General features: G+C 43.1%; 6 protein-coding genes across 9 annotated transcripts in view; 4 read left to right on the top strand and 2 right to left on the bottom strand.

Moving 5' to 3' along the window:
* LOC133891988 (glucan endo-1,3-beta-glucosidase 4-like) overlaps nt 1–8327 on the top strand; it is a 9910-nt gene extending 1583 nt beyond the window's left edge. Inside the window, exons 3-10 of one of the 4 annotated variants that reach the window (XM_062332724.1) lie at nt 143–1399; nt 2406–2433; nt 2515–2561; nt 2746–2785; nt 5194–5516; nt 5732–5805; nt 7819–7966; nt 8101–8327. In XM_062332724.1, coding sequence (XP_062188708.1) covers nt 143–1399; nt 2406–2433; nt 2515–2561; nt 2746–2785; nt 5194–5516; nt 5732–5805; nt 7819–7966; nt 8101–8198 — 2015 coding nt within the window. In that variant the 3' untranslated portion in view covers nt 8199–8327. Of the gene's footprint in view, nt 1–142; nt 1400–2336; nt 2434–2514; nt 2810–5193; nt 5517–5731; nt 5806–7818; nt 7967–8100 lie in introns of those variants that run through there. The other 3 variants (XM_062332721.1, XM_062332722.1, XM_062332723.1) reach the window with 3 other exon arrangements.
* Nucleotides 8328–20797: 12470 nt separating this feature from the next.
* On the top strand, nt 20798–22308 carry LOC133892906 (photosystem I chlorophyll a/b-binding protein 2, chloroplastic-like). The gene is made up of 5 exons (XM_062333896.1): nt 20798–21084; nt 21193–21230; nt 21324–21627; nt 21757–21967; nt 22084–22308. Exons 1-5 carry the CDS (start codon nt 20876–20878, stop codon nt 22099–22101), a joined length of 780 nt encoding a protein of 259 aa, XP_062189880.1. The 5' UTR covers nt 20798–20875; the 3' UTR covers nt 22102–22308.
* A 5003-nt stretch (nt 22309–27311) lies between these two features.
* LOC133893278 (succinate--CoA ligase [ADP-forming] subunit alpha, mitochondrial-like) lies at nt 27312–32252 on the top strand. The gene is made up of 7 exons (XM_062334267.1): nt 27312–27584; nt 28676–28885; nt 29295–29465; nt 29550–29673; nt 29926–29987; nt 31128–31209; nt 31839–32252. Exons 1-7 carry the CDS (start codon nt 27390–27392, stop codon nt 31976–31978), a joined length of 984 nt encoding a protein of 327 aa, XP_062190251.1. The 5' UTR covers nt 27312–27389; the 3' UTR covers nt 31979–32252.
* Nucleotides 32253–33693: 1441 nt separating this feature from the next.
* Nucleotides 33694–36054, bottom strand: LOC133893378 (subtilisin-like protease SBT1.8). The gene has a single exon (XM_062334384.1). It carries the CDS (start codon nt 36040–36042, stop codon nt 33694–33696), a length of 2349 nt encoding a protein of 782 aa, XP_062190368.1. The 5' UTR covers nt 36043–36054.
* Nucleotides 36055–38158: 2104 nt separating this feature from the next.
* On the bottom strand, nt 38159–41166 carry LOC133893530 (bet1-like protein At4g14600). The gene is made up of 4 exons (XM_062334566.1): nt 40884–41166; nt 40659–40764; nt 39089–39145; nt 38159–38592 (listed from the first exon to the last, which is right to left on the bottom strand). The coding sequence occupies exons 1-4, from the start codon at nt 40922–40924 to the stop codon at nt 38431–38433; spliced, it is 366 nt and encodes a 121-aa protein (XP_062190550.1). The 5' UTR covers nt 40925–41166; the 3' UTR covers nt 38159–38430.
* A 15306-nt stretch (nt 41167–56472) lies between these two features.
* LOC133892813 (uncharacterized) lies at nt 56473–62817 on the top strand. Its single transcript, XM_062333766.1, has 13 exons — nt 56473–56736; nt 57752–57954; nt 58528–58597; nt 58770–58966; nt 59055–59130; nt 59221–59295; nt 59379–59458; nt 59541–59667; nt 60333–60392; nt 60891–60941; nt 61021–61179; nt 62007–62139; nt 62252–62817. The coding sequence occupies exons 2-13, from the start codon at nt 57785–57787 to the stop codon at nt 62419–62421; spliced, it is 1368 nt and encodes a 455-aa protein (XP_062189750.1). The 5' UTR covers nt 56473–56736; nt 57752–57784; the 3' UTR covers nt 62422–62817.
* The last annotated feature ends 7803 nt before the right edge of the window (nt 62818–70620 follow it).

The following is a 70620-nucleotide window of genomic DNA, read 5'->3' as shown; positions in this document are numbered from 1 at the left end:
ATACCTCATTCTGATTTCCCAGTTTGGCGAAACCGGTTTAATTAGGACACTTAAAATTGCTATTTTGAACTGAAAAAAATCTGTTCGAAGTATGTATAACCCTTACGTTTTACATAACAATTATCATTGCAATCTATTGCAGGAGCATTTGTCGGTGTCAATATTGGGACTGACATGTCGAACCTACCATCAGCAACAGATATAGTGTCTATCCTTAAAGCAAAGAAGATTCAGCATGTTCGCCTGCTTGACTCAGACCATCAGATGTTGACTGCCCTTGCAAATACTGGAATAGAAGTGATGATTGGGGTTCCAAATGATCAGCTACTTCGTGTGGGGCAATCTCCTTCTACAGCTGCTGATTGGATTAACAAGAATGTTGCTGCTTACATTCCGGCGACTAACATCACATATATTGCAGTTGGTAATGAGGTTCTTACTACTATTCCAAATGCAGCCCTTGTTCTCGTACCCGCATTGCAATTCCTCCAGTCTGCACTGTTGGCTGCAAACCTCAATACTGAGGTGAAAATTTCAAGTCCTCATTCTATGGATATGATCTCGAAGGCGTTTCCTCCCTCAACTGCCACTTTCAATTCAACTTGGAGCTCAATAATGTTTCAGTATCTTCAATTTCTGAAGAATGCAGGATCTTCCTTCATGCTGAATGCCCAACCATATTATGGCTATGTCAAAGGGCAAGGCGTCTTCCCCTTAGAGTATGCATTGTTCCGCTCACTCAGTCCCAATAGTCAAATTGCAGATCCCAATACCAATCTGTTCTATACCAATATGTTTGATGCAATGATTGATGCTACTTACAACTCAATTCAAGCAATGAATTTCTCGGGGATTCCTGTTTTGGTCACAGCTTCTGGCTGGCCATGGCTTGGTGGGCCAAATGAGAAGGCTGCTAATGTTGATAATGCTTTGGCCTATAATACAAACCTCATACGTCATGTACTGAATAATTCCGGTACACCCAGCCTACCAAATAACCAGTCGAGCACCTACATCTTTGAGTTGTTCAATGAGGATCTTCGGGCAGGGCCTGTATCAGAGAAAAATTGGGGGATTATGTTTCCCAATGCAACCACTGTGTACTCTTTGTCATTTGAGGACGTGACCACAACTATTCCGGAATCACCAGCTTTGCGTGGGATGTTTTGTGTGGCAAATTCAAGTGCACCCCATAGTGCACTTAAGCATAGTTTGGATTGGGCATGTGGCCCTGGCTCTGCAAACTGCAGTGCAATTCAGCCTGGGCAACCATGCTATGAATCAGATGACATTGTAGCTGTTGCTTCTTACGCTTTCAACGATTATTACCATAGAGCACAAGCTAGTGGTGGTACATGCAACTTTAATGGCACTGCAATGATAACATCCACTGATCCAAGTAAGCTGTATTTTTCTCTTCTACAGTTAGTAGGACATAGTAGAATTTTTGCACATCATTAATTACTTAATATGGGTTCTGGTAATTCCTTTTGTTGTCAAAGAAGTTATAATTACCCTTGGCATCAGCACTTAAGTGACATTTCAGAAGGCCAAATTTAGTACTGGCATGCTTCAAGGCAATTGCTGTGCATGTTTTAACCTAACCATTAGTTGCCATGACTGCTTTGATCTATGTTTTTGGTTGCACAAAAGCCCTATTGTACTTCTGTTCTATTATCTATAAGCGAGAGTGCTACACTCGTAGCTAAGAAGCATGCAGTCTGTTGCTGAACTGTTGTCTCGTTTCCCCTGCAATGACAGTCCTAACGATGTACCCTACCCTGCAAAGCCAGCCCTAGGTGTGCAAACTCAGGAACATGTAAATAATCTGGCAAACATTTTACTTTAGACGTGTTAAACATATGCACACACATGCTCTCACATGTTAGAAATTAGAATCCACATGATTTCTGAGGAGGCTTGCGGCTAGGGGTTATGTACAGCTATAATAGGTTGAACTGAAAGTATCAAGTAACTGTTTGAAGGATTGATTTGCCTGTTCCTCCTTCCTCGTTATTTTGCTTGCCTAATCTTCTTCATACAACTCGGAGACTATTTGACATGCCATCACTGGACATCTTAGAGATGCAAATGCAAGTAGAGTAGAACTCTGATTTATGTGTCCCGTTGGGCCAAGATAAATGATATGGAGGGATGCAGGAGTTGGTCAAACTAGGATCATTGCTCAAACTGTTGCATCTGATCATATAATTCATAAATCATTCTACAAGATAAACAATCTATGGACACAACAACTCTGATCAGCATTTTGCAGTTACTTGCATTTTCTAGTTTAAAAAAGTCACATATTTTTTTAATTTAAGTTTATTTTCAAGAGATCAGGGTATTTAGTACTATGCCAGATCCTGCCTAATCTGAATTCCCCGCTGAATTAATACTTGCAGGCCATGGTTCATGCATTTTTGCTGGAAGGTAAGTCCACTCTACCTTTGTGCTAATGGTTCTAACTTTTTTGTGTTCAATTCTGACAATGTGGTTTGCTTATATTTGCAGCACCGGTTCCAATAGCAGCCGTGGTGGTGCAGCTTCCGGTCCTGTAAGCCCGGACGGTTTTGCTACAAAATCGCAATCTTGCTGGTTGACTCACCTAATTGCCGCATTGCTGCCCATTCTGGTCCTGTAAAACATTGTAATCATGTCGCATTTTTTTGAGATAACAGGAATCATGTCGCATTTTGGATGAGATGCCCGGCATTTATTGTGGATCTTGTCATTACATACTAGGGACTAGCGAGCCATATTTGTTTTACTGTATTCAGGTAGAATGTCATGCAATCTCTCAAAATTTGATGCTCTAGGAATGAGCATTGCGTCAAATCATCAATTTTGAATGTCGACAGTTTGTGCAAAAGTATTTCTCTGAAATGTTGGAAGCTCCAAATGATGTTCAGTGGTGAACTGTTGATTGAGATTTTCACGCTTACTAAATTTCAGGGGACATTGATCAGTTCCTAAAATTTAGGAGCGGCGATTAGGCGATGGCGGTTGCACGCTCGCGCCATGGCCGACGAAGTTTAGGGTTCGAGGAGGGATTATTCGGGTCACTGGTGTGTTTTCTAGGCTTAGAGGGATATCAGATAAAGCAGGCTGACTTGGTGGAGTAGATGGGTGTGGAGTGAAGTGGTAGGGGGATGGCCAATGGGTCATACCAGGGCAGAGAGGCAAGGATGTTAGGTTAGCATGGTAACAGAAGTGTTGTTAGATACAGGCGAGCGACACAGGGAGAGTTGAATGTTAGAGTCCGAGATTTACCGTTAGATTTGAATCCATGGTAGAGGTCGATTGAAAAAAATTTAAAAAGCAGACAAGCATCCACTTTATTATTTTTTTCCTTTTAGGAACTCACAGCCAGGCCAAAAATGGATCTGCTGGTTTACGCTCAAGAAAAAAAAAATCGACCTGTTGTAGGCTACTAACGTATCCATCTGGCCCATGCCAACCCAGCTTGGCCTATTAATTACCCTAATGGGCCTCCTAAAAAATATTATTTTAATGGCCCTGCCAAAATGGGCCTCTCTAAAAAATTACCATAATGGGCCTCCCTAAAAACAAAGAAAAAGTCTATTTCGCCTCCTTAACTCTTGTCTGAGTTCGATTTTCCTCCTTTAACCGCAAAATCAGATATTGTTGCTCTCTCAACAATCTAAACCGGATTTTTGTCCTCCCCGCATGGTTTTGGTCCTGATTTTATCCTACATGGCTCACTATGTGGTAGTAGGCCTCATATGTGGTTCCACCTGAGAGGCAGCTTTCGTTCTACTTGGTGCGGACGTGGATCGGTTTTTGGTGACATGGCAATACCAAAACAAAAATATCATAAAATCAATCATTGAAAATATCCGGACCCACACATCATTCTCTATCCCTTTCTTCTTCCTCCCGCTTCCCCCTCTCATCTTCTTTTTTTTCTTCTCTCGGTGCCTACTCACCCGCCATGGCTCATAGAGGAGCGCCACCCCTACGGCCGGCCCCGCCTATAGGTTGTTCCAGCCACATCACAGCCGCCCTCCACCCTCACTCGCTTTTCCCCACCACTCCTCCTCTTCCCTATCGGCTCAGCACGGCCGCACTACGCCTTCCCTCCTTGGCACCGATGACTTTGTCAAGCTGTCATCCCTTCCATGGTGACCTTCCTCGCCCAAACATCCCCCTCTCTATCTCCCTCGTTGGAGGGTCATTAGCTCCATGCGTTTCTTTTCCACTCGTCCTCTTCTTCCTCCCTGTCGGGCTTCGCTCCCTATCTTTACCAATCCGCCTCCCTGGCGAACTACGGTGGGATGCCTCGCACTGGGAGCATCTACGACACATGTTAGGCATTCTCTTTGCTTCAATTTCAACCGACATCGACTACCCAAAGCCAGCACCAAGTGTCCCTCTCCTCCACCGCCATTGCTCTTTGATGCTCCCGATGCTAGTGTTGATGACGCGCCTGATTGAGTGTTGCTTGCCACGTCGCCAGCCCCACTCGTGCCAAGACCGAGACCAACGCCAACCATTCCTCAGTCCTCATGCGATCCTACAGCCGCCTTCGCTTTCTCAGCAACCGCTTCCTGTCGTGCACCCATCCCCAAGCTGAGCCCCTTGTTTTCATCTCCTATGTCATGGGCCATCGCGTCATGGGCTAGGATGTAAAGCGTACAGCGTGGCTGCACATGTGCAGCCTCAATGGTGGCGTGACGGCCGTCACAAGCACATGGTCATGGTGTCTAGGTTGCAGCTAGAGCCGTGCCACAGGGCAGGCGGAGACCTCCTCCTGCTGCGGCGAGGCGATGAGGCATCGAGGCGGCGGCCAATGAGGAAGCTCATCGTGGCACTGCTCCGATTGAGAGGCGATGAACTAGATCTTGATCGTTGGGGTGTATGAAGACAGATTGGATCTTGATCATGTGGGTATCCATGATGGATTGGAAGCAGAGGGAGAAAAAAAGAAAGGACATGTCAATATATACAAAACTACCCCATATGTTATCTTAGATTTGAGACCCACTACCAGATGTAAGTCACATAGAACAAAATCGTCATCAAAATTACATAGGGAGAATAAACAACCGGTTTGGATAGTTGAGAGAGTAATAATATCTAGTTTTACAATTGAGGAGCGAAATCGGACTATGACAATAGTTAAAAGAGTCAAAATATTTTTTTCCTTAAAAATTACCATAATGGGCCTACCAAAATGGCTTTAAAGCCCCAACAGGACGGCGAGCCGGCCCACACACGATCCTCCGTCGCCATCGCGGCCATGTCCTCCTCCTCCTTCCCCACCTCCCGCTTCCCCTTCGCCGGCGGCGGCGCCGGGGCACCCGGCGGCGGAGGAGGAGGAGGTGGAAGCGGGAGCAGCGTGCGTCCGTGGGGGTCGAGCGGCGGGACGTCGGTGTCGTCGTCGGGGAAGCGGATACAAAAGGAGCTGCTGGACCTCAACGCCTCCGACTGCTCCGCCGGGCCCAAGGGCGACAACCTCTACCACTGGCTCTCCACCATCATCGGGCCGCAAGGTACGAGCTCGCTTCTCTCCACTTGATCCTCGCCTGTAGCCGATTCGTTCGAGACAGCTGAAGGCTCGTGAAGTTTTACTGGGCTGTATTTAAATTTTACTTGCTCAAGTTGCTGGTGTTATTTCTAGAGTAGATGCAGAACGTGGGGGGTGTAGGATGAGATAGGCTCAGCATAAGCACCTGCAGGTTGAGTTGACGCAGAATTTGTTTTGTAGGATCGCCGTATGAAGGAGGGATATTTTTCCTTGATATCGTCTTTCCGCCTGATTATCCGTTCAAACCTCCCAAGGTAAGAATTCACATTTCGTGCTAGCATGTGCTTCTGTGTGACGTTGGTCTGTTGAATTGTGCTAGGCGATCGTTCTTATTACGGAAAAAAAATTATGTGTCCTGCAAACTTAAGCTCCAACTTGACATTTCCTTTCTTCTTGTTACGTGTATCTTGTACCTAATGCCGTTATTCCTGGTTCTTGTACTCTTTTTGAATGGAAAAGTTATAAGGAATGAATGTCACACTCAGTTTTGGTGACTGCCAAGTGCTTATGTACAAACTATTCAAAGTTTCAAACAGCAAATCAAGTGGGAGGTCAAATAGGTTAGGGGGTTGTTGGGATAGGTGTCAAATATGTGTACAAGAGTCGGTTACATATAGACTTGAGTTTGAATTGGGTGGATAGGGATAGAGCTGTAGTCGGACTCCTATTTCTGGACCTATAAATATTTGGCAGCACCGTGTAACCGCAACAACAACAACAGATGAATACGGGGAGGAGCGTCTATAGTCATGCCCCGAGGATATAGGTAAGATGGTCGAACCTCGTTAAAAAACACCGTGTCTTGGTGTGTTGATCTTGCGTTTGGCTTCTCGATCTTAGCGATGCTTCCTCATAAACCCTAACAGGGGTAATAGTGTTCTAGTTCTAATTCTGATTGTTTTGCTCTTGGATCCAAAATTGCTCATCATGATCATTCTTCCTAGGCAACTGAATGAAAACCATGCAAACAGACTATTATGAAACTGATGTACTTTAGTATGCTTTATTAAATGCAGAGGGACAGTTGTCCTCAAAGTCTCATATCTCAAAATTTTCAATAATCGGCTATCATAATATAGTAAGTTTTGTGAAAATGATAATTTACCAAGATTAAAAATTGGCATAGAGAGGGAAAAGCACATTCAGCTGTCTGTCAAGAATGAAGATTCATCTAGAACTGCCACACGCCCGTACCTCAACAGACAATATTGGCAGGGAGGCCTGTGTCTGATGGCAAGGAGTGGAACTACTGAGAAAAGGATTAGGGAAAGGATTATGTTAAAAGCTAGTTTTCTTTGCTGCTAAATAAAGTTAGTTTTTCCTTCTAAAGTGGTGTTTGTACGTTTAAGTGTGAAAATGTGATGTTTTATGTCTTCTCAATACGATCTTGATAATGTATGAAGAAAAATTGTTTGAAGTTTCTGGTTTACTATTATTATTATTTTAAAAAAGCAGAGCTGCTAAGATATTGCTTCTATTCTGGCATGCTTAAATTAATACTTTGCTGAGAATGAGATATTCTAAAAAATATATATATATATTCAGGGGAAGCCTTACCACTATAAGATGTACTTTGAGATCACCTATATCATGCGGTGACATATTGTTTATCTTGGCTTAGAATATTAGAGAGTCTGCTAAGTGAGCGAAGCGTTCCAATTGCAGAGTCCACTTACTCGTGTTATTAAATATTGATTCATCACTATCGAGCTGCTAGTCATAGCCTAACACCACCAACATCTATTTCCTGTTATTACTTTTTGAGTTTTGACAGGTGATGCTTTGATGGTTGCTTGAGATATGAGGAACAGAAACAGCCAACCTCCATTTTAGATTTCATAACTAGAACAATGCCAATGCTGCTTTCACCTACCATACAGACCTTCAGTGGCACATTTTTACCATGACCAGATAATGGAACTATTCATACAGCAAATGCAGGCCCCTGCAACAATCATACTAAAGCTATTAATGTGATGTTCCAAATAATATGGTAGTATTAACATTTTCTTTGAATGTTTGTGTTCTCAAAATATTTTTTCAATGTTCTGTAAAGAGATTATCTGACTTCTACTACGTACGACATAAGGCTGTGATGTTACAAGCAATGTTAATCATGACTTGATATTTCATATGTTAATATTTCAAAGTATTCTCAAATTATTTTACTCTTCTGGTCAATTGTAATAAATTTTGAGTACATTTGGTTTGGATTGGACAATTTAGTTTCATATCTTTAATTTTGTGCCATTCTGGTATTCTCCTAGGTAACTTTCAAAACAAGGATTTACCACTGCAATGTTGACTCCACTGGTAAAGTGCATTTGGACATTCTGAGCGATGGCTGGAGTCCAGCTTTCACTATTTCAAAGGTGTTACTAGCCATCAAAGACATCATCAGCAATCCAGATCCATGTATGTTCTGATTATTCTCGTAATACCTTCTGTAAACAATCATGGGTTTTGGTGCAAATTAAGTCTACTGTCCACACAGTTTCTACTTCGCTTCAACCCTCGAAGGCCTTACATTATGATCTTTGTCTGTGCAGACACCCCGCTTGTAATGAGCATTTCACATCAGTATCTGACTGATAGAACGAAACACGATGAAATAGCAGCTGAGTGGACAATGAGGTTTGCAAAATAGGCAACTGTATCTGTAGCTAAGCAAGATAACCTTGTAAAATAATAATCTTTTATGTGACTTGTGATGTAGAATGTTGGCGAAGGACCAATGCTATATTTAATCTGAGTTGTGACATAAAGTTGTACTTTATGCCTGAGAGTTATTTTGATGCTATTTTTAGGTGCAGAATTGCCTTTTTCGATTTTGCACTTCTGCCAAAGTTGCCCAAGTAATTCTTCAGAACCTGCTCTCCGGATTTATTATTTTCTCAAAATGCTTCTTCTTCAAACTGGCATCCGCTCCTAGTTGCGGGTGGCAATTTCATTTATTAAAGGAAAAACCTTAATTATTAAAAGGAAAAACCTTAAGTTACTTGGAAACGTTCAGTGCATAGGTGTTAAGGACTCGTTGCAGCTACGCTATAGCGGTGTGGTGGAAAATCCATTGTCACCGACGCCACAGCTTCAGCGAGTATGGCATCCGCTGTATCGTCGGCGAGGAAAGGGCGAAAGGCTTTAGAGTATAGAATAGATAGACACTGCCTACGCCACACCCGTATAGATGATTACATCATCTGTTTTTTTTAAGAAAACAATTACAGATCGCAATACGAAAGTATAGGAGACATAATATTACTGTAAGAGATTACTGAGTGTTGCATATCGCAATACGGAATGATATAGTATTGTTGTAAGAGATTACTGAGTGTCGTTTTATTTTGGTTTTGTTGGTGAAAGGTAGCTAAGTGGTAGCTTGTAAGAGAGTTTTTAATTTGTATAATAAATTCTCCTACTTTACGCTACAAAACTGATAAATTGGTTCAATCGAAGCAAAGATAAAAAAATCTAAGGATATTGTTTACATTAGGAACCATAATTAAGACACGGTCCTTTTTAGTGATCAGAAATCATGGAGTCAATATTGAGTGTGGTTGAAAATTAATGTGATTGAGAAAAATTATCAAGGAGGATCCGTTAATTCTTGAAACCAAGGTAATAGTCTTTATAATATGCTAATTGTTGAAGGTTAGACACATAAGTCTACATGAGTTAAATGACTTAAACTATGATTAGTATAAAGCCTAAGGGTTTAAACTTAAAACTTCAACGGAATGGTGGCTCACAATTTTAAAAAAAATCGAGGATACCTTTTGTTAAATGGCCTTTTTTTTTTTTTTCTGTTTTTCATCTTTTTTTTTTCTTCTAGGCCCATCCAACTTGGGCCGAAGCCCACACTAGGGTTAGGGTGACATGTAAGAGCGAGAGAGACAAAGATAGAGAGGGGGGGGGGGGAGGAGGCGACGCTACTGTGGGCCCTCTCACCGGTGTGTGCATGCAGCCGAAGTCGCATGCGACACCGTCGAGGGGATCCACGGTGGTGCTTTTGCGGCGGCGCACGCGTGGCAAAAGGAAAACCCGACGACACGCACGGGAAGGAACACGATAGATCGACCTGCACTAGGAGTTGTTGCAGCGTGTGGCGGTGGTTTCGCACCGCGTGAAGGGGAGGAGGCAGTGTACCAGCTGCCTACCGGTTGTGGCTAGCGAGGAAGGAGGCCATAGCTTCGCCTTGGGGTGGCAGTGCTCTCGGATCGTGCCCGGATGCTGCTAGATCCGGTCGAGAGCGCAGTCCCCATGAGGCTAGCTCTCGGACAGGAAGTGGTACCCTAGTTGTTGGTGTCTCCAGAGGCCTCCGTGAGGCGCATGCCGAGGAAGGAGGCGGCGACACGACTTCCTTGGCGGCTATTCGGAGCTGCGACCCCACCTTTCGATGGTGGGGTTGCCAGATCTTGGTCGTGCACGCCGATGGCACCGTCCCGGGGCTCCCCTAGTCAATTCGATGGCCGGGGTCAAGGAAGCGCGCGGCTAGCCGCACATGGCAAATCCTGGCCGACCTATGTAGGTCTGTCGTTTGGGCCGGGGGGGGGGGGCTCGTCTCGACAAACTGAGCTTGGAACTCCTAAGCGGCGGCCTACGAGGGTGGCTCCTCCGAGTGGCGTGGGCGGGCTCCTCCAAGCGGTGCCGATGAGTCCAGGGTGAGGTCAACGACGGCGGCCTCGGCCTTGTGTTTGGGTTGTTTTGTTATTGTTTGGGTTGATTTGTTATTGTGTTCGAGTAGTGTATGAATGAGATGAGTCGATTTGTGACAAAAATGCAAACATAGACAACATACTCTACCATATTTACCGAAATATACAACATGTCACCGTATTTACAAATTTAGCATCCATATTCGACACCTCATTTACCTAAAATGGTGAACAATGCCATATTCGACACCTGAGATGTGGGCACCATTTTAGGCACCTAAGGTGCCAAATATCAACTACTACCGCGTCCATTTCTCGCTACAAGAGTATGAAAGAGAGGAGAAGGAAGACAATTCAAGAGGTAGACCACAACATCCACTGGGAGATGTACTCGCTGCTGTTGTTCTGTTCATGTACTCACACCTATTATGTGCTTGTCGTAATCTTGAACTTTTCTGTAACTGCAACACAACAATAGTAAGCATAGTTTCAGACATTTCAGTACTAATGGTACCCCTTAAATCTAGGACTCTGATATTTGGAACAGCTTCAAATTATAGTCACAACAAACTTCGAATTACTTCGAGTAACAAATAAGGTTAAATTGCACTTAGAAGTAGCAAACCAACTGTATTGGCAATGCAGTTTATTGTCACACTGAAATACGAAAATACAAAATGAGTACAAATTTAAGAAAGCTAAAGCCACTTAGTTGAGTAAAATGCAGAATGAGCAATCACATGTTCTGCAACAACTAGTTCTACAAAGAAGTAACTCTAATCACAATTGTAAATGTCACCCAATCAGGTTAAACCCAAATCAAAGAGCAGTAAAAATTACAGCAGCTGTAATAATTATTCTGTAGAATCATGGAGGAATTAGTCATTGATTTGTGTCATAGTTTCATGTACCAACAAGGTATCGCAGCTGAGCTGTAAAGGAAGACGCCCTTGTCTTTCTAGTATTTCTTTCTTTATGTGAGGAATATCATATCCATTGCCGCCTCCAATTTTCATAACTCCTTCATACATCCATGAAGTATCAAGAAAATTCAATTTGACTTACACCGAATAATCTCGAAAAGCCTGATCCATACATCAATGGAGTATCAAGATGTCTGTTCATTTTCATGGATAACATACCTATTTCATTTACATGCAAATATTTGGACCTATAATTCTCCGATTTAGTATTTGACCAGTCACTTGACCATGTATGTTATGATCTCTGATCACCATATTAACATAAATTTAAGAGAAATATAATAACCCATGTATGCTATGATCTCTGACATACAAATCTAAGGTGTTATGTGTGGCTTCATAAGAAATTGTGCTGCCATGGAGAATTTAAGATGGGTTTTTCAACTGTTGTACTTCCTAGCTGACTGCTTGGAGTCTTGGACAGTGCTCTCCTTTTACAGGGCAGATGGTCAATCAGAAAGGCATAAGTTTAAGTCCATTCCCATTCCATTTAGATAGGTATAAATTTAAGGCTAAAAGGACAAACATATAAAAGCAATATCAACATAAACATAAAGCAAAGGAGAAAAATCGGTGGTAAAAGAAGTCGAACATTACCTTATCAACAGCAGTTACAAGTTAGCTATTGTTTTTGTTGTTGTTTTGTACTTGATTGACTGAATGGAATTAAAGAACCCTAGATCCAAGATGTTAAAATCAGGTGAATTTGCAGGTTGACATATGAGTTAAATGTCAAACCCATCTTGCTTGGCAATATCACAAAATAGTTTATCATTAGGCGCAATATGAGGCCAGGCATTGTCTTGCTGTATGTATATGGGCTTATTGACATCTTCTTGTGGCCATTTAGCACAAATAATTTGCAAGACTTTTTCAATCAGAAAAGTTCGAATGACCTCCTTTGTAATTGACTCAATGGGCTTCATTTCTATTGTCTCTGCAGGCCGGCTAGCACTCGATCGCTTAGCTGGTTCGTATGTCATGAATGGGAAGCAGCCAATTTTTCCATCAAAGGTGCAATTGCCATTAGAATCAAATCTTGGTTGAGCAAGAGCAGCCAGAAGCATGATTTTAGGAATTTAGTTCTTGTTTTTGCATGTCCGTGTGGCTCATCTTCAAATTGAACAGTATAATATCTCTTTATCTTCCGTGTGATGTTGAACCATTTCTCATCGATGAAAACAAAATCAAACAGTCCTTTAAACATTGGATCATTAGGTATGCTCATTGGGTCAAGCATAGATAGACACCACTTCAGACGATCCTTTTTGTTCTTATCTGTCAAGTACGACTTTATGCTATTTGAGACACGCTTTATGATACATGCCCGTTTCATTGATTGCAACTTGCTTTTACTGACATGTAAGTGGGTGGACAAGTCATCTAGTGTTGTATGGCTTGACAAAGGAAGACCACGAAGCATGGAAACATCCACTTCTAACTTCTTGTGGCCGCACTTGGACTTTCCACTAGAAACATCAACCGAAATACCTTGATCCAGATGACTTTTACCTTGTTTCCAAATATGTTGTACTGTTCGAATGGGTACTGAGAATGCTATAGAAACTTTCCTTGTCTCATGGCCCTTCAAGTTACCATTGTTGGCTCTTGCTAGCAAAGCTTCAAATATCGCTCTTCATTTATCATTAGACACTTCATTCCTATGTGCATTCTCTTGAGCATCTAGAGCATTTTCATTAGCAACTGGAACCCCAAAACCATGATCCAAACCTGTATAGCAAAAATACATGGCTTATGAAGTTTAGGAAAAAGCAATCACATCGATTTGTGAATCAACTCCATAGTGCATAAGTGGTCAGGAAGATATGAGCAGTCAAATCACAACCATGGAAGACTGTGCTTGAATAGCCAAAGCATATGCATTTGAACTCCATAAGGAGTATATTACATTTATAGAAACAAATGATCTTGTGATCCAGCAAATAAACCAGAATAGATTTTAACCAAATGTATTCAGCGGTAAATCTAGTGCCGAAACAACTAGAACAGACAGGCACAAACAATATTAACAACCTTGCTATGTATTTTTGCTATAGCATGGCTGCAATGACATGAATTTTTTGCTATGTATAGTCAAATTTAGCATTTTCATTAGCATCTAGATTATTTCAATGTGAGCGCTTATATGTGACAAATGATTGACATGCTTAGAACTTTGTGATCGAGAGAGTTTACCTGTCATCAACTCTTCTATTGGTTCCACATTCAAATCAATATCACCAATTGCTCTTCGACCTCTAGAACTTGGTGGCACATTCAAATCAATATCTCCTAGCACTCTTCGAGCTCCACAAATTGTATTATCAAGAACTGCATATTAGTTTAAAAGCAATACTTATCACATAATCAATCAACCTGAGAGTATAAAGGTACAACCTGCAAACTTGACAAGTCAAATCTTACTTTGACCAAGATCATGAAAGGTCACTGTTCTTGCCACCACAGGAGACCTCACCACTAGAGATAGATGCATCCTCGGTGACAGCAACATCCTGCTCAGTGGGGATCCAAAATTTGGTATGTTCGCACAAGGGGACTTCCTTTTCGCTGCCAGGGGTTTTAACACATTTGCACCTGAGGACTTCCGTTTCAGCAATGATGATTTCATCACAAACAAACTAGTTGAAGCTGTAGGATCTCTTGGTTCCATCTGCATACTCCTCTGCCCTCCTGGTTCTTGAACATCCAGCCCTCCTTATGCAGTCTCAGATTGTGGGGTTGCCATGAATAAATTCCTCTGCTTGCTGCTACATAGGGAAAAACATGAATAATTAAATCAATGTGGAGTACAACTCATTCAAATTTCAGAAATCAAATTTCTGGACACTAATGTTTTTAGAAATCAGTGATGTGCACCCTAGAAGTTTGGTTCACTTGTCACAGATGCAAGTATTGCGTTGATTTTCTTTGCTGTTGGTTAAATAGTCCAAATCTGCTTACATACACAGCAAACTGCTTTTGTTATTTTCTTGAACTAGAGTTGCTCTTATTATGATTGACACTATTTTCTTATTTAGGGAAGTGCAATTTTAGGGAACAGACTTTTCAATTTTAGGGGACAAACTTTGCAATTTCAGAAATCAAATTTCATATTCCTAAGACGCTAAGATGCTAGGGACAAAGTCATACTACTCAGCTCCTAAGACGCTGGGGGCAAGCTCATACTTTAGAGGATAGACTTTTCAACTCATTCAATTTCAAAAATCAAATTTTCCAATGCCCTTTGGACATTTTCATTGTCAGTACTTCATGTCACCAAATTTCATTCAATTTTAGAAATCAATTTTTCCAATGCCCTTTGGACATTTTCTGAAATCAAATTTGGATACTGCCCTGCAGGAGCATCAATTGAACTATGACATGAAAATGTTTTGCTACATTAATTGTTCTTATGTCTATAGGGGAGTTCAAAATCTGAAATCAACTACTCATCCAAAGTATTATATCCAATGTGAGTACTTCATGTAACCAAGTGACACATCCAAATATCACCCATTTGGCAAGAAAGAATCACACCTTGACTCATTCACAAATGCCTGCAATGCTAATATCAAATTGACCCAGTCATCAAGAATTTTATACTCTTTACATGCAATTCATCGAACACCCTACGTGTAGAAATGTAGTGTTGTACCTGCAAAAATTGATGAGCCCTCCTTCGCTGATGCCAGCGCGAGACGTGATTGCCGGGGAAGCCGCTCCACCGATGGTCTGGCGAGGGAAGGTGTAGACGCGTGCGACGATCCGGTGGCGTTGCTTGGCGACGAACAGCTACACCGAGATTCCACGAACTCGCACAGGAGGGAGGCGTCACGTCACTGGCACGATGATGTGCTACGGGAGGGAGGCGTCACGCCGTCGGCGCCGTAGGATGGTGATGTTAGCAAGATGGCGTAGCGTGCGGTGCGCGACTGTGCGTGGATGGAACCGGCGCGTGGCGCGCCCCGCGCGGCGGTGGTGGATGGAGGCTGTGGCGGCACGCAGAGGAGCATGATGGGGAGGAGCAACGACTGGGTGATGAACGAGGGAAAAATGGTAAATTCACCGTTACCTTAATTTTTCCAAACCGGTCGGAAACGACAAGTATAAAAAATTGGAGGGAGTATATACTAGTGGCATGTGTATTCTCAATTCTCGAGCCTCCACCACCTCACCCTAGCCCTAGCCCAAGCCGCCTCCATCGTTGTCGCCGCTAGGACGGTCACCCTCGATCGGGCCCCACCTGGGCCGCCACCGCCTGGACCTCCCCCTTCCAGATCTCGTCCCCTCCGTCAAGATAGACACTGTCTCCCGTCCAGTTCTCCTCCATCTCATCGTTGCCTGTCTGCCCCTGTTGCTGATCTGGCCGGTCGCCCGTCACCTCCGTTGTCTGCCCTACTACTCTGCACATCACCTCTGCTCGGTTCATTTGCCATGATTGCTAAATACTAGCATTAGCACAATAGCTATACTGCTATAACACTACTGCTGAAGCACTAGTACTCCTATGTGCTGTACTACTGCAGAATACTAGCACTAGCATAGTGACTATAGCAGCCAGTTAGCAAGCACAGTAGGCCAATAGCAAAAAAAAAAAACCTCGATATAGGGAAAGCAACCCATAACATTAGTTTTAAAGATTGGAAAAAGTCACCAAAGACCGGCTACCTAGAGGCATATCTGAAAACGACTTTACGATCATTGAGGATTACACTGAAAGTGACACACAATGAGGTGCCTTTAGGTTCGAGCCCTAGTTAGTAGGGTCATAACTAGGTGATTTACCACCGTACTATTAGCACGTTTGCATAGGCCAGTAGCAAGCACAATAGCTAATTTGATTTTCTAAAATTCTAGACTACCACTTTTGAGCTATATTTATATTATCATTGGCTAATATAGTTTCCTAGTATCCTATACTATGATATGTGTATTCGTCACGTCGATGTGTGTATGACATCGTCACACCACACGTCATAAACGTTGTAAAGATGTAAAGGTAGTGGGTCGTCACACCTCGCCACATCGCCGTAACAACCATGTTCAGTGACCATAGACGTTAACCCTGCAATGGTGCATATGATCGATTAATTTTCTCTAGTCAAAGTATGTAAAAACATGTAACTCAAATCTTTCACTTGAAACCAAATCTTGCTGGTTATCATTCTTGGGTTGTTGCTGGGCATAGCTTCAGTTACACAGGTATTTTTCCTTGCTTCCGGAACTTTGTCCCTAGTTCTTAGGCATTCTTTGGACAGAATATTGTCATATTGCCATCCAGCAAAGCATGATCGTGCTGTCGTGAAAGCTGGTTGCAGAAAAAAGATACCAGATGTTTATGGCAGAATAATGGTCACTTGCCTACTGCTGCTAACTTGAATCTCACTTCACGTAGGGATGAAAAGCTACTGGGACAGGTACTGATCTTACAAATGACCAAACCGGACTTCACCTCTGAAATGGACGCTTCACCAGTTCACTGATTCTCTGTACGGACTGCTCAATTAATCACATCAGGACGACCTATAACTCCTCCATACCAAAGAAGACGACGGAAGCAACTTGTATGACCACTACTCTTTCTGGTGATCTTTCTCCTCAGAGCACAGACAATGGCCACTGAGTTAGATGTGAGCAAATCTCGCCGCTTCGACATTGCCATGTCGAGGCGAACGCGACGATCGACAAGCCTCGTGGCCTGTTTTCAAGATCAGTACGTGCCGCCCCTGGCACAACATCGGTACCGAGATGCCAAGCCGAAGACATTTCTTCAGTGTCAAGATGCAGAGCTACAGGCACTCCAGCAATGTGATGATGCAGAGCAGCAGACACCATGTCTAGATGATGATGGGGAGATGAAGATTCCAGAGGCACCACTGCAATATGAAGATGACGAGCAAAAACCGCTGAAACAATATCAAGATGGGCAGGAGAAGAAACAACAGCAATATTTAGATGAAGAGCAGAAGAAACAAGAGCAGTATCAAGATGAAGAGGAGGAGAAACCAGAGCAGCCTCTGGATGAAGAGAAGACACTGCAGCAATACCAATATGAGGATGAGAAGACATCAAAATGCCAAGATGAAGAGCTGACAACACCAAAGCAACATCAAGATGATGGTGAGGAGAAGACGCGAGTGCAGTACCAAGATGAGGAGCAGAAGGCGCTTCAACAATGCCAAGAGGCGGATGAGCCAGCATCAGAGCAGTACGAGGACGAAGAAGAACAGAAGGCACAGCAGGAATGCCACAACACGGAGCAGAAGACGCAGGAGCGATGCCAAGTTGTGAAGAACCTAGCCACACCACCGTCTGTTGTCGATGGCGTGGCCCGGTTCTCCCTTCAGGAGCTGATACAGGAGAAGCAGCGTACCATCGGAGAAGCAAAACCTATCAACAAGTTGGGAGGCCACTGGGAGAACGTCTTTGCTGATCATAAGGTTTCAGGATCAGGAGGAGGAGCAACAGGAGGCACGCCGCTGGCCATGGTGATAAAGCGACCTGAGGGAGGGAAGAAGTCGATGGGGATGATACGCCGGTGCGTGAAGGCCTTGAACCAGATGATCAAGGCCAAGCATGGCTCCAAGAAGAACACACCTTTCTAAGAGAGTGTTAACTATATGAGTACGTTTGGTCAGAGTTTCTTACTAGACTGCACATCTCAGGATAATGCACATTTGCGGAAATTAGAGTTTTGGGCATGATGCAAGATGTGCAAAATCTGCCAAGAAACTCCATAGTAAGGCTGGCCATTTACGGTCAGGTTTACTGTCTACCTACAGCAATAATCTGTGAAGTTCAGTAGAAGATCAACATGCTATGTCGAGTTGTATTTACTCGGTGATGTTCTATGCTAGTATTTGCTCCATGATGTACCGGATGAAACGTCAAAAAGTCAAGATCAGGCTTCACATGTGTTCTTGACTTCCTTTGTAAAGTTTCTTATAGAAGCATGAATGGAAAATTGTTCGGTTCTACCGACGCTTTCTCCCAGGTCAGCAATGGATTTCGGACAGGCTCCCATTCTTTCATTCTTTTTGAGTCACGTCTCATTTCAATTTGGTGTTTGATAAATGTTGAGAGTACGAGTTAGTGAAAAAGAAGAGGCGAAAGAGTAATAGAGAATGTACACATGGTACGTCATCGCACGTCTATTTTCCTTTTATGATCTCTTTTAATTTACATAATTTGAACGCCTGTATTGTTGAGGTTCGGACTGGAAGAACCTGTTTATGCAAGTCTCTCTGGAGGCAACATTTGAAGTGAAGTTTGCAATCGTTTTGTTCTTTCCAGTACTACGTTGCCCGATCTGTTGATGTATTTCAGTCACTGCCCTAGCCCGTAACCATCCTCCTGCTTCTATTCCTATCCAACAATATAATATATGTATTCCTCACACGGCACCCTCAAATCCTAACCATGTCGGCCACCTCTAACCAGATATTAAAATTTTGCTGAAATTTCAATAAAATTTCATGAATTTAGAGAATTTTGAATGAAAACAAAGTATCTGATTTTGCAATTTTATTTCACTGACATGTGAGACCCACCAAGCATAGACTGAAAAATGACCAAAATTTTGACAAAATTTCACAAATTTCATCTTTTTGCCAATAAAAAAATGTAAAACAGAATTAAAACCCCTGCCCCCTAACCCCCTCCCCCTCCCCCTCCCAGATCACTATCTTGAGCTGCACCTTGTGCCCCTACCACCCACTATAATTGGGAAGAAAATTCTGTGAGGCCGGGTCTTTCACGTAGACCCCATCCGCGCGGCGACACGTGCCCGCCCGCACGCAGGCCCGCACGCCCGTGCGCCGTGCGATCGAGCGTGCACGGCGCGGATGGAGGTCTCACCGAGGTCCTTCCCACGCGGATCTCACAGAAGTTTCTTCCCTATAATTGCTAATAGTGCCCAAAACCCTCCACCACGTGTCATTGTCGTTGTCGTTATCGTTGTTAGGAATAATGAATGGCGTTCGGAACCAGGGCGAATCTAGACCCAAACGACAGTTATGCACCACTTCCCTCATACATCTAACAACATATACAATTTCAAAATAACAACATGCCTCCGAGTAGTTATTTTGAACGAAAGGGGACGCACACATGGTAAATATGATGTGCAACCCCGTGCATAACTTAGCTTTGCCCCTATTCAAAACACGAATGAATAAACGAACGTTCAGTAAAAAAAAATGCTGATTTTTCATCAACTGAAATTGCACAAACAATTTTAGATTCTTTCACCGATACATAGCAGTACTTCATTGTTCTTCTTTTACCCACGAAAAATATGCTCCAGCTCCAGAAACTTGTAGAGTTAGAACTCTATCAAAAAGACCCGAAAATAGAAAACATTAGTGAATGTTTCTTGGAGATCTTTTGTTACTAAGTCACGCATGTTTTTCGTGGAGGAATTCGTAAAGCTGAAGCTGACGAGTCATCTTTTCTATTTTTAGACCAAAAATAAAAACTTAAACTACTTTATTTTATTCTATAATTTTAAAATCTGACATGGAGCTTGCCAAACAGGTCCTAAACACGGGTCGTCCTTATCCCCTGCTACAGTAGCCGCATGCGTATCCTTAGGCGATTCGGGATCCTGGCGTCGATCTCGCCGAACTCTGCCCCTGGCTGCCTCTCCGGCGTCGATGGTGCTGGGGTTTCGGCGGATTGACAACGGCCACAGCTGGGTTAGTTTATAGCTAGTTTAGGTGTAGATATGGGTTTATGTGTCTCTGTTTCCTTCGGACGATGAGGTCGCCAGAGGTCACCTATCTCCTTTGGCCTTTTCTGACGATTTCGCCATCAACGATATGTCTTGTGGTCAGTCTCGACGGAATTCTCTCCGGTAAGGATATGGAGTCTGTCTGTCTCCGTTTGTTTGCGGTTGGGTTAGGGACCTTCGGCTGCCCCGTTGCTAGATTTTTTGTTTGGGTTGCCGCCGGCGAGCCGATAGTTGTGAATGCTTTGCTAGGCCATCTCTTCTGCTATGGTGATGGCGCCAGTCTTTCGTCGTCCTCTATCATCGCCGGCGTGCGGGTCGTTGATGTTCTTTCAGTGAATTATATACGTCTTGGTTGTCTGAGGCATTGGCTGATGCGACATCTTTCAAGGTTTGGAGCCCCTCGTCGACTTTGATAGGTGGAGATTGCTTTGGTTCCGGTGTCAGTGTGCGGCAGCGGCAACCGAAGTTGTGGAAGATTCGGACCTATGTGGATGTAGTCTTCTTTGTATTTTTTCTTTGTCCAGGGTCCTTGATGTATAATGGGGTGACAGTGTTCCTCACTTTTAATATAATCCAGCCCATTTCGCCAAAAAAAAAAAGGTCTTAAACGCAAATCTGCCTGCCACATGGACGCTTGGCCGATGCGAGCAGAAACGTGCCTTGCCTACGTAGCAGCGCCCAAGTGCCCAACGCCGTGCCTGCCCCTGATTTTTATCAGCTCGCAGCCGAGCTCCCTCCACGTCAGCACGATCCGGCGTGCCGAGCCAGACGGGTAGATTCTCCGCGCCGCGTGGCACGAGGCGGCCGCGCCCGCTATCTGCTCTCGGATAAGCCGGCCCCGCCCCGGCGCGCGCGCGCTACGAGATCCCTTAAAACTCCCGCGCGCCACTCACCACACAGCCCCCACGCCGCGGTACGTCCCAACGCCACAGCTCTGCGTGCGTGCGTGCGTGCAATGGCGCTCGTCTCCGCCTCCTCCTCCTCCACCGCCGCCGTCGCGGCCCTCCCCAGGAACGGGCTGCGGACGTCCTTCCTCGGCGGCGGCAGGCTGCTAAGGCAGGCCGAGGCGGCGGCGCGGCCGTCGTTCGCCGTGCACGCCGCGGCGGATCCCGACAGGCCCATCTGGTTCCCCGGAAGCACCCCTCCGTCGTGGCTCGATGGCAGGTCGGTTAATTCTGGGAGTATTTGATTCGTCACCCTGTCGAGAGAAAGCCAGCTGCTTGTATATATATGCGTGTGACTCTGACAGTGTTCCTTGTCTTCTTGATGCAGCCTCCCCGGCGACTTCGGCTTTGATCCCTGGGGCCTCGGTGAGTTCTGATCATCGATCAGTCTGTTCTCTTGTGCAAATATATTGAATGATAATTACTAACTCTTTGTTGGTAATTTCCGTTGATGTGTAGGATCGGACCCGGAGAGCTTGCGGTGGAACGTGCAGGCGGAGCTGGTGCACTGCCGGTGGGCGATGCTGGGCGCGGCAGGCATCTTCATCCCGGAGTTCCTGACCAAGATCGGCATCCTCAACACGCCATTTTGGTACACCGCCGGCGAGCAGCAGTACTTCACCGACACCACCACCCTCTTCCTCATCGAGCTCATCCTCATCGGCTGGGCCGAGGGCCGCCGCTGGGCCGACATCATCAAGCCCGGAAGCGTCAACACCGACCCCATCTTCCCCAACAACAAGCTCATAGGCACTGACGTCGGGTACGCACACATCATCTCTGCGTCTCCGTGCATGCATCTCTCCAAGAGAACTTGTTCTAAGGCTCAATCTACTTGTAGTTCTAGTGCTAATGGCTAACAATTTATCTGTGTGTTGGAAATGTAATAAAGGTACCCTGGTGGGCTTTGGTTTGACCCGCTCGGCTGGGGCAGCGGCTCGCCGGAGAAGATCAAGGAACTGCGCACCAAGGAGATCAAGAACGGCCGCCTCGCCATGCTCGCCGTCATGGGCGCGTGGTTCCAGGCCGAGTACACCGGCACCGGCCCCATCGACAACCTCTTCGCCCACCTCGCCGACCCCGGCCACGCCACCATCTTCCAGGTCACTCGAATCGATCCCATCCACATTGCGCATGTGCATGCTGGTCATCTGTGCACCTGTCAGCTTTGATACGATTTGGTTACTAATTTGGTGAATTTTGTTGTGTTCTTGATCAGGCCTTCACCCCCAAATGAGGAGTTGGAGTTAGCGATTTGAGGGGTGCTACCAAGCATACATGCATGGGGGAGAAGATTGTTAAATTTTTGTGGGGGCGGAGTAGACTGCCAATGATGATGGAATGGTTTGTGGAGCCATGCATGCATGTTGATCGTGTACTTGTACTTTGTTGTAACCAATGTAAAAATGCAATACCCGTTAGATGTTATGTTCTCTTCACTGAACCAACGACTTGACGATTTGGGTAATGCTCGTGATGTTGATGATAATTTACATGGTATGCAAACATCATTAGGTTAGGGGACCGAGCGATAGCCTAGGCAGGCTGAGATACACTCGTGTGTATTCAGTGAGATTATATGTACCCGCGCACTGAAGGTTTAAGTCTTTCCGATCATTGTGTGTTATGTGTAGTATGTGAGTGAATTGTGTGCATCATGCTTTTACCTAAAATACATCACTAGGTTAATTACGAGTCTAGTACAATCCTATAATGTGTGCCACAATACATAGTTGGCGTGCACGCGGACCGCAACAATGGCAATGACCCCCAACATCGGTGATGGCAGACCTCTTACATCCTTTTGAAAATACAAAGAATATATGAAACTTATGCTTCTCAAAAACCAATGACTTCCACAGCTCTCAAATAAAAATGAGCGGTGGAGATAATGGAGGATATATGCAAAAAGATTTAGAATTCCATTTCATATGCAAACATATTCAGAATAGGGAGGAGAAAACTAAAGGCAAATTTGGATTAATGCCACTTCAAAAACATGTCAAATCATCAAAATGGCGCTTTAGAAAGCAAAATTAAAGAAATTCCACTACAAAGCAATGATTTTAGTCCTTTGCCACTATTGAACATTTTTGCCACTCTTCTTTCATAACCAATTATATTTCTCCTTTCCCCGTGCAAATCATGGCCCACCTCTCACTCTGAGTAAAACATAGCCATCCACCATGTCCACCTTTGCATAGGTGTAGACAACCCCTCCCTACTAGTCAATAAGTAGTGTGAGGAATCGTCCAAACAGTATTCTAATTAATCGCTAAGTCGATCACTGACACGATCATGTCTTCAGCGATTAAACATAATACCGCTCCGGTAGTCCCGACACGTGTTTTATGCTCAAGGATCGAAACGCATGCCTTCCAACGTATATATCACAGCATAGCTTAATAAAGAACGAGTAATAAATATTTATATTACAAGTATTAAGCATGCAGTTGACTTCAACAATTTACAACAAAAGTGAGCTAGGAGGAGATAAAACCCCTCAACTCCTAACCACAAAGAAACTACGCAACGGAAAGTTAAACTTATAAACAACAAAAGAGAGCGGCGCTGCATGCCCTTAGGCACCGTCTCAAAACACCACCTTCAGAGTAGGATGAACTACTCTTACCCGCCACCCTGATCGGCAGGCATGAAGTAGCCAAAAACAGCCTCTTCCCCAGCAACCGGAGTACCTAAAAGCGCAGGCATGAGTACGAAGGTATTCGCAAGGCTTAAACCATATAGAGCACATATACATAGCTCGACTACAAGGATTATGTATTGATCATTAGCAAAGATGAACCACATGTTTGGTAAAATATATGCACTAAGCATCCTAGACATATGTGTGAGGGACTGAAATTTTACCAAAACATAAGAAAACTACTCTCTCCGACATACCAAACCACAAACCATACTTGAAACTATACGACCGATGCAGATCGACAGAAGCATACTCATGACCAAGAGAGCGATAATTCAAACTGTTTATACACCCTACAGGGAGATACTGCTGGACCCACACGACATGAGGACCATTCGGTTTGTGCCACTGGCCAAAGTGCACACAAGGGGGTACTCGTAACAATTTTTCCCAACCAGCCCCAACCGTTTGGATCATACATCGCTCGACGCGGTGATACTAGAATTACTCCCGGAGCAAACTAGTACCGCTACAAACCCACCGTCGATGTCCAAGTCCAAAAAGCGACAGCTGCGAAGGTATTCGGATCACCTTACCATTAGATCGGCATGTAATGAGTAAGGTAAGTGCTAAATTCAACAACACCGATGATCAGTGCTTAACTGGCGTAAAGCGGTCTATGGTGTCCGGTTTCCTCTACCGGCCTACCCAGGGAAACTCCACATCCGGGCAGCACAAAACACCTCCTAGCACCGCCCACACCTCATCTCATACTCACCACTCATAAAACCATCTCAACCTCAACAAGTGTATATAATCATAAGAAGGTCCTAAGCATGGCTAAGCATATAAGTCGAACTTATACCTAGACATTGACAACATCTCAAGGCTACAAGGAATGTAAATACACAAGTATTTAAGGTAGAAGAATGCAATCGGCATAGGTTCTACCTATTGTTACCCGACAATGACTCACTAAACATGCATACATATATAAGCATATTTCATCAATTTTAGACTTATCCAATTTCACAAGGGGAATCAATATGCTTAGTTGTTTGCCTTGCTATTCAAGTGGCTGCCCAAAGTTTCCCTCGTCCACCTGGATCACCGGCTCGACGTCCTCTAAAAAGAATAACGCGTGCAATGCCATGAGTATGAATGAAGTGCAACAATGCATGCCGCAATGCTTAACAACATGCTAGAAGTATAAGATATACGAATCAATGCAATACTAAATGATCTAAACGAAACCTGAAAAATAACATCCATCCGGAGTATCCGGGCTCGGACCCTCCGGGAGAGGTGCTCTGTTACTGCTTTTTATTTATTTGACTGGTCCGGAGTATCCGGGCCATCCTTTGGAAAAGACTTTCGGTTAGCATCATTTTTAACTTGACTCGGAACCTCCGGGTTAGTCCGGACTATCTGGAATATACCGAACACTCCGATTGAGGTTTTGACCAGAGCTATCGGTTACGCGATCACATAACTACCCGAAGTCTCCGGGCTTGTCCGCATAATTCGGGCTATACAGACTTGGTTTCTTCACGATTTTTCCACTTGGGTGTTTTGACTCATTTTACAAATCCGTGCCACACAAACATGTACAAGCCCTATCCAAAGGATCCTAAACCAAATTCGCACCCTAAACCCTAAGCAATTTTGAACACAATTTATTGGACAAAATCTGCTGAACCCGGAGTATCTGGGTGAGTTTGGAGTATCTGAGCTATACAGAAAAGCTATTCTCGAGTGGATTTTTGGTCGATTCGAGTTGTGATCTTTTCCAAGCCTAAAGGGAACATGTTAGGGATAGTCTAAAGGTATTAGAACCTGTTCATCAACTACCAACACGACTCTAGAGCTCAGATTCAACCAAAACTCCATTTTTGCTCCAAAAAGCTCAAGAATGCCAAGAACTTCAAGAACTACTCGATTCCTCCACGAAAACGAAAATGGTTTGGATGGATGAGTAGCTTATGATCTAGAGAATGCAATGGTACCATATGCATACCTTGAATCCTCTACTTGAGCTCGAATTTTGGAGAAAAAGAGAGAGTGAGTGCTTGAGCTTGAGTGAGAGGGGGAGGGAGGAGGAGCTGCTGCTGCAACAGCTGGGGAAAAGCGTGGGAAGTGAGTAAAGGAGAGAGAGAGGGTAAGTGAGCTGCTGCCCACTTGAGAGAGGGAGTGGGTGAGGAGTGGGGCCACATGTGGGGCCCACATGTAGAGAGAATATGTATTTCTAATGCATTTTTCATTATTTTCTCCCCCAACTTTCTCTCTTATCCAAATGATTATTAATAAAGTGCATTAGCGCTCCGGATTACCATTATGCAAAGTTTAAGCATAATGCTTAAGAGGCATAATTTTGCTTAAATGCATGATTAAGAAATTGGGACGTGACAGGTAGGCACGAGAGCTCCCCTCTAGGAGCCTCTCTAACATAGCTAGTAGGATCGGTTCAATGGTTCATTGGTCCAACCGGTTGCGCTCAATATCCAACACATGGTGCAAAGTAGACCGTTGGTTACAAACTTCGATCCCAGCCATCAAGTTGTGGGTTCAAAACCCCTCACATGAACGTTTCTCTCCATTTCCTTGAACCACACCTAAAGCCTTCCACTTGCTGACGAGCCGACAATTTTCTTCAAACCGGAGGTCTAACCGGTTTTCCTCTGGTTTAATGTTTATGTGATTTTTTTATTCAAATCAGATCGGATAGACCTTCGGTTTGGTCCTGTCCTAATATATATGATCTCGAATAGGGGTGAGGATCTCAATATCAAGGCATTTGAAGTGGAACACTATGACGCGATTGGTAACACTATAGTGGAGCCCATCGATCTTATCATCATCATGATCTGCATAGGTAAGTTGATGAGGACGTATATCGTGTGCATACTAATCAGCCTACCCATTGGAAAACTTTGTGGAAAGGAGCTATGGGCACGAGTAATGGTGATCCACACATTGCATGGAGGAATTTGCATGTGTTTGAAGTGGCATGAATCTAATTTTTTGAAAACTAAATATTACATTAAGAATCTTTATTAACAATGTGAGGATATCATCAAGTATACTATAGTTTGATTTTTAGTTTCACCAAGTAAGGGAACTCTACCTCCCACCACAAATATAAATCTCTTAGTCGTTTCAACATACAAATAGAAAGAATATTTGCAATGAGAACTAGACTTTATCCCAAAATGCTTACACAATATCGTAATGTTAGATTAGGAAGACATGGCTGGATTTACTTCATAACTCTGGGAGATTAGGACACCAGTATTGAAAAGGAATTCGGCTCTGCTAATTTTCAATCATTTGAGACTTTTTATCTATGAGTCATCTAAAGTTTTATACCAGTGAACTTGAAGTTGAAATACTATATATAAACGATTTTATGAAGATTTTCTGCAAATCTAACACCTCACTCACAAAACAACATGTATGCATCGTTAGATTTAGAGTCTTCTTGACAGAGCAATAGCTCTAAGAAATTTTAGAGCAGGTTATCCCTAGCTCCATATATTATTTGAGCTGAATTTGTGTACATATCAAGGTCTGTGGTTGATATATCATATTCTTATTTTAGATTGAAAAAATATATATCTAAACTCCTTCATTTTACTCTACAAACTTTAAATCCCGCATAGTCCAAACTTCAAACTTCATTGGCTCGAAAAGATGATCGAAAAGTAGCAAACCTTTGGTTACTTTGAGATTTGATTACTTTTGAAAATAACGAAATTGCAGGGGTCGAAGGCGAAGTTTGACCCCTCCTCAACTTCCCCTGGATCGCGAGGCCCAAGAAGAGTAGTATAGACCGAAGACAAAGGAACAAAGGGGGCACGCGCCGCCGCCAGCACCGCGCCATGGCCTCCACCCGCCGCGCGTCCCAGTTGCTGGGGTCCGCCGCCGCCCGTCTCTTCCACGCGCGGGGCTTCGCCGCTGCCGCGCCGTCGCCGGCGGTGTTCGTCGACAAGAGCACCCGCGTGATCTGCCAGGGCATCACGGGGAAGAACGGCACCTTCCACACCGAACAGGCCATCGAGTACGGCACCAACATGGTATGCCCCCGCCTCCACCCCTTCTCTCCCTTCGATGTGTTCCTCGACCCGTGCATCTAGTTCTGTGCGATTCTAGGGTTTGTGGCAGCCCAGTACTGTGCGATCTCGTGGGTGTGCGGTCGCCGATCTCCATTTCTTTAGGTCTTAGGGTTTCGTTTCCCGCCCGGCGCTACTTTACATTTCGATTCAGAAAGGAATGGACGAACGGTGCTAGCGGCATACCTTAACTGGATGTGTTGGAGGCAAAATGTGCTATCGTAAGTCCATATTTATGTGGTACAAGGCCTGAAATCGTAGGTGGAACGGCGAAACACTACTTTCCGTTGTAATTTGCTGAGTCGATATATGTAATTTACATTGTCTAGTAATTTGTGCCACTGTTCACTGCGCGATCCATTGAGCCAGCCTTTGTCAGGAAGACTGGAAGAATTGATGTATCGTGAATTGAGAAAACTGATCCTCAGCAAAAACCAGGTTTCATGGTTTACTTGGTGTTTTGCAAACCAAGATGCAAGTTAATTAGAATTGCATGAGAAATAATGTCTATCATGAATGCATTGAAATGTTTCAAGCTTTTCTAGTACAATCTAACTAAAAAGAACACACATATGAAGATACCATCATTCTTCAATAAGTGGGATAGAGATAAGTTTCATTTATGATCTGTTTATGTAAATGGGCTACAGTCCCTACACAAGGAGAAGGAAGTAAGGAACTCGGCATGTTGAATCTTTGGTTAAACTTGTGATAGCTTCCATGGAGCTGGTTTGGTGCTTGGAGGTTTCATGTTCTAATTTTGACCAGTAGTTTCAGATAATTAACTGTAGCGCACTGTATCTGACAATGTAATTGGCCCAGATGTGAACCCTTTTTTGTCCGCCATATGGTATTGTACTAGTATTATCACGAGTACAACTAAAATAGGTCTGAGCTGCACAAATTGTTTAAACAAAGATTTTGCATGTTTCAACAATGCTTCAGTGTTTATTATAGTTTTGTCTTATAATGTACTTTTAACTGACTCTCTTGTACTTCTTATTCTGTTTATCTGGTGGCACTCTATTTAATTATGGTTCGTTTCGTTGTAACAGGTGGGTGGAGTGACTCCTAAGAAAGGTGGAACCGAACATTTAGGGCTCCCAGTGTTTAACTCCGTAGCAGAAGCTAAGGCTGAAACAAAAGCCAATGCATCTGTTATATATGTTCCACCACCATTTGCCGCTGCTGCTATAATGGAGGCAATGGAGGCTGAGCTCGACCTTGTCGTCTGCATTACAGAAGGAATCCCTCAGCATGACATGGTAATTTTTAACCATTTCAGTGTTTTGTTAGTTACTTTCATTGCTTTGTCTTCTGAACTTGGGAATTTGCTCAATGCCATATGATTTTTGGGTCATATATAGCTGTGCATGTAAATTGCAATTCGTTTTGGCACAAACATTAGAAAATACTATGTGATCAATGTCATCTTATTCAGATGGATAGGTAGTATGTTAATATGCTCCGGTGAGCAGGATGAGGTTTAATTTTTCAAAGAGCCATGAATTTTACTGGCATGGGCCATTGAGCAGTCTGTTTGCCGATATTCCTTTTAGGATCTATTCCATGCGTGTTGCTATTAACTCATGTCACAGCATAATTATGTCTATTTTGCTTTGTTAATGGAACTCCATGAGGTGATCATCATAATGCCCTCTTTGCAAATTTTAGGTGAAAGTGAAGGCTGCACTAAATAGGCAATCAAAAACTCGATTGATTGGGCCGAATTGCCCTGGTATCATTAAGCCTGGTGAATGTAAAATTGGAATTATGCCGGGTTACATCCACAAGCCAGGGCGTGTTGGGATTGTATCCCGATCTGGTACCTTGACATATGAAGCGGTATGCCTGTTATTAATTTATTTTTGTGTATGCTCCTAATCAGGGAATACGTTTCACTAAGGCGCATTTGATTTTTGTTGACAGGTGTTTCAAACAACAGCTGTAGGCTTGGGGCAGTCAACTTGTGTGGGCATTGGTGGTGACCCGTTCAATGGCACTAATTTTGTTGATTGCCTTGAAAAGTTTGTTAACGATCCTCAGACAGAAGGTACACCTTTTGCTACTGAGGCTTCACAATTTTAAGCAAAAGCTCATCTTTTTTCATTTAGTTGCGAGATGTCACTTTTTGTCTTGTGTACTCTTCCATGTATCGTTAATCCCGTACATTTGGTATTTATGGTCCTTGAATACTTCAACTACATTATTGATTCTTCAATACCTCTATGCATTTTTCGGTTGATAAATCTCCATCCCATTTATGTATTGTTTTCACTGATGAGTACTGTTCTGTGCCTTTTAGGTATTGTTCTCATTGGCGAAATTGGAGGTACTGCTGAGGAGGATGCTGCAACATTCATCCAGGTAAGAGTTTGTTAGGACTGGCATTAGTCAAGATGGCCTTTTTTCTGTATTATGTGTGATATTTCTTTGCATGTTGCAACACCCCTTCCATCATGAACTAGTGAAGTTTCAAGCAATTTCAGTTATGAGCACTCAAAATATCATGACCTGCCTATTTATATATTAAGGTTCATGATTCTTAATGTTCCTTATCGCAGTTCAAGTGTGACAGAAATTAAAAACAAGTCTATTTGTTACATATTTATAGCAAGACGATCCTCAGTAATTCGACTATGTAACTTTCTTAAAGATTCCGGTTGCACTATTTTTACATATAGGAAGCTCTAGAGTTATCTAATTTTGTTGTTCGCTTTTCATACTTATTAAGAAGTGCTCATGTCTGCGATGTTATTGGCCTTTATTTCGCAAAATATTTCCGAATTGTTGTTGTCTCAAAAGTATTTTGGCGCTGATGACACGATGGAACCAAAGCATTTTGCAGATACATTTCCCGAAGGCCCTTTTGGCCTAGCTGTTAGATCATGTTTGCAGATGATGAACTAGCTTATTGTACAAAGCTTCAGATATTGTTTGATAAACACAGCTTGTGAACACTTGCAAATGTCGAAGCCTTAAGCTAACCTTGCAGCCTGGAAAGGGAGCTTATGCTTTTTGAGAAGCCAATAACTAAACTTGATGCCTTGGAATTGGTTTAGCCTAAGCATATGTGCTCCCACAACCCTAAGAAGTCCGCACAGGTCCTAAAAAAACTGCATTTTGGCGAAGCAGCTCATCTAACCCATGTATTTAGCACTATCAAAATGGTACGTGCATTCAGTTTTAGTAAAACTCCTAGTGGCCAACCCACTCTCGCCATAGACCTTAGGTAGCTGCAATGAACTCAATAAATTTTTCATGTGACATGGAATGACTTGATGCTGTATGCGGTCAGGTTTAGAAGTTAAAAATCATACGCTGCTGTGTTCTTGATTTCATGAAGGGATAAATTATCATCAATCAGCTATGATATTGCATTTGTTAGTGTTGCATGTCTAGTGGCTTGATTGGTGCAACTTCTATTTTTCTGTTTTTTCTTTTGATTTGTACTGAATAAAGTTGCATTTGCTTTATACTAACTTAAGCTGTTATGCAATGCCTCAGGAAAGCAAAACACAAAAGCCTGTTGTTGCATTCATTGCTGGACTTACGGCACCCCCGGGCCGTCGCATGGGTCATGCTGGAGGTATCAACTTAGCAAGACATCTATTCTTTTTTCCTTTGTAATTCTGATTTACATATTTTCTCCATTCAATTGTATAACCTTTTGAAGTATGAAGTCAAAAAAAATGATCCTTGCTTGGTATCTGAGATAAACGGTCAACCTTATGTTGCCATTTTATTGTTGATGAATCCGCATTAGTCTGTCACTTTGTATGTAGCAGTTCAGGTAAAAAAAAGCTCTATGGAGATGTAATCACTTTACAAATATCAATAGATAACAAAAGTAGATTAATACTTCTCCGATTTTAGTATTGGACCAGGGTGGATGCATGTCAATTATGTATGTATTTTTGTATTTTGCAAGTATGGAAACCATGTCTACCAAATTGAGAAAGTTCCTTCTTACTGCTATGACATTCATCAAACTCGTGGTGACAACCTGGTTTGCACTCCTGAATATTCTATGAATCATTAACTCACGATAGTCTGATGTTATGCATTCGGCTGCTCCTGCTGATTTTGATTGTACTATTAGTTTGTTACACGTACTAATCGAGCCTCATATAATATGTGCTAATTAAGTTTCATTGGTCTGTAATTGTGTTACATGTGCTAATCTAGTTTCATCCTTTGTTATGAACTATGATGCAGCAATTGTGTCTGGAGGAAAGGGTACCGCCCAGGACAAAATCAAGGCACTCAGAGAGGCTGGTGTTACCGTCGTTGAGTCACCAGCAAAGATTGGTTCTACTATGTTCGAAATTTTCAAGCAGCGTGGAATGGTAGAATAGAGAGAAGAATTGGTACAGTAGAGAAAAAACATTGGAAAACCTATTTTTGTTGCTCGTGGGGTAATAGCGAGCAATTCCTTGGTATTGGTACGGCCGTTTCGCTGGCTACTAAGGCTTCCTTTTCTTTTTCTCGTCTGTCTTTAGTGTGAAGATGGCGTGGCCTTCTTCAGGATCACCCTACCATGAGCTCATTTCAATAAGACATTTTCGAGTCATGGACATGCTATTTTGCTTGGAATTAACGTGGATGCCTAAGCTGTTTCAAGTTTTATTATCCTTGGACAAAACTTTCAATCTAGGTTTATTGATGTCTTTGCATGTCTGGACTCTCCACTGCACATTGTACACGTCTCCGATCTGGTTTCTGCCTTTGTGGTGCTATGGAGCCGTAGCAAGAACTGCAGGCATTTGCGCACGTCTGGGCTTTCGCTGCAAGAGAACATGCGCTGAAGAATTCGTTCAGTACGATGTACCAGAGCTATCTGAATGATCAGAAGCATGTGAATGCAAAGTAATTCGAATGATCGCTCGCAGAGCTGAGGAAGGTGACCAGTAGACAGATGTTTGTAGCTTATTATGTTAAGCCCAAGGCTTTCCTTGCTTTGCTTAGGCGCTTAGCTGCCTGCAATTATCTCATGTTTACACACAAGTGCAAGGCTTAGGCGCAGCCGAGTAGGAAAGCTGAAAAGAAAAACCCAATAAAGCTTAAAGAACACAAGAAAATTTAATTGCTCTCATCTGCAGGTAAAACATTATCAAATTGTCAACATTGATAGCTCTCATAAGTCATTACAGAGTATGCTGATTCTTACATGACCGATCAGCTCATCAACATAAAATCACTTCAAGCCTTAACTATATAATTTAATCGCTGGTTTATTATACACTAAAAAGTCATCAGTTCTTCCACATCAGATTCAGCCGCACTCTTTGGGCAGAAGCAGAACGAAGCCGCACCTCCTGATGGCCTCAACTCTTGGGGTTACAGTATCACAGTACTCAAGGCCTCTTCCTCGCAAAAAAAAGAAGGCTCAAGGCCTCAACTCGAAAGATCGCAGCATTCCTCGTCCAGGTCGACAAAGAACAGTTACCATGGGCACGAAGCCGGATCCTAAACATGTCGCGTGAGCTGCCTGTCACCAACGAGAGAGAACCTCCTCCCGGCAGCTACACACTCGCCGATCCAACGCATGGAGTACGAGGGGCGCGTGCGGGGGAGAGGGGATCCGGCGGCGAAGGGGGAGTGCCGGAAGTCCGTCGATTCGCCGCGACGATGGAGATCCAGATACATCACGGCCATCTATCTCTTCTTCTGGCCATGGCCGAGGAGATCTCGGGAAGATGGGAAAGTTTGACAAGGATGGGAATGCAGTGCTGTTCTGCACATTGCAAGAGACACTCTGAAGCTTGATAAGGAATCATAGGGTTGTGCTGCCATTCGTGTGCAATTAGTTCGATTTATACTTCAATCAGAATGTAGACATGCCAGACATTACCAATTTGCGTTGATTTGTTCCATGCAACAAATGAAGGTCAATTAAGCACTCACCAGAGCTAAAAGAGAGGTTAGAAGAACACAAGCAAATTTAACAGTATCCAATGGTCAACATCGATAGTTCTCACAATACATGATACTGATTTTTTCCATGATCAATCATTAACTCATCAACATGCCATCGATCAGTCCATTCAGTTTCTTATTCTACTGTAAGCTTCTACTGGAAATCATCAGTGTTCTTCCACTGGAAGGCCACAGGGCTCCTGACTCGATGGTCCTTGTTCTCCCAAATGATGTGCCCGAAGTCCCACTCTGCCTTCTGGTTTCCTCCGGCTTCGTTTCTAAACTCCACCGTGTAGCTCTTCGTCTCCTTCCGCTCTTTGAACTCCAGGGTCGTCGGCGTGACGGTCACCTTCACATGCTCCGGCGCCACGACGGTGACATTGTACGTCTCGGCCATCTCCGACACCTTGGTCACCGTCCGCGTCAGTGTGCGAACGTCGGTGCGGTTATCGAAGACCACCACGAACGATGGGTAGTTGAGGCCGGCGGGGCCGCCGGCGAGCGTCCTCGTGCATTTGACGAAGTCGGGCACGAACAGGCGTAGCTGCTTCGCGGTGTAGTTCATGGCGCACAGGAAGTCGACGTAGTCCCGCTCGCCGGCGTCGTAGACCAGGCCCGGGTACAGCGCGAGCTGCGGGTGGATGTGCCCGGCTCCGACCACCAGCGGAGTCGCGACCGTGGTGTTGACGCTGCCGTAGGTGACCCCGTTGTCGAGGATGTCCCTGCCCCTGTTGTCGAGCGTCCCGGCGGTCGTCATCAGCGCGGACCGTATCATGGCCGGCGTCCAGCTGGGGTACTTCTTCCTGATCAGCGCCGCGACGCCGGCGACGTGTGGGCACGCCATGGATGTCCCCGAGATGATGTTGTAGGGGGCTCTCCTCCCGTCGTCAAAGCGGGGATCCCCCGACAGAGGCGCGTCGCCGGGCCAGGCCGCAAGAATGTTCACTCCCGGCGCGATGACGTCGGGCTTGAGGAGCTCAGGGGCGACCAGGTTGGGCCCCCGCGACGAGAAGCTCGTCAGCACAGGCGCCCGATTCTTGCTGGTGACAGTCTCACAGCCAAAGCTGAAAGACGCCACCGGGTTCGGCACCGAGGCCATGTAGGCCTTGAGCTTCTTGCCGGCGGTGAGGCTGAGAGTGAGAGCCGGAAGGGTGAAGGCCCTGGCAGGGATACCATCTCGCGACCAGCTGGAAGTGTCCACCGCAACTAGCCCGGCTCCACCAGCATTCTGCACCATAATGCCATGCGGGGTGGTTGCTTTGGTCGTGCACACCACGATCTTGCCCATGATGTTGTCGGGCGTGAAGTTCTGCGCCGCCTCCATCATGCCGCATTCGGTGGACAGTAGCTGGATCATGCCGGTGCCCTTGGCCTGCATGGTATAAAGGGACTGCCCGGCGAGCACGACCCCGTTCCCGAGCGTGAGGTTTGCCGGGAACAGCCGGTCCACGGTGGCGGCGCCTACGGTGGTCATCCACGGCGCCGAGTTGCTCACCGTAGATGCATCGGGGCCCTCGTTGCCGCCCGCGAGGGCGACGAAGATACCTTTGCGCTCGGCACCGAACGTGGCAATCGCGATGGCGTCGTCGTGGAAGGGGCTCGGACGGCCTCCGAGGGACATGGAAATGATGTCCACGCCGTCCTTCACCGCGGCGTCCACCGCCGCGACGATGTCCGCCTCAGAGCAGCCATGGATGCCACACGCCTTGTACATGGCGATCCTCGCCTTAGGAGCTATGCCCCTGGCAGTCCCCTGCGAGAACATGTACAGGCCGGCGTCGGGGACCTCCGCGCCGGCGGCTGTCGAGGCCACGTGCGTGCCGTGTCCGACCTTGTCCCTCGGTGAGGGGACAGTACCGCTGCTCTTGATCCCCGCCATAGCCTTCGCGGCAGCGTCGAAAGCCTTGGCGCCGACCAGCTTGTTGTTGCACAAGCTGGCTCTGAAGTCGTCGGCGTCGACGCACTTGCCCCCCCAGCTCGGCCGCACGGGTCCGAGCCCACTGTCATTGAAGCTCGCGCTCTCCGGCCATATGCCAGTGTCGATTAAGCCGATGATGACGCCGTCACCGAAGTCCGTCGCATTCCAGGCGCCGTTCGTCGGGTCGAGGCCGATGAACCCCGGCGATCTCGTGGTCTGAGGGTAAAGCAACCTGTCCTTGTACACAGCGGAGACGCCGGGGGCGCTGGACATGCGCCGGGCCTCGTCGCCAGTGAGCTGGACGGCGAAGCCGTCCATGACGGTGCCGTACGTGTACAAGATTCGCCCGCTGGTGTTGGCGGCCCGAGGGGAGTGAGCGGCCACCATGGAATGGTACCAATGCTCCGGCGTGGCGAAGTGGGGCGGCTTGGCGAGGTAGTTGGCATGGACGATGTAGGTGTTCGACTGCTGAGGCTTGTGGTCAGGATGGTTGTCGGTTTTTGGGACGAGTGCTGAATCGGTGAGCTGCGCGAGGAGGAGGAACAGTGCTATGTGGTGCAAGAGCCTGTTGATCGTGGACGCCATTGCCGATGAATGTGTGAGCTCGTGGTGAAGGAATGCATTCGCAGCCTGAGCTTTTATAGAGGCTGAGCCCAGTTGTGTCACCCTTGAAACTTGCTACACACCACAGTGGTTACAAACTGGTGTGGTAGGTGACGGTGGATCGATCCTAGTAGAAGAAATTTTGCTCAGATTCTGTTGGATAGGGCTATATCTCTCAGCTTCACCTTAAATCTGATATTTATAAGTTAATATAAAATAATTTAAGTATCTATTTTTAGTCTAAATGTAAACAAGATGATTCACTTAAACACATTCAGTACACTTTTAGCTCTAGCTCTTTAAATTTCTAAGTAAAGAATACTCAGCTCTAAGAATTTTTAGAGCTGTAACTCTACCAAACATACCATAACAATAAAAAAGTAATATATGTGAGGATGCTCATGTGGGGCTTAGGACCATTTTACAGAGATAACTAATGTTATTTTACAATGTACAATATATTTAATGGAGGAAAAATGGACGCACGTCAGCCAATATAAATAAATAGTAGATGAAGCTGCACCTAGCGTAGTTGGTCAGAGCGCGTTGTTGCGCCCGCGTCACCTGTTCGAGCCCCGTTCAACACCAGTTCTCATCAATTTCACGGTCGGAGTCTCCCTTACTGTATTTAAAAAAAAAAGCAAATAGTACTAAGACTATCAGCACTTCTAGCCAAGTTTCTAGTGTACACTTTAGTAAGAGATACGTAGATGGATTTATTGTGGTGTGAACATATATGCAAATATCAGTATGCCCTTTGTTAGAACTTTGGTAATGCTTGTCCAATCGGTAAGGTAAATTGTGTCCTCGTGGCTAATGGGCATTGCATACACGTTTGGTGAGTTTATCTGTGGATACCTGGGAGAGAGAAGAGAGTGAGATTTTTTTGAATGATAACTGGGTTAGAAGTCTAGTAGAAAGGTTTAAAAGTTTGTGTACGCAGTTGAGGAACTCGTGGAAATTTACGGTCTCTTTTTTTCGCAAAAATTGGGCTAAATTCATCCTATACTGAATCAAATTGAAGATGCTCACTTTCTGAAAATGCAATGCAACGACGAATTATCTTGCACTCTACACGCAAGGGTAGCACACTCGAGACCAAAAATATGTAAATACTGAAGCGTGCAGGTCGCAACCAGTGTTACGCTGCTCTTAACATGCACTGAAGCAAACACTAGTGAACATTCTGGACTGTAAAACAAAACAAAATTTTGGAGCTATCTCACTTTAGTGTACTAGATGGAGATCTATACATGTCTCAAGGGAAGTGTAAGAATTTCAATTTTGTTAAGCCACTAAGTCCAGAAAGGCAACAAGGATAGTAAATATGAACTCTGAAGCGATTTTCGTTCGAAAAGATGAACTCTGAAGCGATAGGATTCTCCTAGAAAGGTTAGTGTTTCTTTTGTGGTCTCTTTCAACTATCAGAACCCCATTCTATTCTGCCATTTTGAGCCCGAGATGACAATGATAAAACCCTTTTTGACGAAAACTCTTGACTTCTTCCATTTCAGATTAGAAATGGATAGAAATATGCGCATTCGCAGCACCATTATTCAGGATGAAACGGCTTCCACTAGCATTGTCCAGCCTCAAAACTCCACTTGCCTCAATTGAATTCAGTTACATCAGGTAAAGTAACACCACACATGTAAAAAAACGGTGGTCAGTAAACTTTTTTCCCATGTATGTATCAATGTTGAAAGCAACGGTTTGCGTCTCTTGAACATCAGAAATAGTTTGTACATGACGGTAGGAAAAACCACTTCAGCAACTAATATCAACACACGAAACGTTTCACTAAAATCATGATGTTATCTATACACCCCACGACCATTTAAAATGAAATTACAATCCTATAAAACAAATTCAGAATGGATTGGCATACAAGCTATGTACCGTTCCGAACGATGATGTCAGGTTACATTTACAAGGATATTGCAGAATGATATGCACAGTTCAGTATGATCAACAGAAGTCCTATTGCTCCTATGTTACTTCTTATCCTAACCCAACACGTTGCTTACACTCTTGGGGGATGCAACAGGTGAAAACACATAAGGGAGAGCATTTGCGTAATACAAATCTCTGCCTGACGGGAAGAAACTTGATTGTATAAAACACAAGATTGGATACTGCTGAATGCCTAAATGTGACTAGCAAGTGCAACAGTTTTCTCGGCCATACAGATCAGTGGATGAGGTTAGAAGTGATCTTATAAGGGTACTATTTTTTTTTCTTTTCCTGGTTTGTTCCGTGACACAAAGTCAGAGGCTACAACACCAGATAAAAGTACAACAAATGGCACCGTTTTCTTAATACTACATACAACTCATGGTATCCTAGATTTGATGGCACTTGACAATAAAACTATCTTCTAGAGAATTTTGACAAGAGATAGACAACGAAGAAGCAAAATAAAGCAAAGAGGACAACATGGAGAACATGGTTTGAGCCCTGTTGGATGATACTCTTGTTCAACCTTCGCATGTTATTCTTCACTCCAGCCTGAGCCTTTGCAAGGGTCATTTGCTGTACATGTACAGGAGATAACAAAAGTCAGAGCGTAACTAGGATACAGATTGTCAGACAACATAACGAAGATAAGCTATTCCGAAGGTAATGATATTGCTGTTATATCACTCAACAAAAGAACACATATGGGGCTTAAAGAACCAATGCAATTATACGCAACAGTTTGCTAGGGTTCATCAAAGGGACCTTCATGATCATACAAAATAATTGACATCGTAGAACACATGGAACTCCTGAATTGAATACTTACTTCCCTTCACATGTAGACACAAATGTAGAATATGGTACATAGAAATGTTGTCGGAAAAATCATATGACGAGGTCTAAAAGTGGAGATGGTAGGATTCAACAAATACATATAAAAAAAGAAAAAAGGGATAAATGTTCGCCAACTAACCATCAGGGACAGCCAAAATATAACCAAGAGGCTACCAAAATATAATACTAGTTGCCAGAGTAAACGAGGTTAATACGAAAAAGAAGGGAACAGTACCAGTTGGTTAAGGAAATCATTCTGGAACTTGGCTTCAGAATTTATCTCCTGGGCCACCTGGAGAAAAAATCAAATACCAAAAGTCCAAAACTTAGATTCTGGAACTGAGAACAAAGTCCGACGTCAGCAGCTTGTAATATTCTAAGGAACAGCTTATAAGTAACAATAGCAAAAATGAACAGTCACTAATTGAAGGATTTTCCTTTATTTGTTGAAACATTTGATATAAAACCTGCATGCAGTATAATATTCATCTTGGTTCAACGAGAATACAAATAACCAACCATCAACTAATTGTACATGTGAGATAGCTTGCAACAGCAAGGCCTAAAGTAATAATAAGTCCATGGAATCACATCAACATGGAGGTTGAATGGAATCACCAAACAATCATAGGAAATCAAAGAAAGTAGAAATCAATGAGTACCTATAGCTATCGAGAAGCTAATCATAGAAAATCTAATAGTGGATCAGGACTCAGGAACAACAAACAATCAAAAGGATCCTGAATTTCTGATTTACAGATGGAAACCCACAATGAAACTGTGGCACATAATGAGGAATATGTATGGTGATCTCACAAAGTGGCTGTTACGGAACAGATCCAAAGTAGATCATTTGATTTTAACATACCCCAAATCATATATTGCATTTCCAAGCACCCCAGATCACATCAGTTGTGAGAGTTTTGCACCAAAACCACTCTGATAACACTATGTCACTATATTAAATAACTAGAGACCCATTGGAACACAAATTCATATTCCTGTGGGAAATTGGGAATTTTCCCGTAACATTCCTGCAAAATTCCCATGAAATTCTTGTCTTCAGGACAGCCTAGACCTTAGCTGTCTAAACAACTGGTTTTAGAAACCTTGCTAACAATTCATACCAAACTAGCATTTTCCAGTCTCGTGTTTCCATGAAATTCTTGTGCTCCAAAACCCAGCAGTAACATGCCGTAACCGTTGGGAAACCGAAATCCCAGTGGGTACAAGGAGCACTGTAGGTACCGGTGAGAGTGTTATTTTAAGATGTTTTTGGCTGTTCGCTGGTTTATCTCTAGATGCTAATAGAACTTGTTGGAAGTTGGAAATTGATGAATGTTTGAGAGTAAAATGAAAGTGTCCAAGATAGGGTTGGGACTGGCCAGAAAAAACCTAAGTCCAGTAAAAAAAATCTAAAACTGGTTTTGGAAACCTTGCTAGCACCTCACAGGTCATAGCAAACTAGCAGTCCCTTATTCACCTGAGATGGTCCCAATTCAAGTTCACCTTCTCCCAATTCTTCTAAGTTCAAGGACGGCAGAACCAACTTAGAGAAACTAGTAAGCTGCACCACCACCAAGCGTTATATCACGAATCAAATTACATGTCAAAAACGAATTGATGAGCTACGAAATATATCTTGCATAGCTACGTACAAAATCTACAACGCGCGTGTAACAGTACACACAACAAATAGGTTTCTAGCTTCCAAATTGCGGCGACAAGGGCACAATTGAGCATCGAGCGTACCACGTAACCAAAATCGAGTACTGGAAAGGATCAAGAGGGAAGGGGAACCTTACCCCTTTCAATAGGCGGACCCTCGAGTGGAGCCCGTCGATCTCCTCGTCAAGATCCCCGTGAACCGGATCGATCCGGAGCTGGATCTCGTCCGAAGTCGCCACGTTCCTGCAACCCCAAGAACCCATATTTATCGCGGTTCCGAGAGGAAATAATCAACGGACAACACCGGAAGCAGCAGAGACTGAGAATCGGACCTAACGACCCAGACCTCGGATAGTGTTTACCTGGATCGGAGCGGCCCGGAGCCGCGCATCGGGTGAGCCATCGCGCGTGCGGGGTCGGATGGCGTCCGGCTCGTTCGCGAGTGAGTTGAGTTGGGCCTGGTTTCACGAGGGATCTCGGCGCGGCGACGCACGCGGATGATGGGAGGGGGTGGCGCACGCTGCGACGGCGGGCGGAGACGGGGGATGAGGGTGGAAGCCTGGGAGGGGTGACGTCGCGAGGAAGGAGGAGGAATGGGAGGGACAAAAGAAAATTCTCTGACGTTGGGCCCCAGATTCAGTGGGTGTTGTGTTTTCCCTGTTTGATTTTATGGAACTCCGCACCATCAACTTGAGGATATTTTTCCGGAAAAGCTATAACTTAATCGTCTTCTGTGTTAGCGAATATGTAGCTTTACAAAAGAATTTGTATCCGTTCTTTAAACATTTGATTTTTTTTTAAATAGATCTTTATTTCTTGAAGATAGATTCTATCTTCTAGGGATTTTTATTATATATATGAGGCAATATCACTTATTGTAAATACATATAAATAAAGAATAAATAGTTTTTCATCTATATTTTATTTCTTTTTATAATTGTTTTCTCGAATGATCGTTAGACTACACCTGGTAGCAATGATTTCTTAACACGTTATCAGCACAAAGCTCTACCGGAGACCAAGCTAGCGGAACAAATCTATCTGTGCTCGATCTGCATTGCATCGACATCGTCGTCAAGCGGACAGGTCATGACCTAGCTTATATGTTCTACGTTGCACAAATCTGTTCACAAGAATGAAAGGTATGATCGATTTAGTACGTATTCTCGCTACTATTGTTTTTACGTCAAAACAGATCTAGAATCGCATCGCATGAACAGTAGTGAATCTATGAAAACATCGCATCTAGCATGAAGAGTATCCTAGAACAGATCTATAGCATCACGTAGGAGTCATGGTGGGGCCCATAGCTGCACCTCGTCACCAGTCTGGAACCGACGGTCGCCCCTCTAACTCACCGTCGCCTGGGAAACTGGTGGCCAACCTTCTCTGCAGAGATCCAAAAGAAGAAAACAAAAGGGAGGGGGCACGACACCTCGCCAACATGAAAGTTGGGGGTTCTTTTCCCCACCTGGGCTCATTGCACAACCCCACGTCACTAGGAGAATCCGACAGCCAAACACAATATGCAGTGGCTCGAAGGCCACTACCACACATCGAGAAAGAAAAAGGGGGAGAAGGGTCGCACCGGCCGCCTGCTCGATGTGCGCTCGATCGCGCCAGGAGCGCATCCACACCGGAACCACAGGACGTCATGTCGCCTCCGAGCACGAGCCGCCCGAAGCAACACTGGTAGGTCATCGCGCCGCCGAATCGCCGTTGCGCTTATACGCCGCCCAAAACAGTGTTGCAGCACTACCGCGCTCCAGATCCGGCGACCCCCCTGCACTACCGGCCATCACGTCGCTTGAAGCGACTACCATCTGCCGCCGCCCGGACCATGCACTGCTGCACCCTTGCGAGTACGTCAACGCCGCCCTGCATTGGCCCTCGCAGGCGCCTTCCCATACCGGCAGTCGGTGCCACCTCGCACCGGCCACCGCGCCGCCCCGCACTGTGCACCGCCGGTCGCCGTTTGGATTGAATCGGGGCAGATGGGCCAGGCCGGCCGAGATGTAAGAAGGCTAGCACATGGGTGAAAATCGGAGAAATAAAAGGAAAAATAAAATAAAGGAAAAGAAAATTCCAAAATTTTGCATTTAGGCCCTGGTTTTCCTGAGCATAGTCCCTGTCTTTTGCATTTAAGCTCCTAATTGTTCTGAAAATTATCCATAGGCTCTGATTTTTTCATATTAGATCTTGTGGTTTCTGAAAATTAAGCAAATTCTGGAATTTTGTGTAAAAACCCTCGGGCTATATGGAAAACCCCAGAATATTTTTTCTTGCAGAAAAGTACCTCTTGAATTTGAATTTGCATATGTTTTAGTAATTATGAAGTATTTATTTCTATGTTATTGTTCTATTTAAATTGCCTGTTATATGTTTAAATTCAGTAATATTCATATAATAGTATAGAAAATATCGAAAAGTTGCAGCAATCCCACGATGCAATTTTACTAGTAGTAATACTTGCTTCATTTGAATATGGAGATGGCTGGCATCATGAACAAGGAGTTCGGTGAGTTGAATGAAAACGGTTACAACTATCTCACTTGAGCATCGAATGTCCAATTTGTACTAAAAGTGAAAAGACTCTGCGCTACACCAGTCTAGGAACAAGTATTTCAATGGTTCCCACAGAGGATGAGAATGATTAGACACTTTATTTTCTCCCGCCACCATCTCTCTCCTACTTTGAAGGATGAGTACATGGTAATGACCAGCGCTAAGGCAAATATGGGATGCACTGTAGGAGTGTTTCGAGCGCCTTAAGAACACCATCAAGCCTCTTGTATAGCAAGAATGGGTCCGGCTCTGTTTTCTGTGACTACAAGTATGTTAGAGAATACAACTCCGTGTTGCACCGCATTTTCACACTTTTGTGTCTTTGTGGGAAAGAGATCAGAAGAGGAGAAAATTGAGAAGACTCTCTCCACTTTCCACCCGAATGCGGCAGAATTTGCACGTAATCACTGCCAATCAAAATATAAGAAGTATTCTAAACTGATTGACGTGTTGCAGCTTCATAAAGTTCATGACGAAGTCATAAAGAAAAACTTCTTATCCCAACCGTAAGACAAGAGCAATGGCCTAGAAGTGAATAACAACTTTTTCAAAGCACGTAAGAACCGCAATAAGAAGCGGGAGAAGGATGAAGGAAAGTGGTGGCAGACAAGGTTAAGCCTGGTGATGATTATGGCAAGACAAAGAAATGAGTCAAGCCATATGGTGAACAGAACCAGAATCTATAAAGTACTAAAGTATGTTGTAGAAGCATACCGGAAGAATAAGAAGGAGTATCTAGAAGCACACCTCACCATTGTAGTGGGGATGAAAGTGGATAAAGTAGCCGTAATTGAAAGGAAAATATCTCATATGTAAGTTGATGATGCTCCCACACTGACAGTAAAAAACCTCCTAATGAAGAATGCAAAGGCCTCTACTTTGCCCTCCTCCACTGCCATAGAAGATGCCATAAATGATAAAGCAAAAAAAAGCCATTGAAAAAGAAGTGGCCGAATATTTTAGAGACTCTATCTTGAATTAGAGTAATTAGCCATTTATTTAGTTGCCAAATTTAGAAGAATTGATTGAATTAATGAAAGCTCTAGAAGAGCAAGCTTAATTGGAAATAATATTTTTCAGTATTTAATAGAATATGTGTAGCGTCCGTATGGAGGAAGTGTATATTGTGGATAGTGAAACCACAAATACCATCTTAAGAGAAAAGATATATTTTTAGTCTATTGGAAATAGCTCTGTAAAGTGATGACTGTCACTGGTAGTGATATTTGAATAGCAGGTTTTGGAAGAGTCATAGTCATACTACATATGAGAACTACTTTGCACATCAAAGAAGCATTGTTGTACCCTGAATCTACAAGAAATCTCTTACGTTTTAAAGATATTCGTGCTAACGGTCTCCAAGTAGAAACCGGTGAAGAAGATGGTAAAGAGCACCTACTCATAACTAAGCGTGATAGTGAAGTGAGAATATTAAAAAACTTCTCTTCATGAGTAGTAGCTTGTACTACACTCGCATTAAAGCACCTGAAGTGTTCATTCGTAGTGTAGAATTATTCTCTTATGACATTAGATCACCTTTGTCGGAGGATTAACTCCTGTCGCAGGGATCCTGAGAGACCCCTTTTTAGAGATTCGGCCGGGGGGATGATCCTGAATAAGTTCGTCGGAGAAATAAATGGGAATGAATGCAACGGCCGGTGGTGGGGGTGACGACCCAGTGCAAGAAGAAGTAAATGCACCGGAATTTAGACAGGTTCGGGCCGCACGGGGGCGTAATACCCTACTTCTGTATAGATGCTATAACTGTCCTGAGGAAGTCCCTTAAGGATGTTGCTGGTTACAAGGATGTTGGCCTAACTATGAGCTTGAGGCTCCTTGTTCTTCGGCTGGAACTGTGCTCAATCTTGCTCACAGTATCTCTCTTGCGCTGTGTTTTTCGTGTCTACTCCCGGACTCTCGTTGTGGGTCTGGTTCGTCTTGGGGTTGGGGTTTTTTCGCCGTTCTTGGTGTTGTCTCTTATTGTTGTTCTCCCTTCTGTGTTGCCAGCTATTTTAAGTACTCGCCGGCCACGACATGCCCCGAACGAAAAGGAGGGGGCTCGAGTTCCGAGACGCCATAAATGGAAAGGGTGTCATCATTTCTTCTGGGTGAAGTGATCGGGGGTGGAAAATGCGTCGCACGCCCGGTCGCCCGTCACCATAAATGCCCTGGCAACGGGCGCCGTGGAGAGGGCCCACCGGGTAGCCGCAGAGCAACCCGGCGTGCACGTCCTGTCTTGTTCCCCTGCCACAGCAGTGCGGCAGACGGAACGCCTTGATCCTCACGACGTTATCCTGAGACAAGCCGGATGGCACGGGACGTGACCTGTGCAATTAATGACCCCACGTCTCTCTGCCAAAACGTGGCAGGAACTGACGCTGAGCGCGGCGGGAGCAGTTAAAGGTGTCAGGCCACGCACGCTCATTAAATGCGGCCTCGGACCTCTGGCTGGTTGACACCTCATCGGCAGGCCCCTCGGGGGCCTTTCTGAGTCGTCGGGGTACCGAGTGCTCGGGGGTACTGTTCACATCCCCGAGCACTCTCTCCCGAGAATGCCCATCCTTGTCCTCGGGGTGCCGGTGCTCGGAGGTACTGTTTACCTCCCCGAGCACACTCTCTCGAGCACTCTTGGATGAACCCTCGGGGAACCGAGTGCTCGGGGGCTGCCACGTGCAGCCCCGAGCACTCTCTCCCGAGCACTCTTGTACAGATCTTCTGGGAACCGAGCGCTCGGGAGCTGCCACACGCAGCCCCGAGCACTCTCTCCCGGAACTTAGCTCTTCTGATCGTCGGGGGACTAGGGTGCTCGGGGGTGACCGGGCACCTCCTCGAGCACTTTCTTCCCGGTACTCGGATTCCGTGGATCATCGGGGTACTGGGTTACTCGGGGGCCACCGACCGTGGCCCCGAGCACCTTCTTCCGGGACTTGGCCTTTCCTCATCCCATAAGAGAGATCTAGCGGGATGGCACCATGTGGCGGATGGCTGGCCTGGCCTCGGGATTCGGGGACCCCTGGTTCCTGATACACCGACAATCTTGGTCATAGAATGATGAGAAACAAGGTCATAACATAAATGTAAAGAATTTTCTGAATCAGGAAGATTTTATATGCCCTATATGTGCTATCGGGAAATCAATACGAAGACAGTCTACCTTGAAGGTACAAGAACAAATCTCTGGATTTCTAGACCAAATTCAGGGGGATATTTGTGGTTCTATTCAGCTGTTTTCTGGCCCGTTTCGGTACTTTATGGTATTAATAGACGCATCCTCAAAGTAGTCGCATATATGTCTATTATCTACCCACAACCACGTCTTTGCATAGTTAATCTCATAGATCATACAGATCAGGAATATTTTTCCTGACCATTGAGGGAAATCCATCAGAATGGACAACGCTAAAGAATTTATTTCTAAAATGTTCGATGATTATTGCACTGGTATAGGGATTAAAGTTGAACATAATGTACCACACATCCACACTCAGAATGGACTAGCTGAAGCACTGATAAAAAAATAAAGTTTATTGCTAGACCTTTGTTGCAGTACTGTAATTTACCTACTACATGTTAGGGACATGCAGTCTTATATGCAACAGCTCTCATTAATTATAGATCATCCTCCTATAACATCTATTCACCTATACAACTAGTGCAAGGGGTAATTTTGAAGATTTTTCATTTACGTAAATTTGGATGTATGGTTTATGTGTCAATATTGTCGCCACAGCGAACCACTATGGGATATTTTCAAAAAGTTGGAATATATGTCAGTTATGAGACTGCATCCATAATCCGATATTTAGAACTAATAACTAAAAATTTGCATATGACCCACTTCGCTGACTGCATTTTTGATGAAAATAATTTTTCGTCATTAGAGGAGGAAATATACCCTTAGATTAAAAATGTCAGAAACATTTATGGCAGGCTGAAGAAATTACAACACATGATCCTCTGACTAGTGAAGCAAATGATGAAGTACATAAAATTATCATTTTGTAGAAATTAGAAAATGATCTGTCTAATCATTTTTGTGATTTGAAGAGCGTGATTAAGTTGCATGTGCCTACACACAATGCACCGGAGAGGGTGGAAGTACCAAAAAAAAAGGTACCCCGCGTCTTATCCTAGGAGCTCCAAAAAATAATAAAAGGATAAAAAATCCGGTTCCTCAAATCCTAAATAGCCGAAGATGTCTGGCGAATGTGAGAAATGAGAGCTTACTACAGCCGATCACAAAAGTACCCTAAAGAAAAATGAAGGGCAGTCAGTTGAGACATGACGATGATATGAACCTTAGGAAGTAGGCATACCAGATTTGAATCTTCCCACACAGGAAGAAACCAGCGAAAATGCACGCATTGAAATAGAAATGACGCTGGTAAACTAAAAGGCCATATTCCAATAGTAAGGAATAATGAAGAAGCACCTAAAAGTGCACATGAAAGAAATAATGAAGAGCAAGATGTAGAAGGACCTGAAAGTGCAACTCATGATGAAATAGCAATAAACTATATAAATTTAAGGGAATCCTAAAATAGAGCAACCATAATAGTTGATACATACTTCGCAAATAAAATTACCACAATCATAGATCATGACCCTGAGCCTACATCGCTCACTAAATATAGAATGAGGTCAGATTGGAAAGACTGACAGAAGGCAATAACAGTTGAACTGTTATCCCTGAACAAAAGAGAGATTTTTGGGCTAGTATGCTGCATACCTCCTCACGTCAAACCAGTAGGATATAAGTGAGTTTTTGTTCGTAAGAGGAATGAAAGGAATAAAGTTATGAGGTACAAAGCACGACTAGTGGCACAAGGTTTCACCCAACGATCAGGTGTTGATTATGAAGAAACCTATTACCCGATGATGTGTGTTATTACCTTTAGATATTTAATCTCAGTGGCAATCATCCTGGATTTTAAAATGCAATTGATGGATGTTTTGACCGTATATCTTTATGAGAGCCTTGATTCAAACATTTATATGAAGGTACTTGAAGGAATATCATTGTTGAATTATGATAGAAGAAATAGGCACCTTTATAGTGTACAATTGACGAAGTTACTATGAGTTGAAACAGTCATGTCCCAGAATGGATTTTTGCATATGAGGATGATATGAATATCATCGGTACAGAAGAATAAATAGAAGAATCAAGCATGTACTTGAAGTATGAATTTAAAATGAAAGATTTGGGTAAAATCAAGTTTTACTTAGGCCTGCAGCTATAGCATATGACAGATGAAATTTTAGTACATCAGTCAAACTACACTCAGAAGTGTTAGAGCGGTTTAGTTTTGAAAAATCATTTCCCGCTAAAACCCCCTTGGTAGGAAGATCATTGCAAGAAGATCAAGATCCCTATAGGTCTAGAGAAGAGGGTGAGAAAGTATTAGGACTAGAATTTCTAATACAGTGTAGAGCCTACTAAAAGGCATTGGAAGAGCTTGAAGGATATTCTGTGCTACTTGTAAGGTAGCAAAAATCTGGGTTTGTTCTACAGAGAGAATCAGGATCTAAGTTTGGCTGGATACGTAGATGTTGGGTACCTGTCAGACCCGCATACAGTGAAATTATAGATTGGCTATATTTTTCTATGTGGTGGAACTGCAATATCCTGGAAATCGTCGAAGCAAAGTCTTGTATCTACTTCGACGAACCACTCAAAAATAATAGCTTTATATGAAGTCGTATGGGAATGCGCATGGTTTAGAAGAGTGATCAATCATATCCAGTAGTCATATGGTTTGAACACTACTAACACCCTTATCATTATCTATGAAGATAATGATGCATGTGTCATACAAGTGTAATTGGATATGTGAAAAGCAACTTAACGAAGTATATCAATCCCAAGTTCTTTTATGCTCATGAATTGCATAAGATAAAAGAAATAAAGGTAATGCATACCAAGTCATGTAAAAATATTGCAGATTTATTCACTAAGTCTCTTCCTAGATCTACTTTTAAAAGATGTGTTCATTGCATTAGGATAATGAGACTTAGAGAGTTGCATATTTTAGAGGGATAATTTTTACATAATACCGATATGGAGAATTCAATATTAGTCAAGAAGATTAAGTGCTCAAAGTTAATCATGAAGATTATTTAAAGTATTTTGTGTAAATTGTACTATTTTTCCCTTAAATGAGTTTTCCTGAAGTTTCTCATGTTAAGATTTTTAATGAGACAATTCGTGTGACCATATCACGAGCTATGTACTCTTTCTTCTAATTTTTCCCATTGATTTTTTAGAGTTATAATGAGACATATGTATTTTGTAAGAAATGTCTAAGGGAGAGTGTTAGGAAACCTGTACTTTTACAATAGAATTTAGACCCATCTCGATCTCTAATGATTTAGTCTTCTTGAAATAGGTCTCTATCTCTTGGAGATTGATTCTATCTCTTAAGAGATTTTGACACTATATATACGGAGCAACATCTCTTATTTTATACATAGATAAATAAAGAATTGACACCTTCTTCCTATATTACATTTTTTTTAATAATTTTTTTCTTAAAAGATCGCTAAACTACACTTGGTAGCATCGGTTTCTCAACATTCTGAAGCCCTCCACGCTCGATTTTCGTGGCTGCCTGATCCGTCCAAAATTCGTGCTATGCAGCTTTTGTCCTCTTCTGGTGAGGTGTCCGATAAAATTAGGGTTTTGTATTAAGGGTAGGGTTTGAAGTAGGGATTATCGGAGTCTGACAGGCAGAGAAAAGCCCATGGGGACTAGTCGGCACATGATGGTTGCGGTTTGTGGGCCACGAGACGTGGCACGGTGCCACAGGCCAAGGTGTCAGCGGACGGACTGTGAGCAGGGTTGCGGCAAAGGTGTCAAAATAAGTGTTTTGAGTCTCTAAAATATCAAATATGGCTAGACAGATCGTCGAGATCACTTATATACATCCAAGCTTTAATCTTAGGCTCGGAGACTTGACTTCTCTGATATAGATAGTCATGTAATTCGCTTGCAACTTATATACTTGGGTATTGTCTCAAAACAAAAGGAACTTGGGCAATTAACTTCACGATTGTATCTACAGAAAATACATCTGGTAGCATTATCATCTCTGCAACAGACCTCAAGTGAAATTCCACGTGTATACTTGTTCTACCTGCGTTGACTAACTTTCAGCTCCAGGAAGATGCAATGGAAACCCATTTATTTATGGACTAAAAAGAAAGATACTTCCCAGCTTGGTCATCCATAAGCTAATTGCACGCTACCTCACACTTCGCATGATCCGCCTATTTGTTTTTGAGACTTAATCAACGCACCATCCGTCACTAGCTGCTTGAACACGAAAATTCCGTTAAGACATGTAGACGCATGGTTTTATCAGAAATATTTATTTATGTTGAGATTTATATTGAAAGGATAGGTGAAAAAAATTATGAAGCATATGAGATAATCAACAGATGAATGTATAGTAGGTGAAAATGATGGATAGTCGAGACAGGCTGTGTGTACGCAAGTGTGTGCAAAGTTGCATTTCCCCTAGCTACTCTTCGGATGCATTAAAAAGTGGCGTGTAACCCTCTAAATTTTTAATTTTTGTAATAGTTTAAATTTTCGCTGAAATTAAATAGGAGTTGTAATTTTTATCAAATAGAAAGGAATTATTTTCTAAATTTAAATTTGTCATAGGTTATAGTTAAGTTTGTTGCATTCATGCTGCAGTAGTTGCAGTAGGGTTTTATACTTAAAAAATATTTACAAAAGATCATTAGAAGTTGCTCGTTTAAAATTCTTTTGAAAATAGTTTAAAATCATAAAAGAAAAACAATTTCAAAAATATCAAATGCTTCTCGAGCCGATTCCACCCCTAAGCCCAGCCCAAACTCCTCCTTCCCCCTCTCTCTTCCCAACCCCTCCCTCGCGTGGGCCACCTCCCTCTCCCGCGCTGGGCCTCGGACGGGCCTGCCCCGCGCTCAAGCCGACCGCTGTCTGCAGCGCCTGAGCCGCCCCCTCCCGCCCTCTCTCTCTACCAAGTGAACCCATGCCGAGCCGCCCGCTCGGCTCCGCTTCTTCCTATTCCCACCCGCCATTTCCGACCCTGTCAATGTATCAGGAACCAGGGGTCCCCGAATCCCGAGGCCAGGCCAGCCATCCGCCATATGGCGCCATCCTGCGAGGTCTCTCCTATAGGATGAGAAAAGATCAAGTCCCGGGAGAAGGTGCTCGGGGCCACGATCGGTGGCCCCCGAGTACCCCAGTTCCCTGATGATCCACGGAATCCAAGCACCGGGAAGAAAGTGCTCGGGGAGGTGTCCGGTCACCCCCGAGCACCCTAGTCCCCCGACGATCAGAAGAGCTAAGTTCTCGGGAGAGAGTGCTCGGGGCTGCACGCGGCAGACCCCGAGCGCTCGGTTCCCCGAGAGTCCGTGCAAGAGTGCTCGGGGAGGTGAACAGTACCCCCGAGCACTCGGCTCCCCGAGGACAAGGAAAGGCATTCTCGGGAGAGAGTGCTCGAGGATGTAAACAGTACCCCCGAACACTCGGTACCCCGACGACCCAGAAAGACCCCCGAGGGGCCTACCGATGAGGTGTCTACCAGTCAGGGCCCGATGCCGCATTTAATGAGCGTGCGTGGCCTGACACCTCCAACTACTCCCGACGCGCTCAGCGTCAGTTCCTACCATGTTTTGGCAGAGAGGCGTGGGGTCATTAATTGCACGGGTCCCATCCCGTGCCATCCGGCTTATCTCAGGATAACGTCGTAAGGATCAAGACGTTCCGTCTGCCGCGCTGCTGTGGTAGGGGAACAAGACAGGGCGGGCACGCCGGGTTGCTCTGCGGCCACCCGGTGGGCCATCTCCACGGCGCCCGTTGCCAGGGCATTTATGGTGACGGGTGACCGGGCGTGCGACGCATTTTTCACCCCCGGTCACTTCGCCCAGAGGAAATGATGACGCCCTTTCCATTTATGCCGTCTTGGAACTCGAGCCCCCTCCTTCTGTTCGGGGCATGTTGCGGCCGGCGAGTACTTAAAACAGCCGATGGCACAAAAGTAAGGGACGACGAGAAGATAGACAAAAAAATAGAGACGGAGAAGTAGACAGAACAAGAGACGAAGAATAGCAAAACAGAGACCAAGAGCCGACACGAAGAACATAGCGCAAGAGAAACACTATGAGGAAGGCTGAGCCCAGTTCCAGCCGAAGAACAAGGAGCTCCAAGCTCTTAGATAGGCCCACATTCTTGTAACCAGCAACACCCTTGAGGGACTTCCTCAGGACAGTTATAGCATCCATACAGGAGTAGAGTATTACGCCCTCGTGCGGCCCGAACCTGTCTAAATTCCGGTGCATTTGCTTCTTCTTGCACTAGGTCAACACCCCCACCACCGGCCGTTGCATTCATTCCCATTTATTTCTCTGACGAACTTATTCAGGATCATCCCCCCGGCCGAATCTCTAAAAAGGGGTCTCTCGGGATCCCTGCGACAGGAGTTAATCCTCCGACAGACCCCAAACCCTGCCGCCCGTTCAAAATTCGCCACCTCCCCGAGTCGTTTCGCACCAATTAAACGCTGCCTCCGTGATCCTCGCCTCTCAATGAAGTATTACCGATCGTTTCCCTCTCATTTACCTCTCTCAAATGCGAAAATAGCTGCGTTTAAAGCCATGGAGGACGCCGGCCACTTTCTCTGATTCTCGGCCAATTCGCTTCCCCTCTCGCGCATATAAGCCGTCCTCCTCCTTCTTAGCGACGTTCCGCACATTTTCCACCCACTCCCACCCCATTACCCGCTCGGATTCGCCGTTGGCGCTGTCATCTTCTTCAACTCGGGTCAGCTCCGCCGCCGCGTCGATTCTCGACGTTCGAGCCACCATTGACCCCGTTTCTCCTCTCTTTGGCCTTGCAAAGTCACCAGAGAGCTTCCCGACCGCATCTCGGCATCGCCTGACCCTCGGAGCACCGCCGCACCGAGCTCGAGCTCCACCCGACCACCCCTTTCCGTCACTAACCTCCCACAGTCCCTCTCCGCCGCTGAGAAACCTGTGGTGAGACTCCCCGTGCCCTCCTCTTAGTTTTGTGCTTTTCCCCGTCGAATTCCGTGGCCAGAGGCACGTTTTCACGCTTCTCCGGTGAGGTTCCAGCCATGCACCGCCATCGGCCAATCGCCGGCCGTGTCCAGCGCCACTCGGTCCGCCCCCTTCGCCTCTGAGCCGTCTGATCTTGATCTAACAGCCGAGATCACATACCCCTTCGTTTTGTGTAATCGGTCCACCGTGGACCATGGACCGGCCTCCAGACAGTGGTCCGTGGGTCTATTGTGATGAACCATCTAAATAGCATTCTAATTAATCACTAAGTCAAGCACTGACATGATCATGACTTCAACGATTAAACAGAATACAGCTCCGGTAGTCCCGGCACGTGTTTTGTACCCAAGGATCGGAACACATGCCTTCCAACATATATATCACAACATAGCTTAATAAAAAAATGAGTAATAAATATTTATATTACAAGTATTAAGTATGCAACTGATTTCAACAATTTACAACAAAAACGAGCTAGGAGGAGACAAAACCCCTCAACTCCTAACCACAAAAGAACTACGCAGCGGAAAGTTAAACTTATAAACAACAAAAGAGAACGGCATCGCATGCCCTTAGGCACCGTCTCAAAAAAACACCATTTTCGGAGTAGGACGCACTACTCTTGCCCGCCACCAAGATCGGCAGGCACGGAGTATCCAAAAACAGTCTCTTCCTCAGCAGTAGGAGTACTTGAAAGTGCAGACATGAATATGAAGGTACTCGCAAGACTTAAACCATATAGAGTACATATACATAGCTTGACTCCAAGGATTATGCATTGATCATTAGCAAGGATGAGCTACCGGTTAGGTAAACATATGCACTAGGCATCCTAGATATATGTGTAAGCGACTGAAACTTAACCAAAATATATGAAAACTACCCTGCAACTAATAACTGAACAAGTGTAATTATAACCAACATGTGTATCAATAAGTAACAAGAGCCAACATCACCATCTCCCACATACCGAACCACAAACCATACTCGAAACTCTACGACCGATGTAGATGGACAAAAATATGCTTATGACCGAGAGCGCGATAATTCGAACTATTTATACACCCTGCAGGAGATACTTCTAGACCCACACGACACGATGACCATTCGGCTTGTGCCACCGGCCAAAGTGCATATAAAGGGGTACTCGAGACAACCTTTCCTAACCAGCCCCAACTGTTTGGATCATGCATCACTTGGCGCGGCGGTACTAGAACTACTCCCGGAGCAAACTAGTACCGCTACAAGCCCGCCCGCTCACACCGTAGATGTCCACGCTCAAAAAGCCACAACTGCGAAGTATTCAGCTCGCCTTACCATTAGATCGGCATGTGGTGAGTATTGTAAGTGCTAAAGCCAACAACACCGACGATCGGTGCTTAACCGGCGTAAAGCGATCTACGGTGTCTTCACACTTAGTAAATAGGATGTCTGTTTTGAAGTCATAGGTTAAGGTTGCTTAGTGCCGTTAACCAATGTCTAACATTTTCTTGACTTAAGCCTCATATCATGTTTTTCCATACTTGCGAAGTATATTATTGTATTCACACTCATTGTCCCCTTTCTTGCATCCTTTTGTTGTTCAGAAGCCATCAATGAAGCTGCATCCTTCGATAAGGACGACTTCGATCCGGAGCTCTTGTTCTAGGCTGGTGTGTCCCCGGTTGACGCCTGTGGAAGATGGAAAACCCTCTGACGCTGAAACTCTCTTTTTCCGCTGTATTTTTTTAGACTATCGGGTCCTTTTGTAATAAATTAATAATATTATTATAATAATGACACCGTGATGATACATTGATGATATAATATATGTATGAAAATTTAATCATGACATACATATATTATACCTGGCTTTGTTCATTCAAAACTAGGTGTTACTTGGCGCGCACTCACCGTTGAGTATAGGTGGAGCTATACTACCCTATAATTTCGACCTTTTCTGTTAGTATTTTGCACTTCCTAGCGACCCAGCCCAGGCCCATAGTCCATAGTCCCAATTAGCAGCAAAAAGGCTCAGCTTGGTAGACGGTAGCTCGCCGTGCGCCATCGTCCCGTCAGCCCCGATCCCCATCCTCATCGAGCAGCTAGCAGGCATCCCCATCCCAGGACGCGCCGCCCGATGACCCATCACGCTGACCGCCAAAGTGCCGAGTCGCCAACCCCAGATCCGCACGCGGAGCTCACACGTCGCTTTCTGGATCACCATGTTGCATCGGATCCTCTCCGGCGGGGATCCTCCGTCCGAAGCACCTCGACACGTCGTCCAGGTAACACCCCTGGCTCCCCCAGGGGATCGGTCGCTCTGGTGTCTTAGGCTCGTAGTGTCGGGTGAAGCTTCTGCTTTCAGGTAGCTCAATCTTAGGGTGAGGTGCCATAGTAAGGACATTCAGGATGATTCGTCTGACACGATCGTGGTTTTTAGCTTGAGGTCAAGTGATTGCCTTTGCTTATGGATTTGATTTTGTCTCTTAAATAAGATGAATACATCCAGTGCGTCAAATGCTATTTGCAGATTTTAAAGCAATAAACATAAACATTTTGGACAACATATAGATTCCAATGTCTATCAGAAACGATGTAGGACATCATTTGTTTTTCCCGGTCATTCCAAGCCTATGATCAGCGGTATCCTGATAATATCGTATTACCATAATGCTGGATTTGCAATTTTGTAGGTCTTCTTATCTTGTCAAGTATGTTATGCTAAAAAAATGTGTTTTTTTTTAATGTTTCAACCTCTTGCTTATTTCAATAAAAAAAAGACTACTCTTTATTGGTTGGTTTACACTTACCATGTCATTATGTTGGACCTATCATTTCAATTCTATATTGATGGTTTAATACTTCTAGCCAAGTCTGACATATCTTCTAATAATTTGATAGATCAACGAATTTAAATTCTAATTTAATTTTACTTGTGAATTACAAATATAGATTTATTTCATATTTCAACTATTTATATTGTACTTTTCGTAAATTTTAAATTTATTTGTTGAATTTGTGATGTTGATAACTTTTAATATATTTATATTATATTTTTAACAAATTTTATATTAAATTCGAATTTTTTTTATTGGGCATCCCAACGACCAAATCCTAGCTCCGCCGAGTACGCTGTAGGCTGCACGCATGCTACTGCTCTTCCGCTCGGCTACAGGCATGCCGCACGCCGTCGCCTCCGGCTTCCGCTGTCCACCCATGCCGCTCCACGCCCCAGCAGGCCAGGAACGAGCTGACGTGACGTGCGGCGCCCGCGCCACCAAGGCGACATATTTTTCCATATCTTTTCATTGTCTCGTACCGGCGGTCTCGGCGAGCCTCACGTCAGCCCCGCCTCAAAACTTACGCTCGGTGCACTCGGCGCCCCCTCCCAAACTTTTTTGGTCCTCCTCTCTCTCTGTTCCGTGATTGCGTCCCCGCTTCTGTTCTCCCGCAGTCCCGCCCCACCCTGCCGTCCACGCGACGTTCCTCCCCGTCACCCTCGGCCTCCTCTCCGCCAGAGATAGTTGCTGCGGGGCCTTCCTTCTTTCGGAAAATCCTGACCCCGAACCGCGCGGGCGCCGACCCTCGCCGCTGCTGGTGAGTTCCTGCAGACTCCTTGTCTCTGTTTGGTCGGTTCCGAGGTTCTTGGGGTGGGATTTGGTGTGGCTGCATACTCCGGCTGATCGCCATGGAATTGGAGTTGAGGTCCTCTCGTTTCGTGCGAACATGGGATAGGAGATGATATATTTCTTAGAGTCTGTAGGCAGCACTCCCGTTGACTTGGGCTGCACAAAAACTCGCCTTTTGCAAAATTTTAATCAAGTTTCGTGGCTGTTTGAATCTTGGTTGCAAAACTTTGGGTAGGGCTGGATGTGTGGGCGTGAGGTGCATACACTATGTGGGGATTCTCCTTTGGATTCGGGTTAGTTTTGGAGGAAAAGTAGAAACGAAAGGGAATGGGAAAGGTGAGGTCAGCCGATTCCCCATGGTCAGTGGAAATGCGAATATATCTTATCACGGGTCATTTCGCTTCTTCCTTAACTTTGGCGCACTGAAGAAGTAGTTGATGTTGCCCGTAAGAGCTGGACAAAGGAGCGTGTCTTCGATTTGGATGGTCTGTTTAAGACGGGCTGAGCTTTGTGCAACGGTTGTACTTTCCCAATTGCCGTTAGTAAGGTGGTTCATGTTTCGCGTTTCTTGCAGAACAATAGTACAGGGCATATTAGGATCAGTCATGCAGTCCAAAGTGAAACTTGAATCTCGTTTGACATAGCTTGAAGCCTCTCACTAACTAGCAAATATTAACGACGGCATCTGTTATCCTGCATGTTCGGTTACTGTAGGTATGATATACACAGTTCACAACTATCTGCTCATGTATGTAACAGCATGTTGTCACTTGATTAATTCGAATATACTTTTGATGGACTGGAAATTTGGTGTTAAGATGAAAATTTTATATCATAAACTCATGAGTAACATGAATATTCATCCTGACCAGACTTATAGATGGCAAATTTGCAGTATTGTTCGGTCTCTTGGAAGTTGAGAGTGATACTGTGCTAGTTAGGCACTGATTACTGAATTTAACATGATTGCCATTGTGGTGCAGTTGATACTTTTGTAGCCTTGTTAACTTCGAATAATGGTTAATATGAGGGACAATGAGTATACAAATGAAGCTCATTTTGATGAGCCTTTAGGGAGAGTGCCGATACTTTCATATGGTTCTGGGCATATGCTTAATGACATCACATCATCTTGTTGGTTCACCTATTTGCTGGTGTTCTTGACAGATGTGGGACTTAGTCCAAGGTATGTGCCTTTTGGGTTACATTTCCTTTTCTCCTATTTTACTGTATATGATTATATTCCATTCTCTCCCATGCTGCTAAATCATGTTAAACTGTGGAGGCATTTATGCACTCACTTTAGCTTTAGTCTAACTCTATCCACTCTACCAGAAGAGGAATTTTACCTATGCATTACGAAGAAAGTTCATGTACAATTTCAAGTTGTCTTAGACGTGATACAAAAGTTATTTCATAGCAATATAATCGACAACTTTTGAATGTAATTATGCACAGCTAATCATAAAAAATTCGGTGATCCTTTTTGTTACCAGTGCTAGTAATGTTCGGAAATTGACAAATAAGACTTTACCATGTTCAAAGACTAACAAGGCAATAGCAGAAATGATAGTTATTAGGGAAATGCTAACTAATTTTCTGAGAAATGACATGCCGTAGAGTCTTCCTAAAATATTGAATTGCCGGATCAGTTCATATTTGTTTATCCAGATTTTAAGAAATATTAAGATGATGAAAGCTTGGGAGTAAAAGTCTCAGGATTATTTTAGGCATTTTACTTTATAATTCACCTTCGCAGCGATGCTGCTGTTGTCATGCTTTCTGGACAATTGGCGGATGGCTTCACAACAATCTTTGTTGGGGAATTGGTATGAGACTAGAATTAACATGATTCATTTATAATGCACTGCTGTAGAAGTTGGAATACGATAACATTTTCATTGATCCTCTTCTGTTTAGTCACCACAAGCTAGATTTTTTTTCTGCATTTACTTTGTATGATTCTGGGGTAGATATATAAACATACCGTTTCTGTTACAGATCGATCGTTTTGGCCATTTCAAACTGTGGCATGCAGGAGGTTCTATTTTAGTGGCAATTTCCTTCTCATCTGTTTTTGGTAGCTGTGTGCCTTGCAAACTTACGGGGACTAATTCATCTACTCTGGAGACTGTTGGATACAGCGCATTTGCTGCTATTTTTAATGTTGGTTGGGCAGTTACTCAAGTCGCTCACATGTAATTACTCCTTTCTTTCAGTACTTTTCTCCACGTTTCTTTATGGTTTCAGCATTTCATTAATGGATATATTTTACATATTTCTAAGGTCAATGGTGAACTGCATGACATCAAATCCAACTAGCCGGGTTTCACTTGTAAGCTGTCGTAATGCCTTCACAATGGTTAGAACACTGTACTCTGACATTCATTTTATTATGTCCAAATAACAAAATTCTTGCATCTGATGTACTCAATTTCCATGCTTATGCTAGGTTGCAAATCTTAGCCTGTATGGCATTGCTTTGCTGATATTTACTCAATTGCAGTCAGTGAACGTAATAGTTCAGGTACTCTCTTGTATTAACTAATATGTATTACTATATGTTTCATCTTTTTGATTTTCGTAACATTTTTCTAATACCTTGGTCAGTATCGGTGGATTGCTTACGTGTCCATTTCCCTCGGATCTTGTTTTGTCATCTTCTTCTTAATTGGAACAAAAGAGCCAGGGTAAGACGGAAACCTTCATAATTAACATTCTTTTGAAAGCGTTTTTTTTTGGCATTTTGATGAATAAATTCTTTATCTTTAGGTCAAATCAGCATTCTGAGGATAAGAGCCTTTCCAGAATTTCATGGGCCTACTGGTTCAAGAAAGTATTGTACTACCAAGTTGCTCTGGTCTATACTCTTACTAGATTGGTGACGAATGTTTCACAGGTATCTAGTAGTCTTTTGCTCTGTGATATAGGACTGAAATTACCTTTTGTTGGGAACTTCTAAAAGCATTTATATTTTTATTCTATTTACACTGTTGAATTGTATTTTATGTGCTCCTTTTCAACCCCCAAAATTGTTCTACCATGTATGGTGATGGCTATATCTTATAGATTAAGATACTGTACTCTAGAGTAAATTGCCCTGTTTACTGACTTAGCAAAAATTGTTGTATCTGTCTCGAGTCTCACATTTTGATGATGAAATGTACAGATCAGTTCATTCGTTTCCCTGGTGTTGAATATTACGTTTATTTCAAATTATTTTTTATTCTTTTTCTTTTGTAGAATATATTACGATTGCATTTGTTTTGACTTGCATAAGATCATTTTAAAATGTACCGGTTTCAGGACATCCTAGATCTTGCAAAAATTTATTATAAATTAGTTTATTCATATATTAGAGCCATGGATATTAACAAATTATCAAGTGTGTTTTCTGGACAAATGACAAACTTCATTTGTTGATTCTTGCAATGTTCTTGTATACTTGTATACATAGACTTGCATTACATTTATTTCACTAGATATTGGCTACAGGCTTTTTTCCTTCTAATTTGAACTTCAACCAGAGAACCAGGCAGCAATAATGTTTCTATATTTTTTCAGGCACTTCTTGCTTTCTATGTGATAAATGATTTAGAAATGCACCAATCCTCCAAAGCATTGGTAAGGTCTATCCCCACCCATTCTAGATTATATTTTTTAAGATTTGTTTTTGCCTCTTGTATTTAGTTTGTCTTTATGATTAGTATATCCTCGTGAAAGTGTACTCATCTGATGGATATTGTAGAAATTTTAAATGCTTGAAAAGATAAGTGATATATTATATCCAACATAACTGATTATAACGATGTAAGAGGTGCCAAAAGTTTGAATGCCCAAACGCTGGTGAAGCTCAGTCCGATTCTGAAATTAAGCTAGCTTTGTAAGAGCTCCAGTACATTTGGTGATCACTGATCAGTCCAGCTAATCTGATAGTTCATACTTCATAGTCAAAAGAATCTGAATAGTGAATACTGAAAGAGATGTTTAATAATTTTTATTATTCTTCCCCAATTAAGACACCATCGCCTATTTCATAACTTATATCAGTTTACATGATTTAGTGCTTTGTCTCTTAATATGTTTTCCCCTGGATTAATTATTTCTCATTTTCTTTTTCAGGTACCTGCTATTATCTACATCTGCAGCTTGATAGTATCTGTGGTATTGCAGGTTAGACTATTTTGTTAATGTCTAATTCGTCTAATTTAGTACTTCTGCTCAACTCAATGGAGTTCTAAACTGTTTATAGGAGACTAGATGGTCAAGTTGGCGCCTCAAGGTTTATTTTTCAGCTGGAGCAGCGCTATGGATATTGTCAGGTCTTGGAATTGTTGTTCTACCAAGCAGAATGCACAACTTCATGTATGCCATTTCAATCATAATAGGAGCAGCCAATGCACTTATGACAGTAAGTATAACTTTGATTAACACCTAGATTGCGAAGAGTTGACTTGGTACAATTATAAAAAAAGAGTTAATATAGTATAATACTTGAATTATACTGTGTACCTAATTTGGAAGGACGTAAAATTTAAAGAAACAAGATTACTGAAGAAAAAACATACCTATAAGAAGGTATATCTACCGATACGTATTGCCATAGTGGTATTCCATACCACTGGCTTATATATTTATCCTGACCTTCAGCACCATTTGGTTCAGCAGATGAATGGGAAACTACATAATAATGTGTACGCGATAATGTTATTTGACACTTGGAAAACTGGAATGGTAATGTTGATATTGGTAATTAAATAAAATGATCACACATGATCAAGTTTTTTTTTTTAACCAAGGCCAGTGGATCCATCTAGGTAGATAAAAACTCTGTGGCATATTTTCTTTAGAAATGCATAAGGTGTCTCGCATATTCAAGTTCGATGTGTCAACATGTTGTGTGTTGTCAAAACCTTGATGGTATTAATCGAAAAACTGAATTACATGTGTTTCAAAAGCTATGTCAAATTATTGTTAACGATTTTTGTTTTCTGTGTTCGTCTTAGAATATTTTTCTTATGTAGTTGTTAGCCTTGTACAGCAAGTAGTCTGTATGACATATATCTGCATCTTTTAAATCCCTAATCATGAGCATTTCATATGCTCTTTTGATTTAAATATTGTGTTATCCTGCAGACTTTTAGTTGAATTTTCTGCCTTCTTATTTTAAGGTATGATCTGTGATGCCATGGGAGTTCGCTTTTCACATTCTTATCTTTCCAGTGTTCTTGATACCAGGTAACAAGTATCAGCATGGAAGGTGTTTTAGTAGGAGAAGATCTAAATGGATGTGCTTTTGTGTATGGCTCATTAAGTTTTGTTGACAAAGTTTCATGTGGACTAGCTCTGTATGTACTCGAGTCCTATCAAGGTAATGAATGTTACTATCTTGGCACTGGGCCACTGGCAAATCAACATAAACGAAATTGGCTTAGTATTTTTTCTAGCTCAAAGTTTGATGATGTTGGGATTTTGCATGGCAGGAAGTACCAATATCAAATCGAATTTAGGAATGGCATTTGGCTTTTCAGTTACAAGACTTGGCCTGGGCTTAGTTCCAGCAGTCTGTTCAGTGCTTTCAGCGATAGTAGCTTATACTATGGACCTCCCTGATACTCGACGAAGACCTTTGGTGGAGCCTCTTCTGGCATAACTTTGCTGGTGTCACTTCTACAGTTTCACTAAACCTTTGGTTATCAGTTTTATACACATGTCTTGGAGCCTCTTCTAGCATAATCCATTGCTGGAGCCTGAAGCTACTAACGAAGTAACGACATTATAGTGCAAAGGAGGAATCGAGCTGGGGGACCTGGTCAATTCATTTTGGCTTCATGTAGTCTGAATAAGTTATGATGGAGAAAAGGTGCTCAGCAACGTGTTGAGTATGTATCAAAAGTAGCATAGGGGCAGGAAGGCTTCTATTGATCATAGTGAACTGTGCAAATCATTCCGCGATCCCCTTGTAAATGTAACCTAGCCGCATTCTTCAGGACAGTACATAGCTTGTATGTTAATTCATTCTTCTTTTGAAAGGAAGTATATTAATTCATTCTGAAAGCAGCTGAACTACCACTTTTTTTAAATCTTTTTACGGTGGTTCATATTATCTGTAGGTAGGATGTAGTATAAATTTAATCTGACCGTTCACGTGATTGGATATTTCTGTAATTACAACAGTAATGTTAATATTTACCCACTATATTATTGAAGGGCACTGCAATCTTTTTTTTATACCTAATCCACAAATAATCGTTCAACCAAATAATCAGCATTCAGGCCAGTCTAAACATTAAACATATGAATTTGCATATATAACTACCATACTATTTTTTTTCTTCAAAAATACCCTTATACTACATATACTACTCATACTACCTCTAAATAATAAGTAGTATTCTAACCAATCTAGATCATCCGATCAAAAAATAGATAGCTTAAATTCCTCTGAGACCATCGTAAATTTTTTCTTTTTTTTAATAATGGAAAGAGTTCCGGGTGTTTGCATCCTTCGACGTATACAGCCTATGTTTATTATTACATCACTTCACTATGAAGAAAATAAGAAAAAATAAAAAATAACATTAATCACATAGACTATGATTATACGGTTACCGATTCTTGTTAAAGATTCTCTAAACAGTGATATACTTTTAGAATCTTTCTTTTGTGTTTCCTTTTTAGCAACCTCTAGAAATATAACCAATATGTTTCCTAAAAATTGTCTGTATCAAAATCATAGTAGGTTTTTTTTAAAAAAAAAATCATTACAGTAGAGTCATATAAACAAAAAATAGCAACTACCCTACTAGAAGTTATGATTTAGTAGTAGCTCTCCTTGTCCTTAGCTAATTTCTATGCCTCATACTGTTAGGTTTTTTATTCCAAGGCAATAGTGATTATGTGCCTAGCAAAGTAACATTTAAAGAATAGATGTTGTATGTTTTTATTGTGGTTATAAAAGCAACATTTTAATCTGTTACTCTAATTTTTTTTTTGACTAAATTATCCTTAATAAAAAGGAATAAGTCTATTTTACTCTCTCGAACTATCACGTTTGTTCAGATAACCCGCTAAACTTTTAAACCGTATATTTTACTCTCTCGAACTATCAATACCGTTCATTTTACCCTCCAGAGTGGTTTTTCTCGGTGGTTTTGATAATGTGGTGGCGGTTTCGCCACGTGGCAGTCCTAGTAAGCGTATCCAGTCAGCGTGCTGATATCAGCGTTGCGCAGTAATTCGATTTTTCTTTAGAAAAATAATTCATGAAAATAGATTATTCCAAAAAATAGGTTTTATGTTTAGAAAAAATCCAAAAAATATAAAATAATTTAGATAAATGTTTTGATATGTTTTTAGCTTTGTTTTTATTTATGTAAATATTATTTAATGTTTTTCTAGTGTAAAACTTATTCAAAAAATGTTAGAATAAATGTTTTAATTTGGAAAATAGTTTTAGAAAATATAGATTAATTCTGATAAAGTTTAAAAATATTTTCTTTGATAAAATAAATGCTTTTAATATGTTTTGTTGTATATAAAATTAGTTTTAATTCTAGTAAAATTAGGTTTAATTCCAGAAAAATAGTTTTTGACATTTTTAGCTGTAGTTTTCGCATGTTTCTAGCCGTTTAAAATTCATTTAGCTGTACTTTTTGGACACATTTTGGGCATATTTGAGCACATTTTGAGAATATTTTGTTACACTTGGACACATTTGGCCATATTTTAGCCACATTTGGGCATATTTGGGGCACATTTTGCCACATTTTGACATATTTTAGCCACATTTTGGTCACATTCGAGTACATTTTGGGTACATTTGGGCACGTTTTAAACACATTTTGAGCATATTTTTGATACATTTTTACTAAATTTGGGCACATTTGACCATATTTGGGTACAGTTTAGGCATATTTGGTCACATTTGGACACATTTTAGTTATATTTGAGCACATTTTGGGCACATTTGGATAAATATGATCAAATGTGCCCAAATATGCCAAAATGTACCCAAATGTGCTCAAATATGTCCAAAATAAGGCCAAATGTGCCCAAAATATGCCCAAATATGACCAAATGTACCAAAATATGACCAAAATATGTCCAAATATGCTAAAAATATGCCCAAATATAACCAAAATGTGCCAAAATATGGCCAAATGTGATCAAAATATGACCAAATGGGACCAAAATGTAGCAAATATGCCCAAAATGTGCTCAAATATGCCCAAAATGTACCAAAATATGCCCAAAATATGCACAAAAGTACGGCTAAATGAATTTTAAATGGCTGGAAAGGACGCGAAACTACGACTAAAAATGACAAAAACTATTTTTTTTGGAATTAAACCTAATTTTTCTAGAATTAAAACTAATTTTATATGCACAAAACATATTAAAAGCATTTATTCTATCAAAGAAAATATTTTTAAACTTTATCAGAATTAATCTATATTTTCTAAAACTATTTTCCAAATTAAAACATTTATTCTAACATTTTTGGAATAATTTTTACACTAGAGAAACATTAAATTATATTTACAGAAATAAAAATAGAGCTAAAAACATATTAAAACATTTATCTAAATCATTTATATTTTTTGGATTTTTTTCGAAACATAAAACCTATTTTTTGGAATAATCTATTTTATTGAATTATTTTTATAAAGAAAAATTGAATTACTGAGCAATACTGATGTCAGCACGCTGACTAGGACTACCACGTGGCGAAACCACCACCACATCATCAAAACCATCGAGAAAAATCACTCTGGGGTAAAATGAACGGTATTGATAGTTCGAGAGAGTAAAATGGACGGTTTAAAAGTTCAGAAGTTATTCGGACAAACGTGATAGTTCGAGAGAGTAAAATAGACTTATTCCTAACCAAAATAACATCTCTACATAAGTACCACGAGAAATGAACTGCCACTTAGCACATATAGTCATTGGCAAGGAATTATTAACCATGTCCTTATTTTATAGGATTGTAATTTCACTATAAATGATCGTGGGGATGTATAGATAACATCATGGTTCTAATGAAACGTTTCATATTGATATCAATGGCTGAAACAATTTCGCTTACCATCATGTACATTTTTTTCTGATATACAGGAGACAAATGCCACCAGTTTGTTTCATCATTTGATACATGCATGGGAAGAAAGCTAATCGATGATGTGCATTTACATGTGCGATGTCTTCCAGCTATGAAACTGAATTCAGTTGAGGCAAGTCGAGATTTTGAGACGAGACCAGACCAGTAGAGGCCGTTTCATTCTGAATAATGGAGCCACGAATGGAAAACGGCTGAGGTTTTGTTCCAAAAGGGTTTATCACTGTCATCTCGGGCTCAAAATGGCAGAATGTAATGGGATTTGATCGCTGGAGTAAGCCATAAAAGAAGCACTGCTTAACCTTTCTAGGATCACCCTATTGTATTCTAGAAAAAAGAAGGTTCATCCTGTTTCTTCAGAGTTCATACTCACCATCCAGTTGCCTTTGAGAGTCTCGTGGCGTGATAACGTCTATGGCTGAACAATTCTTACAGTTTATTTCAGCAATTCAGCTATATGTACTTGTCAAACCCCAGGATAACGTCTATGGCTGAACAAATTTGCCTACATGCATGGGAAGAAAGCCAACTGATCACCGTGCGTTTACATGTGCGATGTCTTTAACTGGTTGAACTGAATTCAACTGAGGCAAGTGGAAATTTGAGGCGAGACAAGGCTAGTGGAAGCCGTTTCATTCTGAATAATGGTTCTGCGAATGCGCAAAGTGACCACTCCATGCTGATTTTTATCCATTCCTTATCTGAAAATAGGAAGAAGTCAGGAATTTTCGTCCAAAAGGGCTTATCATTGTCATCTGAATAGGAAGAAACACTGCCTAACCTTTCTAGGAACATCCTATTGCTTCAGAGACCATTTTATAGAATGAAATCCAAATTCTTACACTTCCCTTGAGCTATGTACAGATCCCTATGTAGTATACCAAAGTGAGGTGGTTCCAAAATTTGGTTTTGTTTTGCAGCCCAGAATGTTCACTAGTGCTTGCTTCAGTGCATGCATGGTAAGTGCAGCGTTGCACTGGTTGCAACTTGCACGCTTCAGATACATATTTTTGGTCTCGAATGTGCTACCCTTGTGTGCAGAGTGCAAAATGATTCGTTACGTTGCATTTTCAGAAAGTGAGCATATAGGACATGTTTTAGCCCAATAATTGCGAAAAGAAAGAAAGAAGAAGACCCAAGAGTTCCTCACCTGGGACACCTGGGTACACAACTTCAAAACTTTTCAGTAGACCTCTAACCCAGTAGGCACTTCTATCGGATGAATTGTTTATCTGCTTTGGCTGCGTTGCGTCTATTTTTCCTCTGCAAAATATCAAGCAAATTGCTTAGGAGTAGTACAGAGATATCGTACATAATAAAATAGCATTTGTGATCACTGGCAAGTGGTCCCAGGCTCTACTTGTCATCCTGACACCTATCTCTTTTCTCACTATCTTTTTTTTTAATATGCAGGAGAATATGAAGAAATCCGACAATCCGGATAGAAAGATAAAGATTCTCAAAGCCAATCCAAAAGTGACATTATTCAAGCACAAATTCGATAACTAAAACGCCACCCATTTTTGGCGAAGACTTCCATCAAAGTAGTCTCAAGCACTCTGCAAGCATCCCTTATGAATTGCCGATCCTCCATCCTCTGTAGCAAAGCACAGAACCAAATCAAATAAGTCCCCTTGAAAAAGACCTACAAAGGAGTAGACACTTGTGCTATGTTAAAAATAGCATCATTACAACTAAGCCATATTGCTCAACAAACAGCGCTAGCTTCAACCAACAATTGGTACTTAGGTTTTTGGTTGAGTTTTTCTCGTTTTTGGCGTAGCAGGCCTCCCTTTGGGAGGCCCGCGCGACGGGCTATTAGCTCAGTGGTAGAGCGTGCCCCTACCCATTAAGTCAATTTTCAAACATATTTGAAAAACTAGATGGAATATTAATACCAAAAGAAACTTGTACCACACGCCAAATTAATTTAGCAACATAGCAATCAAAGAATAAGTATTGAATTGTTTCATCAAGAAAACAAAAACAACATTTGGTACTTCCCTGCCAATGACGTTTTGTTAGATTATCTTTGGTTAGAATAACACCGTTGTGAAGAAACCAAAGAAAAACCTTAATTTTCAAAGGTATCTTAAGTTTCTAGATGGAATGATTTGGAGGAATGAAAAAGCCATTAATCAATGCTCTATACATAGAATGGACTGAAAATCGTCCATATTGATGTAAAGACCATCTAAACGCGTCTCACTGATCACTTCTTAATACTGAAGATTAGCAAGGTCAAGGAGTCAAGCCCTTTCCTATAAGCTTTGTCCGCACGACCACGAAGATCCTGCCACCACTCTAGAATTGAAGTGTCCTCCTGTGGAGCCTGAACTCCCAACACGCGTCACCAAAGCTCCCTCGCCCAGTAGTAGTGAAGAAGGAGGTGGTCAGTAGTTTCTGGGAGTTGTGAGCATAGCACACAAGAATCATCCGCTTGTAGACCATGTCTCCTCCCGCGGTCCACCGTCCACAGTCTGCCATGAAGTGCTAAACAACCTAAGAACTTCACTTTAGTAGGCACCCATGGTCTCACAGTAAGCTGGCACCCCCAAAACGTCTGCATCCTTGGAACATGATGTGATAAGCCGATCTCGCAGAGTATTGGCCGGAGGGAGACCATTCGCAGATAATGCGATCGTCCTCGCTGCTCAGCATGATAAAGTCAAGATGGCTCCAAAGCTGGAGATACTAGCATAAGGCTTGCAATGACAAAGGCCCTGATATATCTCTGATCCATCTTCGGTTCTGAAGAGCATCTTGCACAGTCCTTCTTCTGGAGACCGAGGCGGAAACACATCTAAAGAGGGAGGGAGCAAGGGAGCGGATGGACCGTCCCCCAAGCCATCCATCAGTCTAGAATAGGATCGAAGCCCCATTGCCCACCTCAAAGGAGGTGGAGACCTCAAAGAGTGCGACAACCCGCCTCTCGTACTGTATGGGCAGTGCGGTCCATGGTTTAGATTGGTTAGTTCTTTGCCACCACAACCATCTTAGGCGCAAAGCCATGCCGACGAACCGAAGGTCGGGACTCCCAAGACCGCCAAACTCAAATGGACGACACATCGTAGGCCAAGCCATCGAACTGCGGCCACCAAACATCCTCTTGTCGCCAGCCCACAAAAAGGACTTCAGAATCTTATCAATCTCTTTGATCACCCAAGGGGGTATCTCAATGGGGATCAAGGTATGAATTGGAGTTGAGGACAGAACCGAGCGCACAAGGGTTGCTCGCCTAGGCTTGGAGATCATTTTGGCCTACCAGCAAGGAAGCTTAGAGGAAACCTTGTCCACCACCAGCATGAGATGATTTTTCCTAAGTTTGCCAATCGTGAGAGGGGCTCCCAAATATTGAATAGGGAAGGAGGAGAGGTCACAGGGGAGGCTCTCCTTGATAGTTGAGATGTCGTCCAAGTCACAGCAAATTGGCACAACCCAACTCAGTCTCAGTCGTACCATAATGCGCCTCACACATTTCTCTAAGTTCGTCTTGAGTCCAAAGGCGAGGCCGAAGAAGTTAACAACTGCGAGATGTGCAAGGATGTCCCTTCGGGTTGGAGACAGGAAGAGAATCACATCATCCGCATAGAGTGAGCACTGGTGCCAAATCAAAACATGCGCCGTAGAATCCAGGATGCCATGCTTTCTGGCTATGGCGAAGAGGCGGGCCAGAATATCCATAATCAACACGAACAAGAACAGGGAGAGCGAGTCTCCTTGCCGCAGACCCCGAGTGTGATTTATGGGTGGTCCAAGCACACCATTGAGTATGATTCTAGTAGACGACGAGCCCAAGATCCCCTCAATCAAGCAGCACCACCTAGGACCAAAGCCCTAGCATTGAAGAACCTCAAGAAGAAAAGCCCAATTCACTGAGTCGAAGGCTTTGGAGATGTCTAACTAGAGGAGGACCTTGGGACACTTGATCTTCTTGAGCAACCGCGCGGTGGAGTGTACCAATTTGAAATTGTCATGTATTGAATGCCCTGAGATGAAAGCATTCTGGCAATTCGTGACTAGATAGGCCAGCCGAGGAGCAAGCCTAAGAGCCATTGTCTTGGTAATAATCTTGCCTATGCTGTGAATGAGGCTAATTGGCCTAAAATCCGACGGCGACGAGGCGCCCTCCTTCTTCGGAATTAAGGTGAAGAAAGCATTGTTCAGTTGGTGCAGACCTCTACGATCACCCAAGGCAAAGGCGCAGAAGGAGAGAGACACATCGTCAGCGCTGACTGGCTAGGCAGCGTGATAGAATTCAACCGTGAATCCATCCGAGCCCGGTTCCTTGTTTAGCGGCATGCACTTGATAGCATCAAGAGTTTCAGCCTGGGTGAAAGGCGTGTCGAGCTCGACCAGGTTCAATGGCGTGATCCCTAGCCGCTGCAAGTCAATAGTGAAATCTCTGGATTTGGGGGGTGGGGGCGCCAATAATGGAGTTGAAATGGCTAAACAACGTCTCCTCAATCTCATGGTGCGGAGAGGCCAAGCCATCGGTTGTCTGAATAGCGGAGATGGATTTTTTCAGGGCACGGAAATTTGCGAAAGCTTGAAACAACCTGGTGGTGGCATCACCATCTCGAAGCCAAGCAGCTCTAGAACGGCTCCTGGCGATAATCCGCTCAAGGTCAAGGGAGGCCAGACCGAGGCACAAGAATTTGAGACGTTTGCGCAGATCACATTCGGCCGGCATTAGAACTCTAGCTTGTTGCGCCTTGTCAAACCGGGCAA

The sequence above is a fragment of the Phragmites australis genome, chromosome 15 (assembly GCF_958298935.1).
Source record: "Phragmites australis chromosome 15, lpPhrAust1.1, whole genome shotgun sequence".
NCBI lineage: Eukaryota > Viridiplantae > Streptophyta > Magnoliopsida > Poales > Poaceae > Phragmites > Phragmites australis.
The sequence above is the reverse complement of the archived record's forward strand: the minus strand, read 5'-3'. Positions and strand labels throughout refer to the sequence as shown.

Excerpts from the sequence above, each read along its gene's own strand:
- LOC133892813 (XM_062333766.1), top strand. The coding sequence starts at position 57,785 with ATGGTTAATATGAGGGACAATGAGTATACAAATGAAGCTCATTTTGAT. Across the intron at positions 59,131-59,220 it reads GTCGTAATGCCTTCACAATG|GTTGCAAATCTTAGCCTGTA; the intron begins GTTAGAACACTG and ends TGCTTATGCTAG. Across the intron at positions 60,942-61,020 it reads TAGTATCTGTGGTATTGCAG|GAGACTAGATGGTCAAGTTG; the intron begins GTTAGACTATTT and ends AACTGTTTATAG.
- LOC133892906 (XM_062333896.1), top strand. The coding sequence starts at position 20,876 with ATGGCGCTCGTCTCCGCCTCCTCCTCCTCCACCGCCGCCGTCGCGGCC. Across the intron at positions 21,085-21,192 it reads CCGTCGTGGCTCGATGGCAG|CCTCCCCGGCGACTTCGGCT; the intron begins GTCGGTTAATTC and ends TTCTTGATGCAG. Across the intron at positions 21,231-21,323 it reads CTTTGATCCCTGGGGCCTCG|GATCGGACCCGGAGAGCTTG; the intron begins GTGAGTTCTGAT and ends GTTGATGTGTAG.
- LOC133893530 (XM_062334566.1), bottom strand. The coding sequence starts at position 40,924 with ATGGCTCACCCGATGCGCGGCTCCGGGCCGCTCCGATCCAG. Across the intron at positions 40,765-40,883 it reads TCCGGGCCGCTCCGATCCAG|GAACGTGGCGACTTCGGACG; the intron begins GTAAACACTATC and ends TTGGGGTTGCAG. Across the intron at positions 39,146-40,658 it reads GGGTCCGCCTATTGAAAGGG|GTGGCCCAGGAGATAAATTC; the intron begins GTAAGGTTCCCC and ends TTTTTTCTCCAG.
- LOC133893378 (XM_062334384.1), bottom strand. The coding sequence starts at position 36,042 with ATGGCGTCCACGATCAACAGGCTCTTGCACCACATAGCACTGTTCCTC.
- LOC133893278 (XM_062334267.1), top strand. The coding sequence starts at position 27,390 with ATGGCCTCCACCCGCCGCGCGTCCCAGTTGCTGGGGTCCGCCGCCGCC. Across the intron at positions 27,585-28,675 it reads TCGAGTACGGCACCAACATG|GTGGGTGGAGTGACTCCTAA; the intron begins GTATGCCCCCGC and ends TCGTTGTAACAG. Across the intron at positions 29,466-29,549 it reads GTACCTTGACATATGAAGCG|GTGTTTCAAACAACAGCTGT; the intron begins GTATGCCTGTTA and ends TTTTGTTGACAG.